General features: G+C 33.5%; 4 protein-coding genes and 1 pseudogene across 5 annotated transcripts; 4 read left to right on the top strand and 1 right to left on the bottom strand.

Annotated features, from left to right (window-relative positions):
- Positions 1-6,387: 6,387 nt before the first annotated feature.
- Positions 6,388-11,150, top strand: LOC145583774 (two-component response regulator ARR17-like; annotated as a pseudogene). The gene is made up of 4 exons (XR_014100312.1): positions 6,388-6,544; positions 10,039-10,316; positions 10,890-10,960; positions 11,054-11,150. The product of XR_014100312.1 is annotated as a two-component response regulator ARR17-like (transcript).
- Positions 11,151-28,393: 17,243 nt separating this feature from the next.
- Positions 28,394-35,097, top strand: LOC145584722 (glycerol-3-phosphate dehydrogenase [NAD(+)] 2, chloroplastic-like). Its single transcript, XM_081641527.1, has 9 exons — positions 28,394-28,780; positions 29,681-29,817; positions 29,901-30,006; positions 30,173-30,374; positions 30,477-30,564; positions 31,337-31,484; positions 31,980-32,129; positions 32,215-32,364; positions 34,778-35,097. The coding sequence occupies exons 1-9, from the start codon at positions 28,394-28,396 to the stop codon at positions 34,790-34,792; spliced, it is 1,383 nt and encodes a 460-aa protein (XP_081497653.1). The 3' UTR covers positions 34,793-35,097.
- Positions 35,098-36,134: 1,037 nt separating this feature from the next.
- LOC145584721 (protein RETICULATA-RELATED 1, chloroplastic-like) lies at positions 36,135-43,355 on the bottom strand. The gene is made up of 8 exons (XM_081641526.1): positions 43,218-43,355; positions 41,472-41,985; positions 41,034-41,132; positions 40,097-40,317; positions 39,578-39,647; positions 38,860-38,939; positions 38,011-38,075; positions 36,135-36,759 (listed from the first exon to the last, which is right to left on the bottom strand). Exons 2-8 carry the CDS (start codon positions 41,967-41,969, stop codon positions 36,566-36,568), a joined length of 1,227 nt encoding a protein of 408 aa, XP_081497652.1. The 5' UTR covers positions 41,970-41,985; positions 43,218-43,355; the 3' UTR covers positions 36,135-36,565.
- Positions 43,356-50,899: 7,544 nt separating this feature from the next.
- On the top strand, positions 50,900-56,687 carry LOC145583773 (uncharacterized). The gene is made up of 9 exons (XM_081640749.1): positions 50,900-50,909; positions 51,176-51,266; positions 51,352-51,416; positions 51,511-51,582; positions 51,696-51,767; positions 51,868-51,939; positions 52,046-52,111; positions 52,206-53,087; positions 53,362-56,687. Exons 1-9 carry the CDS (start codon positions 50,900-50,902, stop codon positions 56,685-56,687), a joined length of 4,656 nt encoding a protein of 1,551 aa, XP_081496875.1.
- A 902-nt stretch (positions 56,688-57,589) lies between these two features.
- Positions 57,590-61,436, top strand: LOC145583772 (replication protein A 70 kDa DNA-binding subunit B-like). Its single transcript, XM_081640748.1, has 10 exons — positions 57,590-57,596; positions 57,783-57,952; positions 59,242-59,509; positions 59,616-59,694; positions 59,793-59,923; positions 60,001-60,079; positions 60,175-60,286; positions 60,394-60,572; positions 60,733-60,853; positions 61,131-61,436. The coding sequence occupies exons 1-10, from the start codon at positions 57,590-57,592 to the stop codon at positions 61,434-61,436; spliced, it is 1,452 nt and encodes a 483-aa protein (XP_081496874.1).
- The last annotated feature ends 8,266 nt before the right edge of the window (positions 61,437-69,702 follow it).

Raw genomic sequence — 69,702 nt, 5'->3', positions numbered from 1 at the left:
TTTTTTAAGCCAAGTTCGTTTTATCTTCAAGTTCAATTGTAGGTAAAGTGTTAGCATTATTTCTATAAAGAGGGGGTGATTCTTCTACACTATAATTATGAATGATATTTTATTACTTTTGTGTGAATTTGATCATCATATTATAGTCCGAATTAATGATTTGACAGGATAACCTAATATGACAATACTTGGAACTTTAAATCTATGAATTAGACTTATAATGTAATGTATGAAGTTTGTCCCTTAAATATACACATTAAATTAGAGAAACTTTTGTGTAATCGGACTCACCGGGAATTTAATATATCTAACATTTATTTTTTAGTCTAATATATCTAATATTAATAATCTAATATTTAACGTGAAAAATCTAATATTTGATATTAATAATTTAATATCTTACTTTAATAGTTTAATGTCAGATATTAGATTATTAATGTCAGATAAATTAGGAGTTAAGCTAAAATACGGTCCTTGAACTTTGGTATTTGTAGCATTTTAGTCCCTCAACTTTCAAATGAGGCAAAATGGTCCTTAAACCACCAATGACTCATTTTTCAGGTACAAATTATCTGACTACGCATAGTTTAGGGACCTTGGTGCACATGTGATAATAAATTTAATGATTTTAAATATAAAGTTTAGGGTTCTTTAGCTGATGTGTTGGTATTTATTAAATTAGAAATGAAAGTTTAGGGACTTATAGGGTGAGGTGGCTAATGTAATTATTATAAGCCAAAGTTTAGGGATCTTAAAGGGACACATGATGCTCCCATACAAGAGTGATTATAAGTTTTAACCCCTAAGTGTAATTTAGTTCAATTAAACTAATTTCATTTCAACTAAACCAATTTAATTTTAGTAAAAATTATTTATTTTTTAAAAATATATAAGTGAGATAATTTACGCGTGAATGTATGGTCATCGCCATTTACTTCAGTTAAACACATTTTGTTAATAATCTAAGGAAATTATTATTTTCTCCTAGAAATTAACACAAGAAAAAAGAAGGGAAAAAAAAAAAGGAAAACCCTTAAAATTGTCTCACATAAAACCCAAAAAAATTGAAAATCATTTAGAACACAAAACAAATAGAAAAAAAAAACCTTGAAATTGACACACAAAAACCCAAAAAATTGAAAACCTTTTAGAACATAAACTCATGAAAAAATAAATTGTCAATTAATGAGAAAAGTGGGGTGGTATTATTTTTATTCTAGTTTCATAAATTTATTTAGTTTTATATTACAAAGTTTGGCTTTGTCTAACTCACTCACTTCGAAAACACATTATATTTTATGATTTTATTTAAACCTACTTTGGTGTGTGAAATATATAAGGGGGTAATTAGGAGTTAGGATTTGAGGATGTGTAGTTAATGAGTTTAGGTGGGATATATTATATAAAATTTGATTACGAAAAAATGGTAGGAAGTAAAGGAATGATAAAAAAAAAAAAAAATAAAAGATATCATGATTATCAAATTTTATTAGCAATTTTTATTCTTGCCAACTCACTTTATAAATATTTAGTTAAAAAAACTCACTTTATGAATTCCTAAGCTTTTGTTTATATTGTTTCAAAAAACAAAACAAACAAACAAACAAACAAACAAAAAAAACTACTTTTGTTTGTATTTAATTTAATTTAATTGATTATGATCTAACAACTCCCTAAACTTTTTCTTGAAAAAAATAAGTATAGTCCCTAAACTTTGCTGACTCATCGCTGGAAGTCCTTGAACTTTGGCTTAGTTGGCATTAACATTCCTAAACTTTGCTGATTATGAAGTTCCTCCAACAGAAATGGTGAGGCAAGGATGGCTGAGGGACCATTTTGCCTCATTGATGAGGGACCAAATGTGCTACTAATAGTAAAGTTGAGAGACCGCATTTTAACTTAGCTCGATAAATTAGACTCACCCAATTTTTTTGGTTTAAATTATTGATTGATCTATAGACGTAGGTACAAAATGTATATGCAGTGATAGAAAATACCCAATATTCTTCTTATAGGTTTACTGTCTGATCTTTACATATTTTTTTTGTTAAGCTTACTTATATTATTGTATTATTGAGACAAATATATTATAATTTATAAGTATACCACTAGCAAACTCCGTAGTAAGAAGCTAATAAAAAAATGAAATAAAAAACTCTAAGAATGAATTTAGAATATATCTTTAACTATTTAAGTAGTTCCTTCGTTTTATAATAGTCGTAATACTTTAATTGACACATATGCCAATTCACAACTTTGACCATTAATATTTGTATTTTTATATTATTAAAAAGTATAAAAGGTTAATATAATAAAAATATACATGAATCCTAATCCAAACATATTTTACATGATATCATATATGTTTTTTATATGGAGATTTCACCAATTGCCACTAAGTTTTAAAAAATTCACAAAATGCCATGAATTTTTCACAAATTAATCCACCAAATGCCACCGAGTTTTTAAAAAATTTACCGACTCCATTAATGACTAACGGCTGTTAACTCTGTTAGTTATTAGGATTAAATAATGACACGTGTCATGATATGCTTAGTTTATTTTAATCATTATTTTAATTAATAAAAATTACTTTTTTCTCGATTTTCATGACAAAAATTGCTTAACCGGGTAAAATTTTTGGGGTCATTTGTATCCTTTATGGATTCAAATTAAGCTTGGAATTGACCAAAATATAACGTAAATGCCCCGTTTCGTATGTTGAAACATATCTTGATTAGCGTGTTGTTATTTTTTTACCATGAAAAAAAATCGGGTAAAGTTTTGGGGATTATTTTGACTCCTTATGGGTTCAAATTAGGCTCGAAATTGAAAAAAAAACTAATGTAAATGTCGTTTTGTGTGTTGAAAAATATCTCAATTAGCATGTCATTTTTTAATCATGAAATTGATTGAGTAAGGTTTTGTAAGTCATTTTGATCCTTTATGGCTTCAAATTAAGTTCGGAATTGGCAAAAAAATAACGTAAATGCCTCGTTTTATGTCAAGAAATATTTCGATTTGCGTGTTTTTTTAGCTATTGTTCAGGCTAGGTTTTGATGGTCATTTGGGCCCTTTAAGAGTCCAGAATAAGCTCGGCATTGGCGGAAAAAAAAATATAAATGCCTTGTGTTGGGTGTTAAGATTATAATTTTTTTTACCGTAAAAATTGCAAAAACGGGGCATTTACATTATTTTTTTGCCAATTTCGAGATTAAGAACCCATAAATGATTAAAAAATGACCCCTAAAACTTTACCCGAGCAATTTTCGTTACGAAAATCGAGAAAAAAATATGTTTTATTAATATAAATAAATGATTAAAATGAACCAATCATATCATGACACTTCATGACACTTGTCATGATTTAATCCTAATGGCTAACGGAGTTAATGACCATTAGTCATTAATGGCATTTGGTCATTTTTTTAAAAGCCGAGTGGCATTTGGTGAATTTGTGAAAACTCGAATTTGCCATTTTTTATATATTGGTAAAAAATATGGTCAAAGTAAGCATATAAATAGTGTTAAATTCAAACTGTTGAAGTTATTATGAAATGAATGGAGCATCAAATATATGAAAGATATTAGTATTAAGGAGTTACAACTTACAAGTACATAAATCCTTATCCTTTACATCAATGTGCCTAGTTGTGACACTTGTGAATTAAAAACTAGTGATTATACATATTTAATTGCGACACAACTTGAAGCAACTAATATTTACATCTTGAATAACTTGTGATTAGAGATTTAATTTTAAAAACATTTACCTTCAAAATAACTCTACTATGCATGGATGCAATTTAATAAGATTGTCTTATGATAAGTTTAAACCTTTTTATTAACAACTCTATTAGAAGATAGTCTATATTTAATTCTTATTTCACTATTTTGACAATATGTGAATCAAGCAATTGGTTAGGATTCAAAATTACAGGGTTGAATTCTTCTAACTTAATATTTTCTAAAATGAGTGAGGATCTTTACCCTACCTTACTTCTAAACGTATTTCTTACAAATATTGAATAAAAAAAGAAAAATATGAGTACTTAATATGGAATTGAAGATTGTGATATGGTGCATAAAACAATCATAGCTCTGTACCATCAATTTAACTATTTTGTTGAATTGGTCTTGTAATATATTATCGAGTCATTGTCAGGAAATTTACTGGTTTAAAGGGGCGTGATATAGTATATATAACATAGCTATAACGCATGCATTGGGTATCTCAGTGATGCAACTTTATTATCAAACATGAGAATTGTGTTCTCTCCACCATACAAAAAAAAGTTTAATTAATAAGTTGTGATAAGTTTCAATCAAAAATACTATTTTAATACTAAAATATTAACTATTATAGCATTACAATATTTTTTATTTTTTTTTATATAGGTATACTATTTTGTTATTTTTATTATTATATTTTAAAAATATTTTAAATTAAATGTATTATTAGCGAAAATTCTACAATGGTTTTCTTAAAAAGACAACCATGGTAATGTTTGAGATCAGTTGTCCATAGTAAAGTTTGAATCTCAACATAATAATAATAATAAACAACCTAGTCGCTATTAGGCTTGTACAAAACTATCTGAGAATCCGATCCGCAACCAATCCGATTTTTTTGGATATCCGATTCGAGTTTTCATTTTGGATCGAATATCCAATCCGAAAAGGCGGATATCGGATGCAGATTTGGATATTGATTTTCAAAATTTCGGATATCCGAAATATAAAGGCTGAAATAGTAAAATATATATAAAAGGTTTAAAATTGTTCATATAAGACTGACCTGTATTATTAACTTATTATAGTATTCTTATTATATTTGATGCTAATATTTATTGCAAAAAGACTACTATTTTGTTAAAATATGTTGTACAACTTAGTGATAAAAAAACAGTAAAATTAGTGAAATTTAGAAAGTAATTATAATCAATTTTACTTAATATTGGATAATGGATATCTTAAGCATCCAATCTAAAAATTTTAGATATTCGAATATTGGATATCCGAATTTTCCGGATCGGATTTGGATATTGATTGATACCCGAGTATTCGAATATCCGATCCAAAATCACATTTTTGGATCGAATATCCGATCCGTGAACAGGCCTAGTCGCCGCTTCTCCCATCCCCTTTTCCTCCTAGTGTATGTTCTACAAAATTAGTATTTTCTAGGTTGAAAATAGCCGAAAATTTGGTTATTTATGACCACTTTTTTTTTTGGTTATTGCATTGTTTTCATATAACTACATTTTTTAGTGTAGTAAGTGCTCCTATGGTGAATTTTATTAAAGTTACCAAATCGATACAAAAGAGAGTAGGAAGAATGTAGATTGTAATAATGATTGTAACTTTGTTGAAATGATGTATTATTTTATTCTATTGTTACTTACTTCTCTCAAGTGTCTCACTTTTCAAAAACGGTCATTTTTTGTAATTGCTTCATTATCAAATTTAGAAAATCCACGGGTTACTTTGTTAGTGTAATAGCCAATAGGGCTTACTTGATAAGTGTTGAAGGGGTTATTTTCAGAGTTTTAGTGTTATAGGGTTACTCAGTCAGTGTTATAGGAGTTACTCCGTCAGTATTACAGGGGTTAATTGGTCAATATTAAATTATAGGAATTACTTTGTTTTTTATAAATGGCCATACGATGTGGCCAACCACACACAAAACTTATCGTAATAATAATAACAACTATTCTACTTTGTTATAATCTACTCTGTTCTGCTCTATTAGAAAACTCAAAATAACAGGACTTTAACCCAAAATCGGAAGGAGTATAGAAACATAAAAGTACAATTATTACGGAGTACTTTTCAAAGTAAACGTAGACATGGTTATACTTTAAATAGGTACACTTGCTAGGTTCTTGGGAAACATACAAAAAAGACTAAAAAAAACAAAAAAATTGACATGATATAAAGTGTCAAAACAAAACAGATGAAGTGAACCAACTTTTTGGAGGGAAGAAATAGAGAGATTTGGAGTTGCAGAAACAAGATCCTAGAGAGAGAAAATATTATTATATCGTGAATAATTTATATATATATGCAATACTATAAAAATTGAAAAAAAAAAAAAAAAAAAGACTGCAAATAAATCAAGGGATTATCCCAAAAATGATCACAATATATCATTGAAATTCTCCTCCAGATTTTATCCTATTTTCATGTTTTCATAGTATTTTCTTTTCTCTCTCTTCATTTTTCTTGTTTCTATCTTCATTTTTGTCAAAACTACATTTATTGCTATCTTAGGTACGTATTTTAATTTCTTATAACATAAAAAGAAGTGTTTTTTATTTATTATTTGGGGGTGTTATTGTTAAGGTTATTTTTAGAGAGAGAAAGGGTAGAGAGAGAGAGAGAGAAATGGATAGTGAAGATCAAGAGACATCTTCTTCAACGTCTTCTTGTTCATCATATTGTTTTTCATCTTATGAAGATCAACCTCATGTACTTGCCGTGGATGATAATGTCATTGACCGTAAACTTATCGAAAGGTTGCTCAAGACCTCGTCATGTAAAGGTAAATACTATATACTTCCTCCGTTTTTATTTACTTGTAAATACGACGAGTACCATACATGAATTATTGTGGATTTGCAAAGATAAGTTGATAATGTTATTCATCTTTAATTCTTGTTTTAATTTAACTCTTTCATTTGACTGTATTATGTTTTTGTACTTTTTTGAAACTGATTTTCTATGTAACTGCATTAATATAAATTGAGGTTTATTTTTTGCACTTCATTATTATGTAATTTATGTTTTTTTGAAAACATGTAATTTATGTTAGTTTTGTTTTGTAAATTATTTTACTTTATTTTATTTGTGGAAGGAGAAACTAGGAAATGAAATTGTTGTGAGTTCAAATTTAAATTAATCTTAGCTGCTTGTTAGGATTTGGCACGGATATTGAGGAAAGATAATCGGAGTGAAATATTTGCATGTTGTTAAAATAAAAATTACTCCGTAGAAGATAAATAAGGGGAATTTGTTAGAGAAATTGTTGGAAAAAGAAAAGGCTTAGGTACGATTTAATAGAGAATAAGTTAAAAAAACAAACGTGAGAAGGATTATGGTATATGTGTAAAATGGCTTCATTTTAAGTGGAAATTGGGGTTCGAATAAAGTTGAATGTACTCGTGCTAATACACATACCATTTATCCTACTTATAAAGAAATGCAATTTTGAGGGATTTGTCGAATTCATTTTGTCTTTTCATTTTTGGTAAAGTAGATGGTTAATAGAGTATAATCTATTTGAAAAGGGCATAGTTTACCTTTTTTTGATAATAGTGCACAATTCTTAAGGATTTATATTTCGGAGACTTGTAGTTAAAAGTTATAAAAATAGCTAAATTGTGTTTTATGTTATACACTCCACAAAATAAGATACTTCGTATGTGAAATTTACAATTTTAACCTTATCTTTTATTACACTCCCTCAATTTATACGTTTTCGGTTGTGGTAATAAATGATTTGTTAGGATGTTATGTTAGGGTGAACACAAGTGAATTTGGAGTATTTGTTTTTTCATGCATAAGATCATAAGAATGCATCGATGGTAAACACGAGTGAGTATATGCTAGCAAATTGACTTCTCAATGTAAGGTTTATATAAAAGCTACGTCGTTTTGGTTGTTTACATTTTGACTTTAGACTTTTTCAACAATTTTCATCATTAATTTGATTGTTGTAGGTTTTATTTTGACTTTCGTTTATATTAAAATTAAATTATATCATTAAGCTATGGAATACTAACATGAAAGCCTAGGTAGTTAATTAATATTCTGTTAATTTTATAATTGAAGATTAAGATTTTATGAGAATGTTTGGGAATTGAATATTTCTTAGGAAGGGATCACTAAGGAATAAACCTTTTTATGCTCTTTTCACTTGGCAAGTGTCTTACATGTTCTTGTTAGTTGCATGTACTAATTTTGAATTAATTAATCTTGGTTTAATATTTAATGATTATGTTATGGATATACTATTTGCTAAATCAAACTTGTTTCTTTAAAATTGTAGTAATGTGTTGTCAATTTTGGGACATATTTTGTGTTTCTAAAATCCAATCCGTCACATAATATGTTTTGGGATTTGATTGGAATAATTAAATTCATTATTAATGATAAATTAATCTCATTTTAATATCATTTCTACTATTAGGTCGTTACCTTTTTGGTTGAATTGTCTCTGTTATGGCGTATACTTGCTATATTGACCTTTATAACAAAATTTTTATAGTGAGTAGGATTTAAATTACGTGCCTTACTTCCTTTATTTAGAAATTGTTGCATTGTTTTAAGTTTCAATATTATTGTTGATGCAAGACCAATCCAACAACAAATATTCATGTAAATAACTTTTAATATTTAATAGGATAGGGGTTAAAGTAGCAGTATAAAAATATTGGTAGAAATACAACAACTATTTCTTAGTGGATGTAGTACTTGATAGTTATACCAAGGTAAAAACTTTTAGGGAAATTGTTCCGTGTAGCCTCAAGGCTTTAAAAAATGCACTGTTTATCCCTTGAAAATTTTCAAATGCAAAGTGTACCCCTGAGGTTTGTAAGAATTTGCTCCAAATACCCCTGGACTCATATAACAAATGATAATTTTGTTAAATTGAGACCCGTATAGGCTATAAGCATCAAATTCTATTAAATTGTTATAGTGTAATGCTAGTATAATGCTAAACTATTTAATTATCAAGCAAACTTAATTGATAAATCAAATTCTAACACTTTAAAGTTTAGGATTTAGAATGATCGATGGAGTTCAAATTTTGAAGTAATTTATGCTTTTAGGCAGTTTTACTCCATAAATATAAAGTACTAAAAATGAGTCAATGTGTGGGTATAATTATAATTTGATAAGTTAATGATATGTGCATTTGTAAGACAATTAGGTTATGTGGTGCATTTTTTTACAAACCCCAAGGATAAATGGTGCATTTAAAAGTTTTCAAGGGTACACGGTGCATTTTTCAAAACTTTAAGGGTACAAGGAACAATTTCCCAAACTTTTAACATAACTTTTTTGTTGGCTTCACTATATTAATAACAAAGTAATATCATAATAATTGCTTGTGGTAATTAAGTGATCAAGCAGTTTTAATGTAGTTGGTAGACGTTTCACCATATGACTTTTAAGATTATGAGTTTAATTGCTATTGGCCCAGCCCAATTCTTAGGGTAGGGATCCGTATTTGGCACTTAAATATTAATTACGAGTAACAAATTTTGGTGTTAACAATTTGTTTTATTACCAAATAAATACAGTGTAAAATTGGTACTCTGTACGTAATAGCACAAAGCACGATTACATAAGTAAGCCCTATGAAATAATAGGTTATCAGTCACTTAAGATCGTTAAAAACGAATGACTTTTAAAATTCGGATTGTAGTTGAGAATATTTTTAACTTATTTTTACCAATTTTTTCTAAACTTGACATGAAAAATGATAATAATAATATACAGTAAATGGGGATGAATCTTTGAATTGTCCACTTCCTCCTCTTGGGAGGGGTGCGGATAAAAATGTCAGAAGGTATAAAATAACAGGAAAATTTCCAATTTCCACATGTTTTATATTTTTTACCTGTTGAAAAAACAAACAAAGTACACCTTACTCAGTGATTGTTTAACATTAGGATCTCTCCTTACAAGTCGGATAATATTAACATTAAGATCTCCCCCTCACGAGTCAGATTATCAATTGCGAGATGTTACATATCATCACGTATTACTTTGTACTCCGTAACATATTAGTTGCATTTTAAAAAACTATAGTGTTACAAAGAGATGACATAATAATGAAAAAGTAATTAGATGTGTGATTATGTTGAATTAACTAGGAAAAAACCCGATCATGTTAAGGACACTTGTTAAGCTTAATCAACAATATTATGCATACTAAGCATAATCTAACTTTATTTTTTGTCATAATTATAAGGAAATTATTAAATTGGTCAAGTAAGATAACACGATGTTATACTTAATATGCTTCAGTAACTACAGCTGAGAATGCAATGAGTGCATTGGAGTACTTAGGAATTGGAGAAGACCAACAGAACACCTCCACCTCTAAGGCAAGCTATTATTATTTTGCTCATTAATCTTAATTTGTTCCATTTTTTTGGGGTAACAATTATGGTAAAAAATATAATATAATGTTTGATTAATGAATATAATGATATGAATTTGGACAGGCTTCCAAAGTTAATTTGGTACTCACAGATTACTGCATGCCTGGAATGACTGGCTATGATTTGCTTAAGAAGATTAAGGTGACGTCATAATCCTTGCTTTTATGTAATCTACTCCATATATACATGTATACATCCAATTTTATTTTATGTTTCTTGGGTTTTCGCATTATTATATTTTTGTACTCCGCAAAATCTTATTTGGCTTTATTAGAAACTACTTGGCGAATTTGTGTTTTGAATACAACTTTTTAACTTAAAACCCGAAAAATTGAAGGAATAAGGGTTTTGACTCAAAAGCAACCCAAAATGATTTTATTTTATACTCGGTGGTGGAGTCACATTGAAATAAGTGGGTTCAAATTAAATCACTTGAGTAAGGGTCTGTTCTGATTTACTGAGCTGAACTGAACTGAATTGTTTATGAGAGAAGGAAATTAGAAACTGAACCGAATTGAAATTAAGTTGAAGAGAACTTGTCCTAAGATCATTTTTCTTTATGTAAATTTGTGTTCCAACACTTTAATGATTAAGAAAATGAACCCGCTTAGTAATATTTGAACCCTCTTAATGTTATGTAATGGACCCGAGTCACTGACCAATTATTATTGCATGGCTGATCTTAAGGTATGTACTTTCACGCTCTTTGTGCAGGAATCCTCACAGTTGAAGGAAGTGCCCGTTGTGATAATGTCCTCTGAGAATGTCCCAACAAGAATTAACAAGTAATTTTACATCTGCAAATTCCTAATTACTTCAAAATTAGTTGATCAATTTATGTGTTGTTGTTATAATGTAATTATGTTAATTTTGTTTAGGTGCTTGGAAGAGGGTGCACATATGTTCATGTTAAAGCCACTTAAACTATCGGATATCAAGAAGTTGAGGTGCCAAGTTATGAAACGCAGACACTAAGCATATGGGATGTTCAAGTTAATGCAAGATATTATGTTGATCGATGAAAAAAATTAAAGATGGAAAGAAAAGGGAGGGTATAGTAAGCATGGATGACATAGGAAGAAGTTAATTACCTGTGTTGAAAATTTTGTTTTGGGGATCGTAACTTTTGCTTTTGAAAATGACAATTTGAATACTCGGAATTACTATGCTCATTTCCCTTAACCCATTTTTGTTACGTTTTGATATCGGTAGATCTTTTTAAAACACCTAAAATGATATATGAGACTAATATTATAAAACGGAGGGAGTTAATTATTTTTTTAAAAGTTTTGGCCATTGTCGTTGGACTTTTCAATTTTTCAAAGGGCATTTTTAAAAATTTCTTTGAGATTTAATTTTGGGAGCTAATTACATCAATATCTTCTGCTTTATAACGTAGATTTAAAATTTTTTGGTCACAAAGCTGAGCTCTATGTATATCAAACTAGGAACCAACATTAGAATAACACACATGATAAGTGAAAATCACCACAAACATTGAAAATGATCCAACAAGGTAAGATGTTGGTAACCACTTGGTTATCATCTTTAAAGGCCATATAATTGCCAATTTCTCTATCTTACAAGATTTCCATTTCATTCAAGAGCAAACATCTTTTGACACCTTGTGAAGAGAAATGGCCCATTTTGAAAGATCGGGCCGCAAAAACCTGGCTAGATTCATTTCTAAGAATTATAGCACATGTTTTTTTTTAACCTTTGGAAGCTACTTCAGCTTCTATTATGTACCTCCAAAGTTGTTTTGGCATTTGGCAACGGTTAAGACTTTATTCTTATTACTTATTACTTTCGCTGCTTTATTATAATTGCACCTGATGTTTTGGCCTAATGGTTAAGATTGAGGGATTGTGTACAATAGGTCATATGTTCAATCTCTCATCTTCATTTGTAATTTGTATTGTCCTTGTAATTCATTTGTAATTTATTATTTTTTTTTAAATGACATGATGTAAGAAAAAGGAAAGAAGATTTAACTTGCACCAATAGCGCCATTGAGCGGTCGGAATGTTAAAAGACTATACTAACCTTTTTCTAAGGGTAAGGATAGAGGTGAGTAGGGTCATGTAAGAAAAATATTATAAGGAACGATATGGACTCTATGTCATAATTTAAATACCAAATAAAGTAATGATGTAATTTTATGATGTTTCCAAAAAAAGAAATACAGAGCAATTATATTGAAGCGGAATATGTATTTCTTATTATTAAAAAATGGATAATTAGATCAAACTGAAATTCAAACTGGATTAGACAAAATTAAAGATTTAAACAAGTGTTAGTGTGTTGCTATAAAATAATTGTGAGCTAAGTACTAAGGCCATGTTCTCATCAGATTATTTTCAATTTAGTTCAGTTCAGCTCTTAATTTCCTTCTCTCATGAAATATTCAGTTCAGTTCATTCAGCTCTAATAAGTTCAGTTCAGTTCAGCTCACTTCAGTCAATGAGAACAGGCCCTAAATCTGTTTCATATAAATTACAACAAATGAATTTTTTTTGTCTCACAAATAAATACCCGTTTATTGCAATTAATATAATATGGAGGTAGTAGTTTAGTTAGTTTAAGCATTAAGGGGGATACTCAAGAGTTTGGATGAAATCTCTTATACATTGTGACCTTTGCATTTGTACCCCTCTCTCTCTACACTAAAAAAATTTAGGTAAAATTGGTATAATCCACCTTTTTTATTTAACTTTTTTTTAAAAAAACCAACTTTTTATTTTATTTTATTTTATTACTAAACCACCTTTTAAGTACCTAAGTTTTTTTTATTGCACTACCCCTATTTCAAATCTAACGGATTGCATCTCAACCATCCACTTCCAAATCAACAACCACAACAAAACTTTCCCTTCCATCTCTACCATCCACTTCAATTACCTAAGTTTAGGGTTTGAGAATGAACAAAGACTACAATTTAATTTGTACAGCAAAATTAGGTTTGGTTTTTTAGAGCTTTACTCAATTTAATCATGCATTTATATAGAGGGAAGAGTCGAATATTTTTGGGAGGGAAAAAATAAATGATAGGAGGGAAAAGCATAAGTTGTGGGCCCCTTTGACGTCTCAGTTAAGTTTTTCGTCAAAATTTAAAATAGGGGTGGTGCAATAAAAAACTTAGGTACTTAAAAGGTGGTTTAGTAAAAAAAAAAAAACATAAATGGTGTTTTTTTCAAAAAAGGTGATTTATACCAATTTTGTCAAAAACTTATTATACAACAACAAAAAACTTAGGAAATTTTAGAAAATAACACCAAAAAAAAACCCAAAAATTGATTATAACACCACAAATTTTAAAACTTTTATTATAACACCACAAAAAAAACAAAATATTGGTTTCACCACCACTTAACTTTGCCATCCAAAAAAACCGTTAAGTGGGTCCCACAAGGTATACATGTCAATCATCTATTGGATTAAAAAAATAAAAAAAAAAAATCCTAAAAATGCTAAACCAGCCACCACCGCCGGTGGGTTCCCACCACCGTCATCCAAACCCAACCCCAAAGCTCCGAGATCGTCGCTGAACCACCGTCGTCACCATACCCAGCCCCAGAACCTCCGAAACTATCACAAACCATCGAAACCCCAACCTAAACCAGCCGAAACCCCAGCCCACACCGTCGCCGAACCACTGTAACACAGCCGAAACCACCGTCGTCGAACTCGTCTCCCCTACCCATAATCGTCCCCGAATTGCCGAAATCCCAACCCACACCCATACCCAAACCCACAAACTGCCCTACTCTTCTCAGTTTCTCACCCTCACCTAGACCCAAACCCGTACCCGAAAACCAAATCGGGGCTGGGTATAAGGGTGGTCGGCTGGTTTAGATTAAGGTTAGGGTACGGGATTGGGTTGGCTGGTTTCGTCGGCCGAGGGTGGTTGGCTGGGAATGGGTGACGACGGTAGGGGCTGGGTTGGGGTGATGGCCGTGGGAACCGGCGCCAGTGGTGGGAACCGGCGCCGGTGGTGGCTGGGTTAAAATTTAAGGGTTATTTTTTTTTTAATTTTTTAATTAATTTTTTTTTTTAATTTTTATCCAATAAATAACTGACACGTGTACAAAGTGGGGTCCACTAACGGTTTTTTGGATGACAAAGTTAAGTGGTGGTGAAATCAATTTTTTGAGTTTTTTGGTGATGTTATAATAAAAATTTTAAAATTTGTGGTGTTATAATCAAAATTGTGTGATTTTTGTGGTGTTATTTTCTAAAATTTCCAAAAACTTATTATACAACAAAAAACTTATAGACAACTAAAAAAATTCGCATGGTCTCTTAGAATATATGAAAGTTTGTTGCATTAGAAGAAATGTTGTTGATGATGTTGATGTCTGCATTCATCCCATCCAAAGCGTCTAATGAGAGGAAAACAAGCAAGAAATAGGCATCTTCTTACAATTCTACTCAACACATAAAAGGGATAGCAACAACTACTCATGGCTGATGCATCTTCATTTAGACTACCCTTTTCATTATCACTAGCTACTACTATTGTGTTCATTGCCTTCAATACTCATCACCGTACTGTCTCAATTGGTAAAACTGCGCAATCAATCAGCAAGATGATATGCACAAATGTATCTTTAGATGAGGAGGAAGTAAAAAACATGAATTGTGTGTGGATTGGTGAATTTGTGCATAAGATTTTACCCAAATAAGCTAGTTGATCATCCACATAATGATCATAATATTTTTTTTTTACTCGTAATTCCTCTTTTGATTCATCAAATTTATAAATCCCCTCACCAAACATTCATAAATACGTACGAAGTATATGTCCATACTCTAATTCAATATACCTTTTCCTACAAAACTACAATATCTTCTTCTATATATTCACTAACATCGTAGACAATATAACTTGCTCACATTATGTCACTAAGTTAGAATTTAAAACAATTTGCATTCCACAAGTTTCAAACTAGCTCAACTTAAATTATAAACTGTATTTTGCATAAATTTATCCCAATTTCATCTTTTAAATGCCTAAGATAACCCTTAATTGCCTGAAATTTCCTACTATACCTGTGTGAAAGTTTGAAATAATTTTCTACTACACCATCAAATTTTTTTTATAAAAATTTGATGTTTGTTTGCCTAATTACTAATTACATCATCTATTCATAATTCAAGATTGCATACAAAGCAATGTATATTTCAATTAAACTCTTATTGACAAATATTTGAATACAAAGCACATACATATCAATTAAAATTTCTATATAATTTGACATCTAGTTTATATTGTGGCTAGCTATCTTCAGTCTAATGAACACACCTGGAAATTTGCTTGTTAAATATTCAAACATGTACTATTTGCAAGTTGCAACACTTAAATGACCTTATTGCATCTTCTTAGTTATAGTTAATCTTAAACTCTAGAATTCCGATGAATTTCATTTTTAGAGAGAAGAATATATAAGCAATCAAAATTGTTCATTGATCATATAATTGTTAACTAGAATGGTTGCCCATATTAAACCAATAACGACTTGGTGTATAGTAGATGTCAATTAAATGATCATTTGCGTGGACTATAGTAATAATCAAAATTCATAAGCGTCATTATTGATTTTTTCATGTTTAATTTATCTCCTAAGCATGCAGTCTATGTAATAAGCTTTATTATGGAACTAGTGTATAGCTCAGGCGTTGCCCCGGATTGTTACTTTTTTTTTTTAGTTATGCAATTGTTAATTTTTTATAAGACTTATATGTGTTTTCAATACTTCTGTAGTATAACATAAATTTGTGTGCAAGATTATAACATAAGTGACAATTACTTAGATGGTTAAACAATGATTTTTTTTCTTAGAGATTGAGTGTTCGAACCTCTTCATCCATATGATTTTTTAAATTTAGTTGAGGCATCATATAGTGTTATTGTTGGTTGCATGGGTGACGTGGTGTACTGAGGAATTGAGTTGATGACATGGCGTATTGAGAAATTGAGTATATGAAGTGGCGCAATGAGGAGTTTACATGGCACATAGACGTTTTTAGAAACGCCTTTTAATATATTAGTATAGATAGATTATAAATTAGGTTTCAAATCATTTTTAGCTCTTTTTGCTTTGGTGAAGAGTGACAAAATCTAATGTGCCGGTCGCTTTAATTATAAGTCATTAAAAGTAAATATTCTAGTTTAATTTTCATTGTTGGCCTCTAATGCAAAGCAAAAACTAATTTACCACCATATATATTTAGATCCTTTATTATATATACCAGGATGTACCTATAAATAAATACCCTATAAGGATATTTCTCGCAATTATACCTAACATAACAATGAATAAAACTCAACTCAGCTCAAATTAAAGTAGTACAACTCATCCCACCCAACTCCCAAGTCCCAACCCTATAGGAAGGGTTTAATTAATTCTCATGAGGAACATGGAAAATATTTTGGGTTAATTTTGGTTGCGGGCTTGTTGCATTAGATACTGTAGACACCTGATTGTGTCTCCCCAAAAACCAAACCCAGTGATGAATATCTTTCCCATCATTTGATTATCGAACAAGGTGAATCGTGAAAAGTCTTGTGGTGCGGTTGTTTCAATAAAAAAATATTTCTTTCTATTTTCGAAAATGTTTCTTTTCTTACTCTATTTATGAAAAATGTTCAGTCCAATTTAGTTTGGTCCATGATGAGGGTCCAATAATTGTGTAGTTGGATGGGGTTTGAAAAGAGCTTTTCAATTCAATGATATATTATAAGCCCAATTTTGATGAATGATGAGGAAGTTATGGCCAAAATACTAAATTGGGTTCAAAATGATTATATGGTCCAATGATCAAGTGGAGGACCCATTAATTAATATTCCTAAAGTCATTAGGATTGATTTTAATTTTCTAGAATAATCTAGAAGGTTATCTTAAATTCTAGTGGAATTAGGATTAGTAATTATATCTTTTAGAAAAGTAAAGAATTTTATTTGGAATAAAACAAGTGTTTTGAAAGATTAAAACTGATTTTAAAAGATAAGTACAAACGTTAATTAGTCTAATTTAATTAGACTAAGGACTCTGTACGGCTTTGAGTTAGCGCGTGAACCATCGCGAACGATAGAGCCATTGCGTCGCGATGGAGCTGTCGCGTCGCGATGGCACCATCGCGTCGCGTTGACCTTGTTTTGTGGGAGTTGTATTCCTCCGAATCGAATTTGATCTTTTTCTGATCATTTCAGGACCTTTTTTCTTATAAATAAGGTCGCATTTCCCCGTTTTTATTCATTCAAAAAAAAAAAACACATCAACAATCTTTCTCTTCTCTCTCTTAAACAATAGCTTATTCTCTCTCCCTCTTTCTAAGCCTAGCCTTTTCGAAATACAATATACCACATTCACGAGTTCTAGACACACCTAACCAAGTTCGAAGTTGCCTTCGTCCTAGACGTGAAAGGTTGATAATTTCCGAGGGTTTGGTCCCAAATCCCTATTTCAATTACTTAAATTAATTGTTTGATTTAATATTTTCCTTGAAGTTACTAACGTGTGTATTGTTTTGATAGAAAGAAATACGAGGCAACAAAGTAAGTAATTTTATTGCTCTATATCTTTAGAAAGCATGCTTAGATTATTTTAATTCCTAGTATCATGTTAGGATGCTTTTATTGCTTTCTGGTATAATGTTTAGGTTGCTTCCTATTTCTTTTATCATGTTAGTATCATGTTAGGGATAAAGCTTTGATCTTTAGTTTAGTGGTATGCTAGGGTTTGTTATTAATCTTGTTAGTATCATGCCTAAGATCGTGCTAATATTATTATGCTTTGATAAGAATATTATTTTTATGATGATGATTTATTAATTATTATTATGTTGCTTGATATATTATTATTGTTATTGCTTGATCACGCCCTCTCTTGCAGGTTTAAAGGGAATTTGTACTTGAAATCACGCTTAATAAGATAATTAATAATTTTATTTAGGCTAATATGATTTTAATTCAAGCGATCGCCAATAATAGTTTTGTTTGTGCATTAATATTCAACCAACATAGATTAAACAGGTTTAGGGTTAATATATTGATTGTATGTTAGTCAGAAAGCGCACATGAATATGAGAAGAATAAAGTAGAGGCCTATTTAGGGCAGGTTCAATCTCTTTTAGGTTGAATTTGTACCTTCATCCCCGAATATCCAGTCATGGTTCCGGACCACTATGGAATTAGTGTCTCATGGATCGTGAAGGGGTGTAACCTTCACCCTATGAACGGTTTACAAGTTCCTAAAACTTGTTGGCGACTCTTTTGCTCTAGGTTCCTTCCCTTTGGACGCCACCATACTTAAGTGTATGATCACAGTGGGGCTCAAGTGTGGGATGCTTAAAATATTCCCTACAAATACCAAAAGAAAAGAAAAGAAAAAAAAAAAACTCTAAGGGGCCGTTTGGTTGGGGTTAATCATCAAAGGGAATGGGAATCAACTGCCCTCATTCCCTTTATTGTTGTTTGTTAGACCTTTTTTCCCATTCCCTTTACCCTCTTCATTCCCCCAAATCCCTCTAAATTCATTCCCCACCCCCCTAGACTTTTCCATTCCCATTCCTTGACAACTATCTCACCACCATACCACCACCCTCTTACTACACTCACCACTGGAAAATCAGCCACCCACCGCCGCTCTACCCCCAACGATTCTCCACACCACCGCCGACCGTTCGCCGCACCTCCCTCGGCCGTTCGCTGCACCTCCATCGCCTTCCCCTCCCTCGTAAAACTTCACCCAGCCCCCCTCAAAACCCTAAAAACTCCCCTCCCACCAGGCCACCACCTTTGAAACCCTAGGCGCTAGGGTTTCAAGGGTGGTGAAAGGGTCGTCCAAACCGGGGAGGGAGGGGAGTTTTTAGGGTTTTTCTTGCCTAAGGGAGGTTTTTCGAGGGAGGGATGAGCCGTGGTGGGGCCAGCGAAGGGTGGGGGAGGGCTGGCGAAGGGCGGCGAGGGGAGGGCAAGCGAAGGGCGGCGACTGGTTTCTTAGCTAGAAAAGGTGGAATTAATGAAATATGTGGTGGTTGTGGTGGTGGGATTATTTCCCTTTGTTTTTAAAACAAACAACAAAGCAAAAATAAGGTATTTTCATTCCATTCTATTCCATTCTCTTTGTTCATTCCATTCCGATTACCCCGTGCGAACCAAACGGCCTCAAAATTGTATTGGGTTACCTTTCCTATAAGCACATGAGTGAACGGAGTAGTAATTCTTGTAAATTAATAATCAGATAACTCTAAACTTGTCAGTGTTAATAATGTTTAAGGTTGTGGTGGTGGGATTGTTTCCCTTTGTTTTTAAAACAAACAACAAAGCAAAAATAAGGTATTTTCATTCCATTCTATTCCATTCTCTTTGTTCATTCCATTCCGATTACCCCGTGCGAACCAAACGGCCTCAAAATTGTATTGGGTTACCTTTCCTATAAGCACATGAGTGAACGGAGTAGTAATTCTTGTAAATACAAGTTGTATCCCTAAATTAAGAATAGTCCTTAAACATTATTAACACTGACAAGTTTAGAGTTATCTGATTATTAATTTTCGCTTTGTTTGGTGATCAATTGCTTGATTTAGTAACAGTAACTATATATTTGCATTGTAATTTAATTAGTTGGTAAAAGTGTTACTTTATCATATACTAGGTTAGAACCCGTGCGATGCACGGTTTATATAAAGCCTATTTTTAATTTGTACATTTTAAAAATAAATCGTTATTATACATGAATATAAATAAGAATTACGTATATTTTGTAATTTTAAATTTTTTTATTTTAATCAAAATTATGATATAGTATCTGTTCAACGTTGTCTAATTTATAGTTCAATGTTAGAGGTCATTTATTAGTGTGCTATTTAAAATTGTTTCAATTTCCTACGATAAATTGATAGGTTTTAGTTGTAACTTGTAATGTAGAAACTTTCAATATTTAAATTTAAAAAATGTTAAATATAATAGCTCTACAAAAAAAAAAAAATGACATCATCATTGCATTTAGGCGGAAATTTTTTTATTGAGAAAGCAACACGTAGACAATGGTGATGTTAGCAACTTCTGTTTTAGTAATAGTTAATAGATATGGTAAAAATAGTTACAACTATTTACCACTACTTACAAATGATTAATGAACTTTTTAGCAATACAATCAAAAGCAAGTTAAAAATACTTGCTCTTGTCATCCTTTTCGCCTTGTTGTGAGATTGGGTTTAAGCCAATTAAAATCAAATATAAAGTACGTAGGGCGTGTTCTCTTCATCTTATTTTCAGTTCAGATCCAATCAGTTCAGTTCCTAACTTTCTTTTCTCATAAAATATTAAGTTCAGTTCAGTTCAATTCAGCTTTAATGAGTTCAGTTCAGTTCAGCTAAGTAAATCAAAACAGACCCGTAGTATGTTACAAAAGATTATTACTTTATTTTAGTTCAATGGTTAATACATGCGTTGAATACTCTCTCTATATTAAGGATATACGAAGTACGAGTATTTATAATCTAACTAATGTAATTTTTTTTTTTGAAAGGAAGATCAATTCATTAATAAGAAGCCATACGACATCTATAAAAGAAATCAGAAACGATACATACAATAAAAATTGAATCAAATAACAATTCTAATTTTGTATAACTACGATCGCGAGTGAGAATTGACATTGATGAATACCCTCGTCTCTTGAATCGCTGTCCTCTGCAGCCTTCTTCTACAAGGGGGCCTTGCGATTTTTGATAGTTTTTGAATTGAACAAAACCTGATTCAATCAATTGTAATCGTTGATCTGACAATTTATTCAACGCCGCACGAACCACCACCAAAAAATTAGAACTTCCGATGACAAAAGGAAAAGCATCTACACCGATCAAGACTATCATAAGGATGGGATCTATTATTATAAGCGATTAAAAAGGAATTTGGGGGCTTACCACTGATCAAGAAACCAGTGGTAGCCCTTATCAATAATTACAATGGAGATTAAGGATAGAAGGATGAAGGAGGAAAAAGGGAGAAGGGAGAAGATCGAAGGAAAACCCTAAAATAAAACTGAAAAAAAACCCTAGCAAATAGCTAGGAAAAACACCTTCGCAAGGAGAAATTTAGAGGGAAAATCCTAGTAAAAAACTAGGAGCATATCTAACTAATGTAATTTAGTTTAGGTAAATTGTTAATCGGGCAAGTTTAAATCGAACAATCCAATTGACAAAAACGCACCGCAATACAGGAGTAGGTAATTACCAAAACAGCCTTCCTCATTTCAGTCATTGATACAAAATTACAAATAAATACACACAAAACTTCAAACAAGAACAATTAATCCTTCAAAAAAAAAAAAAAAAAACAAAACGTAAAAAATGTTAAGAGTTAATTAATTTAGTCAAGGTGTGAATGTCCACACTCCAATTTCTTCATTACATTTAATGTAGTAGCCAACCCTAATTGCCACCCTCTAAGGTTATAGCCCACAATGTAATAGTGGTTTTTACTACTATAAATAGCCATGTAATTTCACTTGTATGACACACAAAAATATTACCAAGAGTAATACATAAAAGTAGTAATACTTCTCTTATTACCTTCTTCTCTTAATCCTCTAATTTCTATATATTTCATAACACGTTATCAGCACCATCTTCAATCAGGTATACTTATACCGATTATCCAATTTTTACAAAGATTCAATTTCCTTCACAAAATATATTTTGAGGAGTATGCTCTATAGTTGCCCATATGGGATCCTCTATACCAGAAACTCACAATATATTTCTCCACAAAATTACTCCACATAATTAGCCATGTTGATTAAAAATGAGGATATCAATACATACCTTATTTATGATACTTAGTTTGGTAACTCTCATGCATGGTTATAGAAAGTAATATATAATTACTTTTGCATGTGGAAATATTTGTTGTATGCATGTTAATAGAGTAAATTTCATGGTCACACAAATCATGTTTATACTTACTTACTTGTGCATAATTACTAAAATGAAAAAAAAAAAATGATGCAGCCTTTATATTTATTTAATTTTTAGATTACACACTTTTATGTTTCTTTCAGTTTTCGAACCCTTGACCTCATGAATAGATTAGGGTTCTCGGACCACTACGGCTTGCATCCCAGTGTGATACTTATTTACGTTTGTAAATATTAATAGTTTGATTACGATTATTTTACCAGTCTACTAGAACATTGTATGATACTTTTACAGTAGTGTAAAGCTGAAATGGATAATTTACCCCCCTATAAAAGGCGGATTACACCCCCTTATTTCACCATACAAACCTTATCCCCTCCTTAAACTTTACCCAAATTATCTCCTCTTCTTCTTCCTCCATCTACACCGGTCACACACCATGTTCCCCGTCGACAACCGACAACCACCACACCCCTTTACCTTTGAAGAAGATTTAAGGAAATTAAAACTATATTTAGTTTTAATTATGGCCCTAGTAGTTTTATTAATGGCAATGATGATTTTCATCATTTTACATAAGTAACGCTCGGTTTTTCGACAAAGGGAATTCATGCATGTAATCTCCGTAGTACTTCAAGTTTTTTTTGTCTTCTAGGTAGAATATAAGTGCATTTTGTTATAATAAATGTTCCTTTTGTCTTATCATTAATGTATGTCATTAATATTATTATTATTATTATTGTTGTTGTTGTTGTCGGTGATGTAGTGATAGTAGTAGTATTTATTGTTATTGTTATTTTTATCATTGTTATTGTTATTATTGTTGTTGTCGTTGTTTAATTAACGTAATTATCATGTTTAATTTTAGCTTAACTTTATGTACATCATAATAATAACCCAAGGGGGAGAAGCAAATATGTTTTAAATGGATTATTATTATGATTACAATTTGATTACTTTAATTATCACTTGCTTAATTGGCTTAATAATAATTACCTATTTGATTGTAGTTAAAATGGGAGACTTGATGAAAAGACAATTTGACATATTAGACTTGTCCGGACATAATTATCTTGAATGGACAGTTGATGCCCAAATGAATTTGAAGGCTCAGGGATTGGAACATACAATCAAAGAAATTACCATCCCAGGAAACGAAAAAGATGCCCCTACTCAAGTTAAAGTTCCAACTGATCAAGAGAAAGCAAAAGCTATAGTTCTCTTAAGGCATCATTTACATAACAGTTTAAAAACTGAGTATTTAATGGTGGAAAATCCCAAAGAACTATGGGATAGCCTGAAAGGAAGATATGACCACCATAAAAGGGTACTCCTTCCTTCAGCACAATTTGAGTGGACAAACCTGAGATTTCAGGACTTTAAATCTGTCAGTGATTATAATTCATCACTATATAAAATCGTATCAATATTGAGATATTGTGATCAACCAGTCACTGAAGTGCAAATGATAGAGAAAACACTCTCTACATTCCATGCTAACAACATTGTATTGCAACAGCAATACCGTGAAAGAGGCTTTGCAAAATATTCTGAGCTTATTTCTACATTATTGGTTGCTGAAAAGAATAATGATCTTCTGTTGAAGAATCACAACCTAAGACCAACTGGGTCTCAAGCATTCAATGAAACAAATGCTGTAGAAAGCTCAAATCCACCCGAGACAAATGTTGCTCATAGAGGTGGACGTGGAAAATATAATAATCGTGGCAGAGGTCGTGGAAATTTCCGCGGACGTGGCCGTGGACGTGGTTATGGCCGTGGTAGAGGCCAATTTCCCCCTAGAAACAACACTCAAAGGGGGCATCAACAAGGAAACAAAAATCAAGCCACCACAAAAGGAAAAGACACATGTTATAGATGTGGCATGACTGGACATTGGGGACGTACTTGTCGTACGGCCAAACATCTGGTAGAACTATACCAGGCTTCCATTAAAGGGAAAGAAAAACATGCCGAAGCAAATTATGTTAATGAAGAAAATGTCCCTGGAATTAGCCTTGATGTGTCTGATTTCCACATAGACAATGGTGAAGCTGGTGGTGAATTTATCTTTGGAGAGAATAATCATGTTTAGATAATTCATCAATTACTATGATATGTATTATGTTTTCATTATGTACTTTTCTTGTATGTTTTTTTTTCATGTTCAAGTTATGTACTCTTAATTTTTCATCATTAATAAAGTAAGTCCAGTTTAATTATCTTAAACTAATCTTATACTTATTATTTTATGAAGATATGGATCTGCCCGAAGTTGGTTCCAAATTTCAATGCCTTTTGGACAGTGGAACAACACACACTATTCTGAAGGATAGAAAATATTTTTTAAAGTTAAAATTATTTCAAGCAAATGTTAATACCATTTCTGGGTCAGCCAAGCTAATAGAAGGTTCTGGAAAAGCTTGCATAATACTCCCAAATGGAACAAAATTAATCATTAATGACGCTTTATATTCGAGTAAATCTCGAAGAAATCTTATAAGTTTTAAAGATGTGCGTCAAAATGGTTTTCATTTAGAAACAATGATAGTGGATCAAAAGGAATATTTATGCCTCACGGCAGAAAAACATGGCAAGAAACATGTGTATGAGAAATTGCCAGCATATTCTTCAGGGTTATATCATATAGATATACGACCAGTTGAAATAAATTCGATATCTAACCAGAAGTTAGATAATAAGAATCTGCTAAATTTATGGCATGATCGTTTGGGTCATCCTGGTACAGGAATGATGCACAAGATTATAGCAAATTCAGTAGGACATTCAATTAGGAATGTTAAAATCCCTCGATCAGATGAATTAACATGCTTTGCATGTTCACTTGGCAAATTAATAATAAGGCCATCTATGAACAAAATTGCTACTGAATCTCCAACATTTTTAGAGAGGATTCAAGGAGACATTTGTGGACCAATTAATCCTGCATGTGGACCATTCCGATATTTTATGGTATTAATTGATGCCTCAACTCGATGGTCACATGTAAGTCTCTTATCCAGTAGAAATGTTGCTTTTGCAAAACTCCTTGCTCAAATTATTAAACTGAGAGCACAATTTCCAGACCATACAATAAAAAGAATAAGGCTTGACAATGCTGGGGAATTTACATCCCAAACATTTAATGATTATTGTATGTCGATTGGAATTGTTGTAGAACATCCAGTAGCTCATGTTCATACACAAAATGGACTTGCTGAGTCATTAATTAAGAGACTACAATTGATTGCAAGGCCATTATTGATGAGATCAAAATTGCCTTCATCTGCTTGGGGTCATGCCATAATACATGCGGCAACTCTAATTAGGTTGAGACCAACTGCTTATCATAAGTTCTCACCACTACAATTAGTTTTTGGTCGAGAACCTAATATCTCACATCTAAAAATTTTTGGTTGTGCGGTGTATGTTCCTATTGCTCCACCCCAACGAACAAAGATGGGTCCACAAAGAAGGCTGGGAATTTATGTTGGGTTTGAATCACCCTCCATAATTAAATATCTTGAACCAATGACCGGTGATTTATTTACGGCCAGATTTGCCGACTGTCATTTCAATGAGACAGTATTCCCAGCCTTAGGGGGAGAGAAAGTGGACCCACGAAAGAAAGAAATAGAAATCATTTGGAATGCAACACAATTGTCAATGTTTGATCCACGAACAAATATGTGTGAACAAGAAGTTCAGAAAATTGTTCATTTACAAAGCATTGCAAATCAGCTGCCTGATGCATTTATAGATGCAAAGAAAGTGACAAAATCACATATACCAGCTGAAAATGCCCCTGCACGAATTGAAATTCCATCTAGTGATAAGATCATTGAAAATGAATCTCTAGCACGCCGAAAGCGTGGAAGACCACTTGGTTCAAAAGACTCTAAACCAAGAAAATTAAAAAGACCTGATGAGATCAACAACATTCCCTTTACGGAAGGTCAAGAAAGACAAAGTACAAATGAGAATAGAGAAAAAGATGATAACCCGAAAGGGGATGAACAAGATGACCATGACATCGATAACAATGAAACTTCAATAAACTTTGTTTCTACCAGGAATTATTGGAATAGAAATGATGTTATCGTAAATGAAATATTTGCATATTCCATTGCAATTGAAATGGCATCTGACGAAAATGATAGTGAACCAAGAACAGTGGAAGAATGTCGTTGCAGGCATGATTGGCCAAAATGGAAAGAGGCAATGCAGACAGAGTTAAAGTCACTCGAAAAACGAGAAGTGTTTGGAAAAATAACCCTTACACCAGAAGGTGTAAAACCAGTTGGATACAAGTGGGTATTTGTGAGAAAACGAAATGAGAAAAATGAAATTGTAAGATACAAGGCAAGACTTGTAGCCCAAGGTTTTTCTCAAATTCCAGGGATTGATTATGAGGAGACATATTCTCCCGTAGTTGATGCAACTACGTTAAGATTTCTGGTAAGCTTGACAGTCTCAGAAGGACTAAAGATGCGATTAATGGATGTAGTAACTGCATATTTATATGGGTCACTCGATACAGATATTTATATGAAAGTCCCAGATGGACTAAAATTACCAGAAAACCACAAGCCTAGACATTTACTTTCCATAAAATTAAAAAGGTCACTTTATGGATTGAAACAGTCTGGGAGGATGTGGTATAATCGTCTTAGTGAATACCTTATGAAAGAAGGGTTCAAGAATAATCAAATCAGTCCTTGTGTTTTCATTAAGAGATCACAATCAGGGTTTGCAATTGTTGCAGTTTATGTTGATGACTTGAATATCATTGGAACCCCAAATGAACTTGAAAGAACTGCAAAATACTTGATGAAAGAATTTGAGATGAAAGACCTTGGACAAACTAAATTTTGCCTTGGATTGCAAATTGAGCACTTAAATAATGGTATTTTCGTCCATCAGTCTAACTACACCGAAAGAGTGTTAAAACGTTTTTTCATGGACAAAGCGACCCCAACAAACACCCCGATGATTGTTCGGTCTTTGACTATGAAATATGATCCATTTAGACCTCGAGAGGAAAACGAGGATGTCCTTGGTCCTGAAGTACCATATCTAAGTGCAATTGGGGCTCTAATGTATCTAGCTAACAATACTAGACCAGACATAGCTTTTTCTGTGAATTTGTTAGCCAGGTTTAGCAACGCACCAACGAAGAGACACTGGAAAGGAGTAAGACACTTACTACGATATCTACGAGGAACAAAAGATCTTGGTTTGTTTTATCAATCAAGGCAAGATGCCACCCTCATCGGATATGCAGATGCTGGATATCTATCAGACCCACAAAACGCCAAGTCACAAACTGGATATCTGTTCACCTATGGTGGAACTGCAATTTCTTGGAAATCAACAAAGCAAACCTTAACTGCGACATCATCAAATTATGCTGAGTTGATTGCCCTTTATGAAGCAGGACGTGAGTGTGTATGGCTAAGGTCAATGATCGGCAATATCCAAGAAGAATGTGGGATGAAAGAAGTAACTGAAAGTCCAACCATCATTTACGAAGACAATACTGCATGTATTGCACAAGTAACTGAAGGATATATTAAAGGTGATAGGACTAAACATATATCCCCAAAACTGTTCTTTACACACGATTTGCAGAAGGAAGGGAAGATAAATGTCCAACAGATCCAATCATCTGATAATCTTGCAGACTTGTTTACAAAGTCCCTACCTTCGAAGAGTGTTGAGCGGTTGGTCCACAAGATTGGGATGCGTCGTCTTCATAAACTATGTTAAAATCAGGGGGAGCATTATATGCACTGCACTCTTTTTCCCTTCGACCAGGTTTTTATCCCAATGGGTTTTTCCTGACAAGGTTTTTAATGAGGCAGTACACTAAAACATATAGTAATATATTGTTGTACTCTTTTCCCTTAGCTATGGCTTTTATCCTAAAGGGTTTTACCTAGCAAGGTTTTAACGAGGCAACATATACCCTATTCTGTATGGACATTCGAGGGGGAGTGTTAAGAGTTAATTAATTTAGTTAAGGTGTGAATGTCCACACTCCAATTTCTTCATTACATTTAATGTAGTAGCCAACCCTAATTGCCACCCTCTAAGGTTATAGCCCACAATGTAATAGTGGTTTTTACTACTATAAATAGCCATGTAATTTCACTTGTATGACACACAAAAATATTACCAAGAGTAATACATAAAAGTAGTAATACTTCTCTTATTACCTTCTTCTCTTAATCCTCTAATTTCTATATATTTCATAACAAAAAACAAGAACAATTTAGACAGCAAAAAGGAAAAAATGGCAGCAATTTCAGAATTCCAATTTTTCTCACCAATCTTCAACCATTTAAACACTCAAACTCATCAGTATTGCAATTTTCCTTACACCCTCAAATTCCAAACTGAAAATTTCCACTCAAAAACCCCATTTTTCAGAAGCTCAAATCTTGCTTCAAGAACCCAACAATGGCGGCCATGTTTGGTTGCAGAAGTTGTGGATTTCCCACCTTCTGATGATTCTGAACAAAACCCAGATGAAGAAACTGCTTCTACTGCTGCTGCTGTTGCTGCTGAAGAGAAGAAAGATCGAAGAAAGGCAGTCAGAATTGCTTGGGAGAAGCTTGTTCGTTGGTCTCGTTCTTTGCGTTCTAAGTCTAAACCTGATGTTCTTCAACGCACTAAGAAGGTTCTCTTTTCTTTTTATAATTTTTTTAAGGTTAATTTGTTGTATTTTATTAATTGATGTATTTATTTATTGGTAATGTTCAGTTTTTGAATTGGGGTTGAAGGTATATAGTAGAGATAGCAATTTGTGGGTTTGATTTGGATAATGATATTAATGCAAAGATTAGTGTAGTTGAAGATTTAAAATGGGGATGTTCTGTCCTGTTTCTCAATCTTGGTTGAGTTTATGGTGATTTTGATTATGGGTGTATAAGGGAGTCGCAAAGGGCAATGATGTAAACGAGATTAATCCGAGATCTTGCGTATGGGTTGTACCACCTCAAAGACTTTAACCAACTTAGAATTTCAGTTGGTTCCTTCAATAAGGTTATTAAGAGTAGTGGTATAGTTGCAGTAGTTATTGTTGATGGTCTTATTTATTTACTTAATTTCTCATTGCTGAATACCAGATTTCATAATTTTGTAAATAATCCATTGAAAATATTTTTATTGGATCATAAGACCAGGTATTTTGTTGCTACATGGTTATTTGGCATCTTGCTTTAAAATAATATTACTATATTAACTTGGACACATCTCTTGATTTGATTTCTCCTCTGGCATTGGAACATATTAAGCACTTGAGTGTTACTTCTGAAATCATCATTGTTTAAGTTGAAGCTTGGATGAGTTCAATTAACTTGAATATCGTACATTAAGAAAATTGGAAAGAAAATTTTCATCGTGGCAACAATTGATACTATCTCCTCCTCAGTTACTCTATATCATTGGTTTTTCACTTGTAGTTTCAAAAATTACATATGTGGTTGATTCTTGTCAATAACGTTCTTTTGTTTGGTCTCACCTGCAATTTATGCTGTAATTCTCTTTAACTTATAATTTAATATTGCCTTATTTATAGGTTGTGGTGCTTGGAGGTGGCTCATTTGGTACAGCTATGGCAGCTCATGTTGCAAATAGAAAAGCAGAAATGGAAGTCAGTATGCTCGTACGTGATCCTCATGTCTGTCAATCTATTAATCAAAACCATCTCAATTGGTAAAGCCTTGACTTGATTCGTTCAAAGACTTGGCTGTCCACAGGGATATTATGTATTCAACTTTTTCATGGTTTCATTGCAGTAAATACTTTCCTAATCATAAGCTACCAGAAAATCTTATTGCCACAACTGATGCCAAGTCTGCTCTGCAAGGTGCTGATTTCTGCCTTCATGCTGTACCAGTGCAGGTTTCCAATCTTTTATCCATTAGTTTGTCATGGTCTTTTTTTCTTAGTAAACTTGTATGCCGTGTTCATTTGTATTTGATTGAAGAGTGAGAATGCATGCTCTATGTCTCCTTACTCTGCTGTCCACATGTGGCCTAATCGGCCTTTGTGTTTCAATCTTTTGCAGTTTACTGCTGCTTTTGTTGAAAGCATTGTGGATTATGTTGATCCTGGCTTGCCATTCATTTCACTTAGCAAAGGTTTGGAGCTTAATACACTACGGATGATGTCTCAAATCATTCCGCAGGCGTTAAAAAATCCTCGCCAGCCTTTTGTTGCATTATCAGGGCCTTCATTTGCATCAGAATTGATGAGCAAACTGCCAACAGGTCCCTTGTGTTTCTGACTAAAAGTGTTAGCATATCAAATTGATTCAATCGTGTCATTTTTTCTCCATACTTTTCCACTTATGCTAAATTTTAATCTTACAGCCCTGGTAGTTGCTTCAAGGGACAAGAAATTGGCGAATCAAGTTCAGCAGCTTCTAGCTTCTGAAAGGCTAAGAATCAACACTTCAAGGTATATCTCGCCCTTTTATAAGAAACTGCAATAAGAGGCCAAACAGGAATCTATTACTTCCTCCGTTACACTAAAATTGCAACACTTTGACAAAAAATGTGAGAGCTTTTTGTGAAATGGAGGAAGTATTAAATTTCAGCACCCCCCCCCCCCCCCCCCCCCCCCCCCCCCCCCCCAAAACCTCATTTAATTTAGTTCAAGTTGAAATGTAGTATGTAGCGTACTATGGTAGTCATTGTAGATTTTCATGATTAGCAAGGCTTAAGTAAAATTGACAATGTTTTATCATTTCTTACGTTATCTTATAAACTAGTGTTTGCATCCTTCAATGAAGCTTCTCATCCCAAATATATATTGCTCCTTTTGCAATTTGTTATTCATATTGTGGCAAAGTCACATATTCCAGAGTAGGGCTGGCAATCCCTGACCCGACCCGAAGTTACTGAGAGAAACCCGAACCCGAACAACCCGAATTCGACCCGATTTGACCCAAATTTCATATTTTCAAATTAATATTAAGTTTTACACTATTTTTGATAGTTTTTAAGCATAACCCGAAATCTGACCTGAACCCGACCCACTGACCCGAATTAACACCCCTAGTCCAAAGGGAAAATATTTTGGGACTGAGAAAGTATGATGAAGTTGCAAAGGTAATGGTGATATGGATCTTGGTCTTTTATAGATCTGTGGTTATAGAAATTTGCAATATCTTGTATTCTCACTTCTCAGCTTGCTTACCTTACTCAACTCATAAGCTCTGATGCTTCAGTGATGTTACAGGGGTTGAAATTGCTGGTGCACTGAAAAATGTTCTGGCTATAGCAGCTGGAATTGTGGAGGGGATGGATCTTGGCAATAATTCCATGGCTGCTCTTGTTGCTCAAGGTTGCTCAGAAATTCGTTGGTTAGCTAAAAAGGTATAGAGTCGTTGAGTTCTTTTCATTAGCCATTTTTATATAAGATGTCCATGTTTCTCTGGAAATATGGTAGTTTTTAGATGAAAATGAATGTTGCAAGTTTTAGCACTAGCTGGCTAGCTGTTGTGAATACCGAAAGCAAGTTTTTTTTCACTCACAAAATGTGCCAGTTGATCCTTAAATAGTTTTGTTTTGTTCCTCATATCCTGCCTCTATTGGCCTTTTCTCCAACGTGGATGGGGAGGAAATCTTTAACATATGGTAGTTTGTAAACCAAAAACAAGCTGGCATTTTCAAGCACTTGTAGCTATAAATTTGTATAAAACATATACTTTTAAATCAGGAATTGTACCATATGCTCCTGGCAAAAAATGGTTTGATACTTCCTCATGCCCTGACCCTGCTTTGGTTCTCTCTCTTTTCTTGGATGATGTGGCTTGACAGGGCAATGCATCCAATCCTCAACTTACGCTCCTTTCATCTTCTGCAATGTAGATGGGCGCCAAGTCTGCAACACTTACAGGGCTATCAGGAACGGGAGACATTATGCTTACATGCTTTGTTAAACTTTCAAGAAATAGGACAGTTGGAGTTCGTCTTGGGTCAGGGGAGAGACTCGAAGATATACTGAGCTCAATGAATCAGGTGCGAGACCAGCATCTTCTGCTACGTCTTTTCAATAATTTTGTGCATTTTGATTCTCATCCTTGAAGAATCTTTCATTATTCAGGTTGCTGAAGGTGTTGCTACAGCTGGAGCTGTTATTGCTTTGGCCCAAAAATATAAAGTCAAGATGCCAGTTTTGACAGCAGTAGCCAGAATTATCGACAATGAGTTGACTCCTCAAGCAGCTGTTCTTGAACTGATGAACCTACCTCAGGTAACTGAACATTTTATTTATATTATCATTTGTTTGGATGTCACTTCTCCTCTGCACCTAGGCTATTAACATCTATACATAGTATTTAAAAACACAAACCACAAATTTTTCATGTGACACATGGCATCAAAAGTTACTCATTACCCCATATGCCACATGTCACGTCCCTTAATATTTATGTTTAAGTCTTTATGCTATCTGATCTACAACTTGCAATCAAGTAAAAAATTAAAGTGTTTTATTACCATCATAATAAAAAAAAGTTCAATTAATTAGTACACATTTTTTTTTTGGACATGATTTAGTACACATTACATAAACATATGAATTATAATAAAAATTGTCTTTTCATCTCATAGACTTTAAATATAATTTAAACTAATATGTCATTTCATATCCCACACTTTTCATGTATATATATCTAACTAAATTCCTTCATCTTCTTTCACAATTCTACCCTCACCATTTTTTTTCTTTTAAGTTTTAGAAATAAACAATTACTTCGTATAAAAGTATACCTACATATGAAATTAATTAACCCAAGTAACAACCCGTGCAATTGAACGGGCCAAAAAGCTAGTTTTTGGTTAATTTTGATTCTGCCTATGCACATGATCTGTTTAGTTGTATACAGCCATAAACTTCCACTCCTTGTTATATATATTACTTTGTTCATAATATTCACAGATCTCTCTTCTCCCTTTTGTCGGCCCTTATTTTGTTTATTGCGAACTTGCTCTCTCTGCGCTATTACTCTGAAATACAAGTTGTATCTATATGGGAAACCAGGAAAGCATTAATGAGATATATATCAGCCACCAAAGTTGATCAGTGCAAATTTATATTTTTGAAAATCAAATCATTTATGATTCTGGTGCTTGACTTAGTAATACTCAGTATTAAAAGATGCAAATTCTAGGGAACACCTTTGGGAGTCAAATTAGATTGGACTTCAGTTTGATTGTAATGTGATGAAGGAAATGTGATTTCATTGTTTAGCTAGCTTTTTCTGGGAGGGCCTCATCATGATTAAGGGGTCCTTTGGTTGACACGGGAAACAAATTTTCATAGGAAGTTGTATTTCATGGGAAATTTTTCCCCTTATGAAAGTCCTAGGAATTTCCATAATTTGTTTAGTTGGCAATGTGGGAATTATAAATTCCCATGAATATCAGTTGACCAAGGGGGGGCTAGGGAATTTACTTCCCATGTTTTGTGGGAAGTTGAAATTCCCATGAATTTTTAGTTCCTCCATTAATAGTCTCTTTTCAGAGGCTTCTATCCTTGCTGGAGATGTGCACCAATACCAGTATGTAAGTTCTAATTTAGGAGATGTCCTTAGGCCTCCTTCATGCTAACCATCCTTTATTTTCTTGTCACCATCCTTTCTTTCGGTTTTGGGATTGGGACGGAAGACTGTCATGCATGATCCTAATGACAGGACTGTTACTAGATTCTGTTGTGGCTCTATCAAATTCTATAACTCTGCAAGGATTTGTGGGATTCTCTTTTAGCACTTTTCTTAAGTGTGTTTATGAATTAGATGTCGAAGGCCGAATGCTTCGGTGCTGCCAAAGTGAAATGACTCATATGTTTATATTGTCCATGCTTTTCACTGGCTAAAGTTTTCTTGGAAGATTGAACAATTAGAGATTGTCTAGGTACTGCCTACAAGTACAATCATGCTTATAAAATCACTCATCTAGATAAGCAAAGGGCACAAGTACAATAATCTACTAGATTAACATCCTCACTTTCATATGTAAAGAGTTAGCCTCCTTTCCTTTCCTTTCTTTTTTTTTTTGTAAACCTTAATATAATAAGGTCAGATTACTTTTTTTTATAAAGGTGATTATTCTCAAGGGTGTGGTTTTGGGTGAAGTGCAAGTTTCGTGTATATTGCCTCTCATGGAAATAATTCAGTGAGATTTAGTAAAGGTTTTAGCAGTACCATGCTAATAAAATCATTTAAAAAACCAGTCACCCAAAATTGTACTCCCTTCGTTCAGAACTAATACATGGCCAGATTTTTGTTTTTAGTAATGGTTTATGCCACTACTTAAATTCAAGCGACAAAAAATAGACTCGACACAATGTTATTTTGGGTCCTTTTGTAAAATCATGATCATAATTTTGAGGGGTTGGGAGTCTTGGGACAATGTGACAACTTGTTCTAAGCAGAGGGAGTTAAGTCATCCTGTATTTCTGATAGAGGAGCTCATTGCTTGCGACACATCTCATAGTCTCATGTGAACTTGCCAGTGAGTCTCTCCAAATGACTGAAAAAATTTGAACCTGTCTCCACACTTTCCATCATTTATGGGTTGTGCACCAAAAATAGCAATAAAAATGGCCTACTTTGACTTGCTTTATTGATATGGTCAGTTGCCTTTAACTACTGAGTTCATTGCAGGTCGAGGAAGTATGAAGCCCATGAGCTGATTTTTTTTTTATTGAAGCCTATTTTCTTCCTGGGGCGAAAGAGCATTGTGATTCCATTGTAGTTCTGCTCCTTGCTCCAGGATTTTTACTCGTAAGTGCAGTGAACATATTGATACACTTCCAGCTTAATTAGAGAGAAACTCAGGAACCTGCGGCGATGTATACATCAAATTTTTAGTAGAAGACATTACAGAGTTTTGTAGTGTTGAACTATCCAATTGTATACTCCATTTATGTATTATTCAAATCAGATATTCTTAAATAATAGTTGCAATGCAATGTTCAATCTTTCGGGTTGGTGTACTGCTAACTGGTTAGTATGTGTTTTTTTCCTGCGTAATATTACTGTACTATTGTGAACAAATGAACAATGCTAGCATCCAGATAGAATTTAAGTGTGTGGCTGGCAACTCTTATGTTATTTGTGCATGTAATTGTATTTGTATGTAGAAAGAGCAATAAAAGACAATGATGTAACTAAAATTTAATCTCATGTACTCGTATTTGTATTCTTTCTTTTTGGAATTTTTGTTACAAGAACTAGTTTTGTGCTCAATTATCTTGATTTATTTTTAACTTTACCTAGCTACAAGATTTGATCTCCTCATCAGCAGTAAAAAATTCAGATTAAATTATACTTTTTTTTTTTTTTTAAAAGCCGGTTAGCGATATTATATCATAGCAAGAGTGTCATCAAGTACATATGATAAAACCTTGGTAGGAGTGTGATTTTCCCAACATTGTTCACAACCAAACGGTACTAACCTAGCTAAGTGGTGGGCTACCAAAGTTCCCATCACGCTTAACATGAGACTAAAAATGGAAGGAAAAACGGAGCTCTAGAATAGACAATATCTTCAGCAATGCTATCAAAAGTGGAAAGAGTGAGGGAGTTCTTCAGCTTAGCAATCAGAACCTGAGTGTCAGATTCAAGAATCACATCATTGTAACCATGAACTTTCGCCTTCTTCAAGCCATAGAAAGCAGCCTTCCCTTCAGCAACGAGACGCTCCCACTGCGCTTTCACTCTTCTTGCAGCAGCAAAGAGCACCTTTCCAGAGCTATCACGAGCAACAGCCCCCAAACCAATCCACCCCTCATCCTTGGTTGAGGCATCTACATCTATCTTTATAACCCCGGGTGGGGGAGGAGACCACACCACTCTGTCAGAAAACCGAGAGAGCCCCACATTTATTTTTATACTTCATATTTTAAATTAGACGTAAGAAGACTAAGAACACAGGAGAGTTTGAAAAAAAAATATAGAAAAGAAAAAGAAGCAAATTTGCTGTTTCTGATCAACACTTGCTGCGCACTTAGATCTCCTGTAATTGTCAAATGATCCACCAATCACATATAACCAGAATCAAGTAATCTACATTGTTTCCACACAATATCTGGCAACACCTTTTGCTAAGTCGAAATTTTGAAAAAAATGTCTTCAGTTTCTATAGTAATCTAACTCCAAATTGTCAGGTGTTCACCCTTTTCCTTTATTGAATATGGAACAGAAAGATAACATAAAGAACTAGAAAACCTGTCCTGCTGGCTGCTGCTTCTTGTTACAGCACACAGTAGAACGAACATCTCTGAACTGCTTCCTGGCACTACCGAAGGCTGATATGTGATGCATGAACAGTTAGGGAAAATGTAACCAAAGTCGGCCAGGGCCTCTGTGATGTTCATACGGCAGCATTGTTGTTCTATGAAAGGACATGGGGGTGCGAGTGAAGATTTGGCTACAGGACTGAGAAACAAGCTATTGCACACCACTCAATTTAGCCCAATCCACAAACTGCATACCACCGTAGATATTGTTGGCAAATCGCACACCAACTGTGAAAGCCATTGCAACTGGCGGAACTTGCTTCGCCAATGGTAATGTTTCAACTACACGCTCCAATCCATTTACAATCTGGTAACGTGTATTAGAGGAGATTGCCAGAAAAACACCTGTTTCCAAAAGCAGAAGCAACATTACAGTAGAAAGGACACAATATATTGTCATGAAGGCACAAATTTTTTTAATAATTATATCAAACAGTTAAGACTTCTAATAAAGCACAACATAAACATTGCAAGTGAAATATTCTTGACATAAAGAAGGAAACTATTATGACGAATCAGGACATGCACTGGTTGCTAAAGCATGTCCTACTTGAGAATGTAAAAAATCAATCACATTGCCAACTAACACTCAACATCTTCTGAAGATATTTCAGACAGGATAAAATTTCAAGTTCAAGTCTTGGTGCATGAAGATGGGAAAAAGATGTGGTAAACCAAGAAAGGCAAGATTTACCAGAAAGGTCATAGATGAGAAAAGAATTATCAATTGGTACAGCCTGAAATTTACCAGTTTCTCCAATACTAAAAAATCCTTTCTTCCTTTAGATGAAAAAAAGTAGCCCACTCAGTTAACTCCAGTACTGGTCATGGGGAAGCGGTGTAGGCTGAGAAGGACAAGAACCCAATGATCTGAGGAGATTTGAATTAAAATCCTGAAACTTGCCACTACAAGTCCATGATAGCGCTAGACTTTCCTAATACATAGAAAGTTAGAAACCAGTTGATCTCCCAGAGTGTCCTTGATGGCAATGGACTTTTCATATATACGGAGACATCTTTCTCACAAATTCTGTTGTTATATATTCTAAGTTCCCTTTTTTTCCCACTAAAATTAATCCATCAAATCTTAGAAGCTTGATAAAATTCTCTATTGGTAGCAGTTTCTCAAACTAAATGAATACCATGATCTTGCAACATATAAAGATCATAGGCCAAGGTCTATTGTCTTCTTCAAGTTTCAAAATTTATTTCTAGTAATCCCATCAATTATCAATGAATTGTCTTGCGTTTAATAATGGAGGAAGTGTGGAACTAGTCTTGGCAAGCCACTTATTGCACCATCTTTGGCCTCAAACTGAACTGTGAATTGAACTTAAAGCCAAAGCTTATGCAAAATATTGTAAGCAAGCACCATCACACTAGATAGACTTTTGAGCAAATAGGTTTACCAAAACAGTTGCATGATCAAAGCCAAACAAAACAGAAAACAGATAAGCATGAGATACTAATTTAATGTCAAAATATTGATCAGAAATAATAAGTATAAAAGGGAGAAATAAAGGTCTATCATAAGAAGACAGTTCCTCGCACTTCACAGAATCACAGCAGTAAAGTTCAAAGCATATTCAAACGTACCCCAGAGTGCAGCACTTTTTACAAGTGGGGGAACAGGTACATCATCATCAGACTTCTTAATGTTCCTGTCAAAGTTAAAAAAAAAAAAGATATTAAGCAGCGCAATTGATAGTCAGAAACCCCAGAAGCATGTCGGGGGGGGGGGGGGGGGGGGGGGGAGGGTGTGGTGGAGAATATGAACAAGCTTTGTCTGATAATCCTGAATGAGTATGCCATTAGACAGCCAGGAAGTTTCTATCAAGTACTGCTAACTTACAAAAAAAAAAAGCTACATACTGGCTTATCTGAACATTAAGCAGTATCTCCAACTCAAATTTGATTCAAACTTTAGAAACACTAGATGTTTTTCACCATTGCTTCCCAAATACTTTTAAGTCTTCCACAAATGCTTTAAATCTAACTTCTTATACATCCAGTCAATGGTCAAACTAATTAGCTACTTAGTTTACAAAAGCATTGTCAATTGCAACATATTCTATGGTTCCCCAAGGGCTAACTCTCCCAGAAATTATTATGTGCAGAGCTTTTAGAAAAAATATTTGGTAAGATTTGTTGAAAACAAAAGAAAGTAAAGAGTTAAAGACTAGTTCATCCATTGTTTACTGAACCACATAAACTCATTCTATATTCATCTAACAATAGGAATTTTTTTTTTATTTTTGAATTTACCGAAGCTGTTAACAGATATAGAAACTTGTTGCTATGCAGCCATGTGTTAATTGACCATTTATACTTACTTTAATTAAAATTAGAGCAAGTACAAAGAATTCAGGGCTGAATGATACAATTACTTCATAACATGATGTGAGATGACAAGCAAATTGTAATGCCAGACTCTTAGAATATTACCGTTTAGCAGTCATGATCATATTCGCAATGCCCTGTCCAACAATTCCACATCCAAATCCAACAGCCCCATATAATACACCCTGCATATCAAAATTGTAAATTTACATTAATTTATCAATAATGTAATTTCTATCAAATGTGATTTTACAGTTGACTATTTTCTTGATGAAACTTCAACCAATCATCATTCACCTTAACATTATACTTATTGATCAAATCCTACACTATCTAGACCATTTTCTTAATTAATGCATGGAAAGATGTATGTAACTCTTGTTGGTTTGTTCGGAGGTTTGAAGAGTCTTTTGGCTCAGAATTTTCTTACAAGACCATCATGCAACCTGAGGGAGCTTGGATGATGGGAAAGGCAAGGATCATTTGTACCCAAGGAATGGGAGCATTGAATAAAACGTTAAAAGTTGATATGTTTATTTTACATCTGTTATTTGATATGTTTATCTTAAAAAATTTACGCCTAATATAACATGTCACAAGGGGGCAGATAAACTACATGCATTAAGATAAAATATCCATAAAAGGTTTGGAATAGATATATGGAATGAGAACAGGCAGTGTAATAGTAGATTTGTAATGGATACAGGGACCAACTAACATCCCTAAGGTAAAGTTGCTCTGTAACGTAAGGACATCCAAGCTACTAAGTTATGTGTTATACACAAGCTTTTTCTTAAAAACACTAATACAAACCAAGTCATACCTTGTAGAAGTATGATGCAATTCTTTGCTTTACTGAAAATCTGCATCCTGGTCTTTCAGCTTCAAAGACGCTGCAATTCCAACACGTAAATGTTTAGTTTCTAAAAACAGTGCTACATGCAAACCAAAGAAATAAAACACAGCCGTAGCCCAATAAATCACTTCGTACAGCCCAAGGAAGTGCAACTAATATTCTGATGCTGGTAAGTAGATTAGGGGAGGGATAAGGCAACTACAGGAAAGATATTTCCAACGAGTGCTAATGAGAAGGCAAGGGGGAGAATTTTCAAAATTACTTTAACGCCTTCATTTTAAAATTGAAGTTCTACTAAGGGAAGTGAGTGGTGAAATGCCCTCTCTCTACTCACTTCTTTACAATCCAAACAAAGTGTTATAGCCTACACACATACTTTTTCACTGAAAATGGATTTTGGTCCAAGCACACATGGAGCATCAAAACAGCAAAGAAATATCTAGTATGTCAGAGAAGATTGATCACACCATTTTTAGTTCCAATTACCTGCTAGGTAGGTTACGACAAGCAAGCTGGAAACGACCCAGTATACCTCTTGATACTGTCTGTTGCCCAATACGAACATATGGTGCTAACATACCGACCAAGGCTATGTCGACTACCACACCAACTAGAAGATCTGCAGCGTACAACTCAAACTCATTCCAAAAATCCTTCCCCCTTTTTTGAACTTCAGCAAATGTTGCACAACACGAATCTATAACTATCTGCATCATTCAACACAACCAATAAAATACTCAGAGCATTCCAGATGGGGGTTCATAAATAAATTCACAAATCACCATTTTACACAGCAAAGGAAAATATAGCCTCAAGATTACACAAGGCTATGCAAACAATTGTTTTGATCTTTGAAGCACATAGATCTCTAACATTTTACTTATGAAATTAAACAGAATGTACAGAATCAAATAAAGATAAAACCTAGGCTTCACAGAAATTTATACGGCTACAGACATGATAGTGAGTTAGTGACATTGATTACAAGTCTGTTCAGTGTTCACTGCAATTTAAAAAGCAATTAGTGTCCCCATCCCAAAGGATTAATACGATGGGCACAAATAAGCCACTATCCAAGACATTTATACTGTATATATTTCAAATGAGCATGCTAAGGCTCAGTTCCGTTCACCTTATTTTCACTTATTTCAGCTCTGATAAGTTCATTAAAGATAAAATATGGGTTAAAAAGTGCATGTAATATAATACAAGGGTTAATAACTTCAGGATTGATAAGTTCAGATAAGATAATTTAAAGACTAATTAGTTCAGATAAAATAAGTTCATAGTTTTTTTTTTTCAAATTTTTTTAGGAAACATAAGTTCATAATATAAAATAAGTGAAATTCAGGTTAATAGACCACTACCCAATTCATAAAAGCCTCGGTGCTTCTTGGCTCAAAAAAAAATATTATCAACGTACCTCGGTCCCAACTTTGAATAAGAATGCAGGATCTGCTATCATTCTATTGCGGAGCATTGAACAATGTCTCATCAGAAAGCCAAGTGGCCAAAATGATCCCTGAGTATCAATACAAACTAAAATATGAATAAATATCCACAACTGAAACCAATTAGAAAATAATATCTAATTTGACAAGAGCATGAAACCAAAACATTTGTCAAAAATAGACATTTCACATTTACATCAATATATCCAGTTTCAAGTAATATTATTAGCATCTGTGCAACACATTTTCCTTCATTGCATAAATTCATCTTTCGTGGAATTGAAAAAAATAAAACCAAATTTATAAAAAGTGACACATTTTAACATAAATAAAAGTAATAATTTTCATCCTTTCACAGCCCCACTTCGCCAAAGGAAATCAATTCCAAATTAAAAAATGAAAAACTATACCTGCAACTCTAAGTATCGCATCAGTATAAGTTCTCTTATCCCCCTAGTTTTAGCAGCTTCCAGTATATCCGAGGGAAGAGTTACCCCATGTTTCTCAGTTTCTTGCATCACATCCTCAAATTTCAAAAGTGGACCAAATTCCTTTTCATCCTCATCGTCCCCTTCGCCTTTGCCACCACCACCACCACCACTGCTGCCATTACCTCCATTTTCTGGTGGAAAATTCCCATTACCGTTTCCAGAATCCTCTACAACCTCATTGTCCTCTAAATCAGACAATGTTTTTGTAGATTTGTCATTATAGCTTTTCACAAGGAAAACATCAGTATATCGATTTGACAAGGCCAAATTTGTGACTCTTAGAGCATCTTTGGTTTGAGAAAAACCTATAGCCTTACATTCAAGCACAAAATTGCAAGTCCCATGCCTGTTCAAGTTGGTCTCATTTAGTGCAGAGCCGTAGCAGTGTGACAGATTGAATAATGAACCAACCGACATTGCCACTCAGTGAATTCTATCATTATGGTAACATAAGAAAGACATGAAAGAAAGAAAATTATACATAAAGGTAAGAGGATTTTAAAGATATCTAATATCATTAAAAAAAGTTGAGATAAGACCAAGCATCACATACAAAGAATGATCAAAGAAGTGAAACCTCAAACACTGTTAAATAAATAGCACAAGAATATCTATCGTATACGAAGAATGTAACTTGCCATTGGATAGTTGAAAAGAGGACAGAATACCAAATGCACACAACTTTCCTCCAAACAAGTCTAGACCAAAGACCCAAAAAAGAATCTACATCTTCAACAAAGCAAAAGAATCTTTATATACACAATCTGTCCAAAGATACATTTTGTCACAAGGTGTTTGTAATCCCTCCAACCATAATATTTCCTCCATCGAGCATCTCTAATCCATTGGAAATCGTCTTTGGTTAATAATAACACATTTTTATCCGATCAACAATCCTTGTTCCTAGTTGTGATGGCTAATTTAGTTGGTAAAGTCTTTGGAGACAATATATAAGACTTGTTATCAAATTCCGCCTATATCAATGCAGAGATGCAAAAAATAATTCCTTATTCCACACTATTGATCGATTCTCACTCAATTATTACACCCTTTAAAGTTAGTGAATAAACAACAAGAACACTATGACTGCATTCAGCTTGTAGTTGAGTAATATTGGATGAAATCACCCCCATTTCAATTCGATTCAATTGATGTGGTGTAGAGTTTAAATACTAAAACCACTAACAATGTTACTTAAATAAATTTTAATCAGTTAACTAAACATAAATTCCTCTCAAATGTTGAATTCCTTCCTTTCTTTTCTAAATGACTAATGGGTTTTTCAAACAAAAAATGGGGAAATGTTCGATTTTCAATCATCTCATAAATCATTAAATCCCAAAATTATATCCTTGAAAAAAGTAGTTTAATTTGAAATTAAAAAAAAAAAAAAAACAAGGGGATGCAATTCAACCACTTTGGGCACTTAAAAATGGAGTCTTCCACCCAAAAAATAATAATAAAAATAAAAATATATGAATAAATACAAGATCATGAATCTATTGCAATGAATTACAAGAATAAGGGCTCTAACATTCACATTAAAACAGAAAAAACATGGGAAGAAAAAAAAAAAAAAAAAGCACACATGCATACAAGAAGCAGAAAACAGAATCATAATCACTGAAAAAAAGTAGAATCAAAGAACAAAAATGATAAACTAACCAGTAATCGCGAAGGATCAGAACATTTAGAAGGGAGAAAATTGATGAATTCGAAAGGAGCAGAGAAAAGGGTGGCAACTGCCAATGGAGGCGAGCACGACCGCGGTTGGAGTATAATAAGCAGCAGTGCAGCACTGAGGTTTTTGGAATCATTTTTAATTTTTCTTTCTTTACTTATTTATAATTATTTTCATACGTGGTTGGCCAATAGCCGCACCGTATAGTCGGGGTTACTTATTATATGATTATTACTCAGTCGATCAGGGTCCAGAGTTACTCGGTCGGTAAGGGGTTACTCTCACACTGAAAATGCGCTAATTGACTGAGTAATCCCAGAATAAGTAACTCTTGACCGAGTGATTAACTCTTAAATAAGTAACCCCCGAATAGGTAACCATGCAAGGTGTGGCCAGCCATACAAAAAAAAACACCGATTTATTTATATGAGAATTTTAATTAATTAGACCCAACTTAGATAATGTTCTCCTTGATATTTTTTTGGTGATTAGAGAGCCACAAGGGCGGGGTGAGAATCGATCCTAAGATTTGAGCTATCCCTCACTCTCATGTTCTGATTGTTCTCCTTGATATAAAGCTTCATAAGGGCATTTTCATAAAATTTGGTTAAAAGTTCTTCAATATTATGAAATCTACCGTTAATGAAACTCTTTATATCGTGACCGTTATATATAATGTGACCGTCATTAGATCTTAAGATGTGCACCATAAAAAGTTCTCACATAAGAGTGATTCTCACTAGAATCTCAAGGCAGTAGGGCGTATGTTTATTAATAACTCTAACTACCCATCCATTATCAATCAATAATTCTATATATGCATTTACACATCGATCTAATTAAGGAGATTATACCTTAGATGTACCATATATAATTAATTTGCATGTGATTAAAATCTAATTTATGTCATGCTTGGTAACTATAGGCGTTACAATGTACGGAGTATTAATTATATTACCATTACAATTCAACGTCTAGCTGATCGATTATGCATGATGGTCTATTATTCTATACATGCACAACTATTTGAGATTTTTCCGATGAGTCCAATCCATCCTCATTATAATGTGTTTTTTCCTTTTCAATAAAACATGTAAACTTATTACTATAACAAATTACAATAAATTACTATAACAAATTACTATTTCTGCTCTGGCGCACGATAGGTTTCTTCGAAGCAAACAGACTGTCTCCTTTACTACTGAGAAATTATCCCTGTCATATTCTTCTTTCATCATTCTGTGACTGCTCCCTCGAGTTGGCTAAGGGGGTTTGATCAGGATTTGCTGGAGGTCTGTCTGTTTTGGATGGGGCTTGGGACCGTAGGGATAACTATGCAGGCACAGGCTAGATTCTTCGGGATCTGGCCTCGGATGTAGTGTGGGGGTGGGGGTGCTCGTGCTTGTTGGACCTCTTCCGCCCTTCAGGCTGAATTGCAAGCTTGTTTCCGGGCTCTTCGAGCTTCTTTGAGGAAAGGTCTTTTGCGTGTTTCCATATACTCTGACTATGCTTAGTTGGTTGCTCTTTTGTGTGGTTCGTGTGCCGATAACATCGATTGCATGTGGTTGCTTCAGGATATTCGGCTAACCCTTGAGGACTTTCAGGCTTGCCAAATTCAAAAAGTTGCTCGGTCATGGGTTGCTCTTCTGTGTGGTTCGTGTGTCGATAACATCAATTGCATGTGGTTGCTTCAGGATATTCGGCTAACCCTTGAGGACTTTCAGGCTTGCCAAATTCAAAAAGTTGCTCGGTCATGGGTTGCTCTGCTATGTGGTTCGTGTGCCATAACATCGATTGCATGTGGTTGCTTCAGGATATTCGGCTAACCCTTGAGGACTTTCAGGCTTGCCAAATTCAAAAAGTTGCTCGGTCATGGGTTGCTCTTCTGTGTGGTTCTTGTGCCGATAACATCGATTGCATGTGGTTGCTTCAGGATATTCGGCTAACCCTTGAGGACTTTCAGGCTTGCCAAATTCAAAAAGTTGCTCGGTCATGGGTTGCTCCTGCTCATTGGTTAGCTAGCGGTGCAGGCTCGTCATCGGCATTTTCTCTTTTGGACCTTTTAGTTTGTCTTTGTTTGTTAGTTTGTTTGTTTATTTCTTAATTCTATTTGTCAAAAAAAAAAAAAAAATTTACAATAAATTATTATTGTTACAGGGTGTTATTATTCAACAGTCTATAATTAAATGACGACATATAAATTTATTTGGTACACAACTACGTAACAAATGCAATACATACAAAACTACAAAAGGTAGCTACGTATTACATGAAATCTACAAATTCATGTATATTTGTATAACATTTATTCGGAACATTGTATATCAAAGTATATTGTATCATAGTGATGGAATATAAAACCAATGACTGGTTTTATATTGTTTCAGTTAAATTAGCTTAGGTCATCTTAACAGTTGTGATGGGTCTAATGCTCGTGGGATGGTAGCGAAAAAAGATTTCACTGTAATTTTTCACCCTTTTGTAAACAGCTGGCTGATCATCTGTTATTAAAGCTTTCAGAGGTCCGATTTCCTTATATTGAGCAGGACCGCAGAACAATGGTAGAGAGACCCTTTCCTTTTCCGGGTTTGGCACCACTCTATGTATTGCACTTTTGAAGATGCCATTTCTCATTATCTACACTAGGGGTGCTTATCGAGCGAGTCGATCACGAGCTGAGGGGTGCTCGACTCAACTCGAAAACTTTTTACATGTGCTCGACTCGTGCTCGCTAAAGTTTCGAGCAAATAAAACCTGCTCGACTCGTGCTCGTTAAAGTTTCGAGTCGAGTCGAGCAGCTCACATTCTGCTCGTTAAAATTTTGGTCCTTCTATTATTATATGCCTTTATTTATTTTTTGTTCAATTAATATTGTTTTCCTTATTATATATAGATTTTATTAAAAATTTACTCTTTCTTTTTTTATGATATAAATTAAGGCTTAATAAGTGTCAAATTTGTTTAAAGATAGTAACTTGTTGTTTGCAAATTCTATATTAATATTATATTATCGAGTTGCTCACGAGCTTATCGAGTCGAGTTAGAGCTTGCTCAACTCGTGCTCGTTAACATCTCGAGTCGAGTCGAATTCGAGTCGAGCCAACTCGAGTCGAGTTTTGACCGAGCGTTGACCGAGTCGAGTACGAGTTGCTCGCGAGCTGCTCAACTCAATTAGCACCCCTAATCTACACAATCAAACTAAAATCATGAATTTCAAAATTTAGGCTCAGCTAGAGTTTGACAATCAACTAGACCAAACCCTGTTTACTGTTCTTTGTGGCTCTCTATGGATAACAAATCAATAATACGACGTAACAAAAAATAAAAAAACTCGCACCTCCATTTGGTCGCCAACATTGACAAAGATAGCATGTGGAAGAACGGGTGCTTTAAACCACTTGTTATCTTTCTCAAATTCAAGGCCTTCAATTTCTTTATCTTGCAACAAAAAAGTCATGGCAGTCGAGTCTGCATGTTTGCTAGAGGTTCGAATTTGGTCAATATATGAACATGGTAGGTAAAAATTAAATCTTGCTATCACTTGTAATGTTCCTCCATATTCTTCCTCAAAACTATTCTCTTCCAAGTTCAAACATCGTGCCATATATTGGATCAATTTGTCATGCAACGTTTTCACGTTCATACTATACTCTTCCAAAACTTCCCTGCAAAAAATTTGATTTGTTCGTTTAGCTGATTAGATATAATGGACTTATATTCAAATTGAGTATTAATAACATGGACAAATTAAATTAAAAGAGCAAAATAATTTAACAAGTTTACTACGTACAATTTAACAAGTTTACTACGTACAATGATGTACTTCATATATACGTTGTTTTATTACAAGGCGAAAATGGTAGGTGGCTACCCTTAATGTTAGGGCAAGATGGAACATGTATCAAGGTTCGGGAGGGATGGAATCAACAATTAATAATTAGATGTAGAACTTGTTATGTTCAGCTTATATTAGAAACTTATATACGTAGCATTACTTATTCTTGTCAAAATTATTGGTAGTGGTAGTCATTATAAGGAAGGAAGTACACTTCGTATAAAACATAATAGTATATACAACTATACAAGTACCTAAAAGACTGAGGAGTTTGAGGCCAACGATCAAGTTTGCGTTCCTCAAAAGGGTAGGTTGTGAGCCGTAAGCGTGACTGCCATAAGAGAGGTACATTGTTTGAAGTGATTGAGTCATTGCCATAACCTTGAGGTTCTGTTGCTGTCCTAGCATATTTTTCTTTCTCCTCTTGAGGCAATCGATTGAATTCGAACCCAACATTTCGAACTTTGTCCAAGTATTCCACAGACATGCCATGATTTACAAGCTAACAAAAACATAATTAAAATCATCATCATCATTAGTACATATAAATATACAATACCTTAAATAATTAAGCTTGTGAGATTAGAGTAACTTTTTCTATTTTATGACAACAACTACCATAATACTAATTCTTTATTGGATGATTTTGATTCATTTTTTTTATGTCAAAATTAATTATAATTCATCTATCAAATTTTAAAGGAAAAATAATGTAATTTTGTAACACTCCGGATTTACTAATTTATAAATAAACTAGCTTAGATCCCGTGCAACCCATGGTCTTTGCCAAAATAGATATGCATGTTTATATATACAATCAATAATACATACCAAGTCCTTAACCCTTAAAAAGCCCCGAAGCAACTTGCTGTTGCACCCAAATTGCTTCCAATTTTACTGTTCATTAGGAACAGTAAAATTACGCCTTTGCCCTTAGTTTCCCTTGCTGGAGCACCAAAATTCCAGGGGTAGGATTGTCCTTTCGCGTTTTCCCTTGCTTGGTGTACATTTGTCAGCTGCTGTTGGCCACGTATACAGCTATGCTTCTTGGGAATCATATTTCTTTCTTTATTGATGTAATAATCTTTGATGTAATTAGCCAATTTATTTGTTAATTGCGTTTTCTTCTCTTCCAGAGCATAATTCAATTGCGTTTTCTTCTCTTCCAGAGCATTGTTCAATGGAGATTTTTCGTGTAATCTGGGTTGTTGCTGCTTTATATATGGTGCTTATGGATTATTATAAGGTGGGTTTTCTTTTTTTCTCCTTTTTTTTCCCCTGTGAAATTTAACTCTCTTTGATTTATGGTTGGCTGTGTTAGTTTGCTATTTACTTTGGAATTTCATTTTGTATGATTTATGTTAGTGGTAGAGGTTATGGTACTGTTAGATAAGTAGGTATTTAATTATTGTGATTGGGAAATTGGTCTGGGCTATTTGTTTTGAATTGTTATTGCAATTTAGTGATTAGTTAATTTAGTGATTAGTTATTGCAATTTGTTAATTTAGTGATTAATTATTGCAATAGGAAAATTGGTTTGGGTTGGATACTGTTGGTCTACAGTGTTTGCGCAAGGAATTATGTGGGCAACTGTTTGAGTTGTACTGCAAAATTGCTAGAATACTTATTGCATTTAGATATACTGAATAGAGAACATATTTTATTTTCGAGGCTTAAAATACTTTTGTGATGTACTTTTTTTTTTTATTAAAATATGTATAGGTGTGTCCTTTGGTTTATTTTTTTGCCTTTTATACCAGCACATATTTCTCTTATTTCTTGTATGTATTTGTTTGTTGTTCTTCATATGCTGTATGAGAAAAGGTTGGTGCTATGAAACTTTGGCTGAGGCTGTTTTCTTTTGGCTAATTTTGATGGGAACACTGTATGATAATGGAACATATTTCACTGAAACTTAGTTATATAAACAGATTTGTATATTGACATAGTGATTCTTGGATTAAATGAGTACTTGACCTTTTGGACTATATAAAGGAATGTAAATTAGCTGGAAATATGAACTACAAGTTATAGTTTAGTTCTTAATTAGTTTATGTACTTTTGCTAATATTGTTGTATTTTTGAAGATTTGGCTTAAATGTTGTTGCTTATGTTGCTTTTTTTTTGGGTGTTTTATGTGTTTTCTTTTTCCTTTTTGCCCCCCTCTTCTTGATGAAATAAAACAGAACAATAGGAAGCTGCATCTTGGGTTAGCTGTGGTGGTGAATCTGCGCAATACTAATATTAGTAAGTTTATGTGATGAATTTGGGCTTGAATGTTTTGAGTGTATGTGGTTTCTTAGCTGCATTGCTGGTAGATTTTGTAATTTGCTAGGTGTGCTTGAAGACTATAAAATATGTGATGAATTCATATTAGCTGTAAGAAATAAAATGAAAATACAACACATGTCTAAGAATACACTAAAAATAATATTTGCTGGTAGATTTTGTAATTTGCTAGGTGTGCTTGATTAGTTGGTGCTTGTGTTGCTTTAATTAAGATGCTATTTTTTGCCGGTTACAGGTTATGGCCATTCATCCAAACAAAATTACCATTCCATTTCGACCTTTATTAGGTCAGGTGGCTGAATGTTTAAATTTCCCTGAACCAGTGTATGGTTATGTAGATAAGGATAGGAACAATGCTTTTGTTCGTGTTAAGACTGAGTGTGGCAAATCTGAATTTGTATTCTTTGGTGGGGAGGCTAATACAATTCAGGAGTCACAGGAAAAGGCAGCTCAAAAAGCTGTACAGAAAATGATCAGCCACTATGGAGTGCGGGTGAATGATTTCACAGCTGATAGAGCAAGAATGTATCAGTTGTGTAGTAAACTTTATAAGCATAAGGTTGTTGAATTATGTCGTGAGAAAGGGTTAGAGATGCCTATAACTGAAGGCAATTTAGGAAGGAGAACAACTGAGGATGTTGTCCATGTGACGATGAATTATGTTGGCTTTTTAGGTGCTGTTGTTACAAAAACGGGAGCAGAGGTAAGTCCATTGGAGACTATTTGGGCTGAAGGTTTGGGATTTGTGGCTTGGCTAACTGTGTCTTGCCCTCACAATGGAACTGGTATGGAATGCATTTATAGTGATCCTTGTGCTGAAGTAGCAGCTGCAAGACAAAAGGTAGCTAAAAGAGCAGTCCATTACTTGGTCACCCAGTATAACCTTGAGGTTATAGATGCTAATTACGGCCTTGCTTCAGAGAAGGGTGCTGCTTGTTCTGATTTAAAGGCTAAGTTTTATCATTTCAAGGAACGATTAGCTGCTAGAGGTGATCGCTTTCCTGAAGGAGACTGTGTGACTCCGACATCTGAAGGGTTTCAGATTCCTAAGCCTACTGTACCACCCTCTGCTCCGCTGAAGCGTCGCTCAAGTGCAGCAATGGACACCGCATCTTCTTCTTCTGTCAGAATTACAGAACCTTTGGTTTCTGGCATTCCTGAACTAGAGACTGTTTGGAAGCGCACTAAGTTTGCTTAGGTTATTTAGTGTTATAGTTAATAGGTGCCATGGCATGATGTTTGCCTTATTATTAGCGTTTATTTTTAGTGTGCACTAGGTCTATTATATGAGCTTATGTTCTTATTTTGCTGTTTAGACTTAATGCTTCTTTTGAGTATGTATAAGCCGCATGAAAGAAACCGTATGTATGATAAGGCTTGAATATAATGTAATGTACTTTCTAAATGAATGAAAGCAGCTTTTGATTGTCCTGTTTAAGTTTACATTGTTTTATGTTACTTACAGACATGTTATTTATCCTTTGCCTATTGTCTCTAAAATAGTCATCAAAATTAATTTTATTTTCTATCAGGCCTGGTTAAATGTCGGGCAGTAAGTTGGATCCAAAAAGTAATATTGGATTGTTGGTTGTGGTTTTGTGCAGAAATAAAAGCACACAATACGCAAGCTTTCTTACTACCGTATATCAGATCTAGAGGTGGTTTCAGCTGTGCAGGTGTTAGATGGGTGCGTTTGTGCAGTTAAATAATTTTTGCAGGAGAAAAAAATTTCTTATTAATTTTGAATATTGTGTTGTTGTATACCATCACCTTAATGAATAGCTGCTTTATTGCTGTTTTACAATATTTATGTAATAGCTGAGGCGCCTTATGATTTTAAGAGGCCATCAGCTCAAGGTCGACAGTCAAAACGAGCACTTAGTGTATCATTGCTGCAGAATTGTATCAGGTACTAGGTTATTATGACACCTATGAGTATGTCGGGTATAATTATGTAAGAAAATAAATCCACCTGTCTTTTATGCTTTGTATAGTGAGGGAGAGCAACCGAAAACTAAAAAGGCTAGAGCAAGGCCTTCGACATACATCACAGTTGGGAGTAAGCATTTTGTTTTGGTTTATGGCTATAAAAAGGACATATATGTGCATCAATATAATAAGGTTTCTTTCTTTTTATTTATGTTGCATTACAGAAAAACCTAAATGTACTAAAGCAACAGGTTCATCTGCGCGGAGTTCAGAGCAATTAAAAAAGACGCCAAAAAGTAAGCATTGGTTTACTTTTGGGAGTTAGCGTATGTGTGCTGCTGTGTCGGAGAAATATTTGGTTTCATTTACTTAGTGGGTTTTGTTCTTGAATTATTTTTGCATATGACAGAAAGAAGCAAGGCTACTCAGACAGCTCCATCATGTGCGCAGAGTTCAGAGCAGTTACAAAAGGCACCTAAAAGTAAGCATTGGTGTAGTGTATGTGTGCTGCTGTGTGGGAGAAGTATTTCGGTGCATTTACTAAGCAAGTTTTGTTTTACAATTGTTTTGGTATATGGCAGAAAGAAGCAAGGCTACTAAGGCATCTGCATCATCTGGACAGAGTTCAAATCAATTAAAGAGTTTGGCTAAGGGTGAGATCATATTGTAATTACGATTTTCAAAGAAAATCTATATATGTTGCTGTATAATATGTTGTTTACTACTTTCTGCTCTTTTTTTAATGTAATAATTTTACAGGGAAAAACAAAGCGTCAGTATATGCATCGGGACAAACTTCAGAGCAATTAAGGGATGCGGCTAAAAGTAAGTCTTTATATACAGTTGCAGTTCATGGGATCAGTATATATATGTTGCTGTGTGATGGAATTTAACAAGTTGTCTTATGATAATGTTACAGAAACACCTGTGGCTGCTGTAGGGAAGCCACTGCCTACACAACCATTACATTTAGCTTCTTCTACTTACTGTGCCAAATGTGGAGCTAAGAAATTCCAGTTTGAATCCAAGCATTTCTGTTGTGGTGATGGAGATGTTAAAATAGTTGCTAATGACTATCCCCCAGAATTAGTAAGGCTTTTTACTTCAAAGGATGAAGATGCTGTGCATTTTAGAAAGTATGCTAGATTATACAATAATTTATTTGCTTTTAGTTCGATTGGCGGTAAATACGAAAGAGAAACACATAAAGGAATATATGTCTTTAAATTACATGGTCAGATATATCATTCTGTACCAGATTTAATTCCGAATGAAAAAGGCCCAAAATACTTGCAGTTGTACTTCTATGATGGTCAAAATGAACTTAAACATCGAGCAGATTGTTTTCCTGAATTAAGACAAGATGTAATTGACATATTAATGCGAGTAACTAAAGATAATCCATATGCAAGATTCTTTCGTTCTTTGAAAGAAGTAACTGTCAATGAAAGTACTAACATCATAATAAACTCAAACACTGTGCCAGATCAGAGAGTGTATAATGCTCCCACTTCAGATGAAGTTGCGGCTATTTGGCCTGATAGTGTTTCGTCAAGCCAGAGTTCATGGCCACATATCATTGTAACTGGAAAATCTACAGAAATTCACCGAATTGCCCATTATTATGGGTGCTATGACCCTCTACAGTATCCACTACTCTTTCCAAAAGGTGAATGTGGTTGGCATCAAGGACTGAAAAAAGTTTCGCACGGTAGAGACAGGCAATTGGCCACTGAATCTGATCCTATTCAGTCTTGCGCGGTGCATACTCCAGCAGAGTTTCTGGATGCAGAAGCCGCCCGTGAGTTTGCACAAAGACTTTAATTTTAAGCATTGCTTTTATAACATTGTTTCTTTTATATAGGCTTGATTACTTAATGTTTATTATTTCCTTCGGTTATTGCTTAATTACTAAATTACTATTACTTCTTTGGCTCTTTCCATTGGCTTTTATTATTATTATTATTCCTTTGGCTATTTCCTCTAGCATTGCTTAATTATTTAATGTTTTTTTTCCTTTCAATGATCATAACATTATTTGTTTTTGTTGATTAATCACTTCGTGCTTATTATAGGTGCTTCTGGAAGGCATACCAGGGCTGATAAGTACATCTCTGCAAGAGAATACTATGCCTACATGATTCAGATCAGGATAGGAAACATGCTTCTAAGGGCGGGTCGTGCTTTCTTGCAGTACATTGTAGATATGTATATTAAAGTTGAGAATACTAGATTAGACTTTTTTCGGAGGAATCAAGATACAATAAGAGTTGATCTATATAAAGGGATTCTTGATACCGTCGAAAGTGGAGAAACAAATGCAGCGAATGTTGGACATAAGTTCATTTTGCCACCGTCTTTTCTAGGAGGGCCTCGTGATATGAAAAGGAGATATCTAAATGCAATGGCGCTTGTGCAGAAGTACGGGAAACCTGATCTCTTCGTTACTGTGACGTGCAATGCAAATTGGCCAGAGATAAAAGCTGAACTATTGCCAGGTGAAGCTGCTCAGGATCGGCCAGATTTACTTGCTAGAATATTTCGAGCAAAGTTGATTGCTCTTAGGAAAAAAATCAAGAAAGAAAAAATATTTGGCAAGGTAGCCGCTATGATTTATGTTGTGGAATTCCAGAAAAGAGGGTTACCCCATGCTCATTTCTTGTTAATTCTACAGCCACAGTACAAGATGAAGTGTCCTGCTGATTATGATAAATTTGTTTGCGCGGAAATACCCTCTGTGAATCAACCCGAACTCCGTAAAATTGTGTTGCAGCATATGATGCACGGACCATGTGGGGAATTAAATCCAGAATGCCCTTGTATGAGAAAGAAAGATAGTGTATCTTCTTGTAAAAATGGGTATCCAAAACAATTCACACCACAAACAACAACAAATAAGGACGGCTACCCATGCTATCGCAGGACGGATACTGGAGAACAAGTCAAGGTCAGGGGTTCTTACTTAGACAATCGATGGGTTGTGCCTTATAACCCTTATCTGTCTTCACTTTTTGACTGCCATTTAAATGTTGAGGTTTGTTCAACTATAAAAGCAGTAAAATACTTGTACAAATATGTTTACAAGGGACATGATCGGGTTGCCTTTAGTGTTTCAGCTGAGGATAAAAATTCTGGAGATGAGATTGCTCAGTACCAATCAGGAAGGTGGGTATCACCATGTGAAGCAGCATGGAGAATTTTTGGCTTTGACTTATTTGAGATATATCCACCAGTAATGCCTCTCTCAGTTCATATGCCAGAAATGAACACCGTGTGTGTTCGGCCACATGAAAAACTAGATGTGGGAATTGCAAGTGGGGTTTATGCAAAGACTCCTTTAACTGAGTTTCTCCGTTTAAATGCTGCTTCTGAGAATGGTTTGGGGTATTCTTATGGAGAATTTCCAGAGCACTATAGATGGGATGCTACTGCAAAAGCATGGTTCGGGCGGAAACGTAAAACAAGAATGGTAGGCCGTTTAACCTTCGTAGCTCCTTCTGAAGGTGAGCGCTTCTATTTGCGGTTGCTATTGCTGAATGTCAAGAGTCCTAAGTCATTTACAGACTTACGGACAGTTCACGGGCATGTATGTGCGAGCTTCAAGGAGGCGTGTCTTAAAGCTGGTATCTTAGAAGTGGACGATGCTGCAAACATCTGTTTAGTTGAAGCAACTGAAATTCAACTGCCAATAGCTCTACGCCGCTTGTTTGCTACTGTGCTTATATTCTGTCAGCCAGAAGACCCTGAACAACTATGGTGCAGATACTATGCTGCATTGTCAGAAGATTTTGCAAAAAAAAATCCTGGTGCAGAAACTAAAATTAAAAAGCTCACAGTCAGATCAATTGAGCAGCATCTAGAAGCTATGGGAAAGTCATTGGGTGAATGTGGTTTGGGTTCTTTAAGTGATAGCACTGATAGCGTGATTGACAAAACAAAGGATATACAAGACGCATTAGATGCCCCAATTCCTCAGAGCTGTATTGACAGTCGCAACCTCTTAAATGCAGCTCAAAAGGAAGCATTTACGTCTATAATGGAGCATGTAATGCAAGGAAAACTAGGAGCATTTTTTGTAGATGGTCCAGGTGGAACCGGCAAAACATTCTTATACAATGCACTGTATGCAGAGGTACGCCTCATGAATAAGATTGTTTTGCCAACAGCAACCTCTGGCATAGCTGCAGCAAACATTCCTTCTGGTAGAACAGCACACTCAAGATTCAAAATACCAGTAGACAGTGATTGCTCACTAGCATGCAGCGTTTCTAAGCAAAGTAGCCTAGCAGCATTGATAAAAGAGACAGCTCTTATAATATGGGATGAAGCATCAATGGCAAACAAGCAAAATTTGGAATCCTTGGACTTGTTGTTGCAGGATATATGTGATAATAATATTGTATTCGGCGGAAAAGTAATTGTATTTGGAGGGGATTTTCGACAGGTGCTGCCTGTTGTTCCTAATAAGTCTCAGAAAGAAACAGTTGATGCAAGTGTGGTGAGTTCATATATATGGAATCATTTAAAGAGATTCAGATTGACTGAAAACTTAAGGGCCAGGGAAGACCCTGCATTCAGTGACTTCTTGCTTGCATTAGGAAATGGAGAATTGCAAGCTATGGAAAGTGATCTTGTTCAGTTACCAACACAGATAGTGAAGACTTTTCCGCCAGAAGAAGATCCAATATTAGAATATCTAGAATCGACTTTTCCAGAATTGAATTCAGGCAGTTTGGATCCTAAAATTTTTTCGAGGAGAGCTGTTCTAACTCCAATAAATGATGATGTCGATTCTATAAATTCGTTCATGATTGATAAGTTTCCAGGGGAAGCAAGAACATATACAAGCTATGATACTATTTTGGATGACACTGGCAACATATACCCTGCAGAATTTCTGAACAAACTGTGCCCAGGCAGAATGAGTCCTCACAACCTTGTGCTGAAGAAGGATTGCCCAGTGATACTGCTCAGAAACCTGTTACCTTCTTCTGGTCTGTGTAACGGTACACGGCTCATATGTAAGAGATTTTTCTCAAATTTAATCGAGTGTGTGATTGCTGTTGGACAGTATCAAGGTGAACATGTGTTTATACCTCGAATTAAGCTCAGGCCAACAAATTCTCAGAAGTATCCTTTTCAATTTCAGAGGAGTCAATTTCCAATCAAATTGAGTTTTGCGATGACTATCAATAAGTCTCAAGGGCAGACACTAGACCAAGTGTTGGTCTATCTTCCTCGATCATGCTTTTCACATGGTCAATTATATGTCGCCCTTTCACGTGCACGAACAGCGGATAAAATCAAGGTCCTGTCAGTTGCTCCTGCTATAGAATACGCCCAAACATCTGTTAAAAATGTTGTTTCGTACACTGTCTTAAAACTAGCAGGAGTGATCTAGGTAAGTATGCAAACAAAATAGCCTATAATTACATATTAGCTTAGTTGAGAAAATATATATGCATTACAACATAAATCCTTAATTCGGTTTCTTTTACATGTTTACATTGCAGGAAATCCGGTTTTAAAGGACCTACATACAAGCCTGAAGCCATTTTGTGTATATTTCTGAACACCTTTTGAGCAATAGCATTATGATAATAGCAATTTAGAATAAGCTATGACTGTATCAAATGTTCTAATAAGATGCATCATGTACTCTATATTATTTTGATTTTGATTATATAATATACATATGAAGTGCTCCTTCTTAGAAAGCAAAAAATCATTTACATTACTTATATAAATATCTAATTATTATATTGCAATAGTAGTATCATAGAGTATGCTAGAAAATCTAAGCTATCTTTTAGGGTGGCTTTTAGAGTGGCTTAAGATCTGACAACCTATCATAGACTTTTCAGCCAAAATTTAGAATTTGGACTATATGAAATTTCTCCAATGAGTACTTTTTGTTTAAAGACTTTTTAAAAAAACATGTAACTTATTATATTCTTACATGTAAGTAGAAAATCAGACATATCAAATATAAAAAAAAACACTTTGAATACCTAACCAAAAGCATAGAATGTGCAGTCTAATGTTCAGAGTACAGATTTGCAAATCAGAAGTATGGGATGAACAGTATAAACAGTAACAACAACATTTTTTTAAAAAAAAAACCTCACTGGTTATTTTCCAATATATCTCTAGAAGTATTCAAGGCTATTGTAGTCAATTCAGCTGTGATTCTAAGCACTACATGTTTTCCTAAAGCACTATAAAAGCATTTGCTGCTAGGTCATGCGTTTTTTTTTTTTTGGGTTTACAGAAGCAAATATTCTCAGCATTAATTCCTAAACTATGGAAGGTATGGTTTTTTCTTTATGCAATAACTACTCATATTAATCTTTAGAATGCTTCTTTTAGTTTACCTTTTCTAGGAAAGTTCTTGTTATTTAGTTGTTTGTTTTTCTAGCAAAAAAAAAAAATACATTGCAGATTCTATTTACAATTGATAGTAACCATGAAATTCTGTACACATTTATATGCACAGAGTTAAAATTCAGAGCAACTAGACACAAACCACAGTATGTGTATTTGAATCAGTTGAATGCATCAAGCAAGTCTTACATAGTCAGAGTAGTAGTTGCTGAAAAAGGAAGGGACATACTATCTTCCAAAAAAACTGTCAGATTCCAGACTTTGCTACTCAAGGATGAGCAGGTATCTATTTTTTGCTATAAAAGATTATAAGTCCATATTATTTTAGGTGTGTTTTAAATGTGAGAATCTAAGTGTTTGCCACGCATTTTTGGTTAGGCTGTTTTGATGTGAGAATCTAAGTCCTTTCTAAGTACAAACCTTTCATTATTATTATTGTATGTTATAGTCTAACTAATTTAGTGTTCACTTTTGCTCTATATAAAAAAGAGAAGAACATAAATTAATAAAAAGTCAATGGAAAATAGGCAAACACTTCTTAAAGATTTTAGACTAGGAAAAAAAAAGGGGAATTGATCTTCCTGTTACAAAAATGCTTAGACAATAAAATCAGAGTATATGATGCTTTTAACATGCTGCTTAGTTTTGTAAACTATTGACTTATTTTGCTCAAGGTAATAGTAGATGCTATATATCCATGTTGCTTTAGGTTGCTGCTATGTATTATATTTGTCTATGATTGTTTTAAAAAGACTTGGTCATAACTCTAATGTCCTATTATGTTGTTTGATTCCAATTATGCATTCTGAAGTCTGATACATGTAATTTCTTTGAATAAGTTGTTTTATGCACTATATTCTACGAGTCATGAGCATAAATTGCTATTAGTGAAATTGTTTTTTGCTATTTTGTGCACTTTATTCCACGAGGTAAGACCATAAATTGCTATTAGTAAATATACATGATCAGGTGTTACTTTGAATCGGATCTTCTTATAAAATAATCAATAAGTTGATAAGCGACATCTAGATTGATCACATTTTATACTTACTCTGTTAGTATCATTTATACCTATCCATCAGCATTTGTTATCACCATTCTATTAATTAGCTATAATTTATCAGCACACTTGGTTATGAATCAAAGCTCTTCTTTTGCTTCTCAGCTCGATCTGTGCTTTATCTGCTGGCAGCTTTGAAAAAGTACAGATCAAGCTGAGAAATATTTGGATTTCCATTTGGTTATTGGCACACGATAATTTGAGCTGGTGTAAACAAAAAAAAAGCCATTATCATTATATCATAAATTTATTATAATTCGATCTTCAACGAAATAGTTGCCAATTTCTACAGGAGAGATGCATTATATAATAGGATTATTCTAATACGTTAATGATAGCATTTTTTTTACTGCCAGATATGAAGATAGCTATTTATATTTATAACTTTCACTTGCACATTCAGACGAATGCATTGGACTAACTAACAAGCAGAAGCAGATTGCTGAATCTTCTTTACAATGAGATGCTAATAGCATCAAGTGGCTTACAAGTTTTTATTGCAATATTGTAGGGCAACAGGATGCGAGGTACTTTATTTGGAGATCAGATTGAGGCTTTTGAAGATGCACTGCAGTATCTGGGAGAATATGATATTTCATCTGCACCAATCAAGTTTATAGATGAAAAATGGAGAACTGACCTTGATCAGTTTCCTTACCAAATGACTTTTGGCAGTAGAACTGTAATTCAGCCAGTTGATCCCGAACTTGGACCAGTTTTACCTAACTACCATCTAATAGCAGCTATTCCTCGTGCAGTGGATCCAGATGAGAGATATGGTAAGATAATATAACTTCACATGTTCGAAATAACTCTATATATATATTAAAAATACTAATCAGCATTTTGTAATCACAGATGTTGTGGGAGTGGTTCTTTATGTAGAAGATGAACCAAGAAGAGTTGTAGGGAAGGATGGAGGACGAGATAGTTTAGTGCGAGAAATAATCATCACTGATCAGAGGTTACTTTACATGACACTCAGTGTCAAACAAAATATAAAATTTTAGTTAATCATGTTTGTGTATTACAATAATTAACTATGTGTTTGTCACAAAACAGCTGCGATCAACCACTCTCCATCTCTCTGTGGAATGACCTGACAGAACCAAGATACTTCGACCGATTAAAGAACTGGGCAGATTCGTTCCAAGTCATAGGATTTAGAGCACTCAAACCATATACTCGTCGTGGTGAGGCATAAACTGCTATTATTAAATAACTCAACATTTTAATGCCATGAATATAACATTGCTGCTGCTTTATGTAGGATTTTCAATGAACTCGAGTATGTCTACTCGCAATATATATGAACCTAAGGGAGAACGTGCACGTGTGCTGCAAGACTGGTAAGTCTTTTTTTTTTTGCAAGAGATGATTCAAAAATAACAGCACTATAAATCATATTATTTGCTAATTCTGTTTGCACTAAAACTTATGCCAGGGTAAAACTCTTCCACCAGAGAATAGTTGACAGGCAGGCAATGGTTTTAGATGTCAAATACCCAAGTGAAAACAAGAAGATAGTTTCAATTGCTGATCTGAAGCGGAGAAAGGTAAGGCATTGCTCTTACTGTTCATTATCATATGTCTAATTCACACCTAACTAAAAATTAGATATGTGAAATCTAACAAATATTCATAACCTATAATATGTTCATAGCCAAGCAACACCATGCAAGAAGAGATTCTTTGGATTGAAGTGACTATTCAAAATGTTGATTTAGACAAGGTGAACGCATATACAGGATGTTCTAATTGCTCAAAGCGCACCAATCTCCCATTACAGAAGCATTTCACATGTCCTTCTTGTTCAAACAAAGAGAGTATCTGCTCAGAGAGGTATATGCATAAGGACTTATAAAACTAAGTTCATTTAATAGCATTATATTTAATAACACAGACTTATTGTTTATACTAGACTAGAGCGACATTTAAGTTCAAAATTAGACTCTATTTAATGTTATTATACTTAATAACATAGACTTATTGTTTATACTAGAGCAACGTTTAAGTTCGAAGCTAGCGATGACACAGGAAGTATGGCATTCACTACATTCAATGATGATATAGAAAGACTATTCAGAAAAACTGCTGCAGAAATCTATGCTATAAAAGAAGAGGTATATAACATTACAATGACCACTCTAGCTCTTTAGTTTCATATTATTTTACTTTAAACTGAGAATATACATAGAAGAAGCACTTAAGCAACTTCTTCTTAGCAACTTTTTCTTATCAAATGAAGAAATTGCTAATTATGCCCAATATTACACTTGCCTTCAAAGAGCACACCACATAAAAAGTCTTACAAACCTACAAAATCATAGATGTAGCTTTTACCTGTTACATTTTTAGAGCTTATTTCTGATATATGCTACTATAATGCATTCAATACAGAGTGATCACGACACATTCAGAGCTATTCAGAATATGCTTAGCAGCATCCCGTTCTATATTCAAGTAGGGCCAACTTTGCATCTGGCTCAAAACAATGTCCTAGAGTGGGCACTCAAATCTGTGCAGCTGAAAGAAGATCCTAACACACAGGAGATTACAGATGAAACCCAAGGAGCAAATGAAACGCAAGTGACCAACATCATGACTGTGATGCAAAGTTCTGAGCCATTTATTCCTACGCCAAACCTGAAAATCTCTTCAGGGAAACATCCGCAGGTAGATCCTTTTACTGAGGAGCTTGAATGACCTCAGCAAACTTCTGAAATGAACAAGCAAGCAAAATCTGCAGGGAAAAGGCCCATGGAAGCTGAAGCTGAGCAAGACACATCACAGTTGCAGAAATCACAATCTGCTGGAAGGAAAAAGCTTTGCTTTGGTGGAATGTCTCCACAGAAGAGCAGCAAGAGTCAAGGCCGAACCACATCTCTGAGAAGAGGTAATGCTGAGGATGCTGCTGAACTGACTAAAACTGATCAGGAACACACCACACCTATCACTGTGAAGACTGAAAAAATCAAAAATGCCTCCGCTGAACCAGCCACTGATCGAAATTAGTACCCGATATATCAGCTACCTAAAGAAGACGAAGCAATGTATGTAGTAAGGTGATCGACTATCTAACATCGACCAATTAAGGTGCATTTCCTGCACACCTTTTGAATATTAAATATATTGCTGCTCTCAAGTATCTAAGTAACCATAGCTGTTTCCTTTTGCTATGTTAAAAATATAACTGCTCGAGTTTATCTAGCAAATGGCACATTAGGTGCCTTATGTTTTGTCTCTAGCATCTTCTAAGGATCAGCTTTAAGTAGGTCCTTATAGTTTTATGTATATAGAAAAAGGATGCTGTAGAAAGATGTCTTTTGAGGGGTTTCCTAGAAACAATGACAGTGGTTATTGTTTCTAGCAAACAACTAATTAAAACTCTGTCTTATGTACTCCTATTTATATAAATCTATATAAAAATATGTTTAGTAAAATCGAACTGCTTATCTTTCTATTACACTTATATGTACTTGCATAGACCTTTTAAAGAAAAACAAATGAAAATGTAAGAAATCAAGAAAAGATGCAAGTGACAATATATATTACAACTGATAAAATACTATATTTATTTAGTGTACACAAATACAATTTAAAGATACTAAATCTTAGGCAAAGATAAAGACTAAGTAGTCTAAGAACATACTCTTAAAACAATAATTCTACAACTTAAACACAATTAGCCTACAGCTCCTAAACTGGTCCAAGCAACAACTCAAACAAAGTAGGATAACCATGTCGATAAACAACTAACGCTCCAACTCCGTCAACAATTGCTTGATCTTCATAGAACAAATTAACTCCATTCTTCAAAGCACTATCAGTGATAATATTATCCTCCTTTACTAAATGCAGTTCAACAGGCCATTGTTTCATTCTATGCCGGAGTAAAACTAAAGTGCAAGGTTCTATTTCATAAAGATGAGCCCTTGCAAAAAATAGAGGAATCACCTGTATTGAACATAAACTATTTCAATTTCTGACAGCAACAATTCATGATCATAATCAACTATAAACGAACAACTCACAATTTTTCCCTGGAAAATGGATCGACGATCAAACACATACTTAAATGACGGATCAGAGCATTGTTCTTGCATTTCAGTTAAATGCCTATCCATTTCCTCAGCACTAAGAGGGAGCCTTCTTCGAACAGGGATAGTTTGATTAGTAGGAACATTTACATGTGTTTTTTCCTCCCCAAATGAATTATACATTTTGGTATGAATGATACCATTACCCATGAAATACAATATCAAAGTATCTCCTGCTTCTAGATCATTATCTGAGATAAATTCTTTCCAACCTGCATCAATATACATACCAGTAATAGACTTTCCAATGCAAGTCTTATAAACAACTATATCCCATGCAAGTCCATTTTCACCACGGTAAATTCGAAAAGCTCCACATTGATCTGCTAGAATGTGATAAAACATGGAAGGAATCTCCTAAACAATACCAACAATTACCCTAATCAAGGCCACATAAACTTATCAAGTTTAAAAATAAACTTTATTTTAAAAATAGCTAACTATACCACTACTTGTAGATGCTCTTCATTCAATCTCTGAATCCACTTCATTGTGCAACTGCCATCGGCCTAAAATACCAAAAGCGGGGAAAAAAAAAACAAAAGCAAACAAACATGAACATAGTTTATAATGCAGTAATATATAATTATCATCAGTTTTTATGTTCAAATGTCCATACCATTATTACTAGGCTATGAATCCAATGCAAATGAAAAATTCTAATTCTCCAAATTATATAACTCTCTTATATACTCATTAACATTGCATAATTTTTTTTTAAAAAATGTATATTTAAGATAAGAAATCAAAGGGAACTGTAGGCATGTGAACGACACTATAAATGAAATTGCTTAGTTCAGTTGATATATCAATGCAAAAAAGAAGGAAAAACAGAAGAAAACAAAAGGAAAAAAAAACAAAAAAAAAAGGTAAACATGTAAGGAAATCAGTCACTTTTACAGAAGGAGTACATCCATTACATATGTAAAGCTTCTCCATAAAGATTATTCAAATCTTTCCCATACAATTTTTTTGACATTATAGAAAGTATTACAGCTAAGAAAAAGCTTGGATAAAAATCCATTACTCAATTATTATTAGATTTTAAGACAATATTAATCTTCAGAAGAACAAACTGCATCACTTGAACTAAATTTGTGTAAAGGTTCAATGAGACTGAATCTTTCTACCATAGACATTGAAAATATCCTCACATAAAAAGAGTTATTCCCGCCATAATATATCATAAGCACTTCGCCTTCACATATCTGGTTATCGTTTACGAACGCTTCCCAACCAATACCAAGAGACATATACTCTCCGGTTTGGCCTGTGGCTTTCCCCAATTCAACATTCCAAATTCGACTATTGTTCCCGCGGAGGACTTCCACCGGGCTAGATACACAATATAACATAGATGTCTAACTTTCGGGTAGTTCCTGTAACAAATATTAATAACATAAAAAGCAGTTCTATAACATAGAAGAAAAACGTTAATTATAATTAGTAAAAATCTCTTCCATACCAGCTCTTTGCGACATTCATCTTTAAAAAGCACCACATGAGACGGCAAATTCTGATATAAGCTCATAGTTTTGAAATACCAACACATCTATTCAAAAAATATAAACAACTCCACTATTATAAAGAACCAAATAATTAATAGTCTATGCAAATAACTAAGTAACTCCAACTCTAATAAAAGTTACATTTAGTATATATTGACCTACAATTGGCGGTTTCTATAAAATCAGTTTTAAATTTGACACCATAGCATAGAAGTCCAGCTTTTAGTCCTTAGTTTAATATGTACATACAACAATTTAGGAAAATTAAGCAGTGAACTATCTCACAATTAAATCACTTATTAAGAGGTTTCTATAAAGTCAATTTTCTTTAAGAATCAGTTTTCAGTTTTCTATGAAAATTAAAAACTAAACTATGTCAAAATTAAATAGATTTTCTATAAAATCAGTTTCCTTTCAAAATCAGATTACTTTGAACAATTTATTTAATTAAAGAATTCTGTGGAAATCAATGTACACAGTTACATATTAATTTAATTTTTGTGGAATTTATCTATAACCTTATTAATTTGTTTAGCATATAGTCTATTAATGTCATTTATAGTGCACTAAGCTTGTTTGAAGATTTCTATGGAAATCAGTTTCATTCGAAGAATTCATTCATAATCGATTATTTATTGAATTCATAATATTACTAACCACACCTTATAATCACTTACTCATTCAAACCGAAGATGCCTCATACAAATGCTCAGAGGACTTCCTTCAGTAAATAAGTTCACCTGTAGTAGTAACCATAATCCATATGAATTAGATTAATTAGATTAGTGAACACTAAATAGACAACACAACAATAGAAAAAGAAGAACTAATTATATCATATCACACTGCATTCATAGAAACTGAATTAGTCACAGCTTTCAGTGAGTAGTAATTTTAGTGACAAATCAATAAGAGTTGTCATTCATACCCACTGAACAACAAAGCAATAAAGATAAGCATGCTGAGTAGAAATCTATTCATATCAATAAAGCTATAATGAACAATATCGACAACAAGATAACTTTTCAGCTTATAATATCCAATAAAAGCAAATAGATAGAGATGAATTTCTGCACATATTGTCAGCCTTAACAATGCATCATACATTTATAGCCTGAAAAAAAATAAAAACGAGGACATGGAAAAAAAAAAAGGAGATTTCAGCATCTCTAGAATCAGTAATTATACAATTTATTTGTACATATAGACATAGGATTCCAATTTTAACAATAAGACAAAAAATAAAAAAATAAGCCTAGAAATATATTATAACCATACAAACATATATACACCTTTTTTGTGGATATAAACTTCCTGAATATTTCATAGAACTACCTACGTGGAATGCATGCAATTGCAATTCACATAACTTTTTTTTGAAAAAAAGGGAAAAAAAACAAAAAAAAAAAAAAGATTGTTAGTATAAATATAGAGCTATTGCTTTGCAATTCACATAACAGAAACAAAAAAAACAGAAACAATCCTCTACCAAGTATAATACACCCAACTCACAAAATGCTTCAAAAAATAATGCAAAATCACACTAGCTTTCACCTTCCTCTCATTAGCCAAAAAAAAATACCGGCTTACCTCAAAATACCATTCTATATATCGAACTACTAAAAATCAACACCAAAGTTAATGGTAAATAAGGGAATCAACTCCAAAGTTAATGGTAATGTATTCCCTAATAATAAACTTTAGTGCAGCTACGTTGTCTTCAGTTGAATTCACTGCGTAGGCTACGTAATTGTATTAGAGTTCATTAATAGCTATTTAGGTAATTTGTCAATAAAAAAACCTATATAAATATTGGCAATTAAATACCTAAATAGCACCCAAGTTTCGCGTTGAAGCCAATGATTTGGGTCTTACAAAGAAAAAAAAAATGCCTTGCATTCCGTTCGACTGAACAATTTCCTACAAATAACTTAAGAGAAGTTCGCCAATATGAAAGATTCACGAAGGCGAAAGATTATGGATGCCGGGCTAAAATAAAAAAAACATTTCTACGATTTCAAGCATTAATACTTTAGATGCTCTCACAAATTAGCCGACATTACTTTATATGTATTCTAGGATTAATGTAATTTAAATATTGTTACAATAAAGCAATAGAATTATTATTAACTTTGCAAATCCGTTTTTATCTTTAATGATGCAATACTATATTTCACTAACTGCTCATCTTTAAAATAACTCTAATTTCATAATAGTTGTGTTTATACATCCCAAAAAGAAAATTGTCACCTATTAATTCACGGCAAACAACGAACCAAGTGCAAAATAGTTATATACTACACTTAGTGTATTTTTCAAACTGAATAAAAAACCCGAAATATTCAGTTATTTTTTATATCAGTAGAATTTAATGATTCTTTATTATTTTGCATTTTCTTTTCAAGTAAATTTTTTTTTTTTGGTTTTGCAATTTGTCTTATGCACATCTAATTAATTTAAAATAGGAAATATTCGTAAAATTATTGTGCACTTATACTTGATAAAAACAAAAAACAAAAAAGGAATGTTTAGTTTAATATTGCAATAAGAGATCAAAAACAAAATAGTCCACTTAAGACAAACGTAGGTCCCTTTCATAAAATGGAATAGATGTTGATCAATATTAATAAAGTATGATAAAGACAATAGTAGATATTAAGCCCACAAACTCACCATAAGCATATTACTCCACCGAAATACTTCACTTAAACAAATTTATTCACCATAAACTTTCCTTTTTATCCACATTATTAAAGATAAAAGGTATGTAATTTTAGGAAAAAAAACATACTATAAATGCCATATAATAAGACATAATAAAAAAACAAATGAATTAAAAAAAGAGAAATAAACTAAAACCTTTCTTCTGACAATACCCTTTAAATCTTCACCCAACCAAATTTAACTCATCACATTTTTTTCATCTTTGCATTTTGGTACGACTACTATAAACTAAAGATGCTATACTTATAGATGGGCCCTTTTTTTTTCCCATTTACTTTATCTCTTTTACATTTCTATAGTACTGTTTTTTTTCAGCTTATCAATTATTTGTCTCAACATATCTCTTTCTTTCTCTACTTATGTGATGAGTCATAGATATTATTTGACTATAAATATAGCACATACACTTCTCATTTACAACAACAACATAACATTATCATTCACCATCTCTCATTTTCAAAATGGCTGAAAAAACAACACAAAAAAATAATACATCCCTCCCTCCTCTCATCAATCTAAAATCACTAACAGCTTTCCTAAGAATACCACTACATACAAAAGTTTAAACATGCTCGACCCCAAAGTTAATGGTAAAAAGGGAGTTATCACCAGAGCTCGTGATAACGTATTCCCTTAAAATATTCTTTAATACAATTATGTCGCCACCGGCTAAATCGACACCGTCGGCACCATACTTGTATTAAAGTTTATTAATAACGCCCAAGTTATGCGTTGAAGCAAATGGTATTGGTGTTTACATCAAAGAGATGGAATTAACTTTCATCATAACAACACAATGCCTACCAAAAAACTTGGGACAACGGCGCCTACATGTAAAATCCTTTAATTTAGAGGAATTTGTATGTTAGGCGAAAATGAAAGAGGTTTCTTATGTAAGTTTTTTTTTAAAAAAAAGGTACGGTCACTATAAATTTGTATTCTGCAATTACTGTACTTTTCAAATTACAGGAAAAAAAAACAAAAATTCTTCCTATCAATAATATTTAATAATTGTTTATTATTTTGATTTTTTTTTCATTTTGCATTTTCTTGCCATTTTGCATTTGTGAATTAATTTTGGGTTACAATATTAAATCTCTTTCAATGGGATGTATTGTGAAGTAGTCCATACTTGATCTCCTTCTCGTTGATGTCCTAACCGATCTGAAAATAAATGAAATATAGTTATTACGCCTACAAAAGACAAGCAAACTAATAAATTTGGTTTTGCTAAAATGTCATGCTAAATTGCTGATGTCCATAGTTACCTACTAAACTAATTTGGCATTAACACATTCGTGGGTTGATGAATGTGTTTTACAATCTGATAATGCTATAACTACACCATTAGCAATGAAACTATTACTATTCAAACATATTGTCATATTGGACTACATTAAATTCAAACATATTATCATAAAGTCCAATATAGCCTTGGCTTTATCCAAATAGGCCCAATTGATAAGGCTCCATTACATTCAAGCACCAAAAGAGTCAAATGAAATCCTTCAACCATATACCTAATATTAGAATATCAGTACATTTTCTTACTTATTACTAACGAAAACGAAAATTAGAATATATAATTACACAATTATTATTAACTGTAGTTAAATTAATAAATAAACATAATACTAGGTTATTAACAATACTTCCTAGCAATTCGACTTAACATAAATCAAGCAAAATTAACACATACACATCAACTAATCACGCGCTAATTACAAATTAGAATAATGTTGGGGGACCGCGCGCGTAGCGCGCGGGCCAACGACTAGTATATAAAAAAGAATAGTATTTTTATATAAAAATAAATCAACTTGAATTTTATTACTACAAAAAAAAATATTATTAAAATCTTAGTTAATCATATCATTTTAATATATATTACCGTATATTAGTTTTTTTTTTTTTTGAAAGATATTACCTTATATAAGTTTATCATGATTTATAAATCCCTATTATAAAGGTACATAATTATTTATATGAAAGAAATATGTTACTTTAAAATAGGAAAGATATTTTATATAATAATATACCATAGCTTTAAAGTAGGTTTAAAAAAAAAGTCATTTTAAAGGGAAAAATTTAACCAGGAGATAACATGTGTCACTCCCCGTCTCTCTTTTAGTATATAGTATTGATTAATGTAATTTTGTAACACTCTCGATTTACTAATTATTATTACTTAAATTAAAAAATAATTCATAAATTAACTATAAAAATATTTTTTAAAAAAAATATAAAAAACATTTATAATAAATTTTGATATAAAAAATAAATCAAGAATCAACCAATATAAAATTAGTATAATGATAGTTATTTTAAGGATGATTGATAGAGAATATTCATAGAATATTCTTCTCCTAGGTTTAAGATATATTTGTATAATATTATCGTATGATATCTTTACCTATCTTATAGTTACCTAATATGATTAGGTTTTTCATTGTAACCCTTTAAATACTGATCAATAAAAATTACTCTAATGAGGAGTTTATATAATCTGACAATGATTACCATAGAATTTTTACATCACAAAACCCTCTTATTAGAAATTATCTTACAGGCGTAATTATCAGAGTGGTTTAACCATGTTTAAAATAAGAATGACTAAGGCCCGTTCTCTTCACCTTATTT

This window comes from Chenopodium album, chromosome 16 (genome assembly GCF_948465745.1).
Source record: "Chenopodium album chromosome 16, dcCheAlbu1.1, whole genome shotgun sequence".
Lineage (NCBI taxonomy): Eukaryota > Viridiplantae > Streptophyta > Magnoliopsida > Caryophyllales > Amaranthaceae > Chenopodium > Chenopodium album.
The sequence above is the reverse complement of the archived record's forward strand: the minus strand, read 5'-3'. Positions and strand labels throughout refer to the sequence as shown.

What these genes read in the sequence shown, in the direction of transcription:
- LOC145583772 (XM_081640748.1), top strand. An exon ending in CTGATCTGAAGCGGAGAAAG is followed by an intron (nt 60,287 to 60,393) that starts GTAAGGCATTGC and finishes ATATGTTCATAG; the next exon opens with CCAAGCAACACCATGCAAGA. An exon ending in TCTATGCTATAAAAGAAGAG is followed by an intron (nt 60,854 to 61,130) that starts GTATATAACATT and finishes CATTCAATACAG; the next exon opens with AGTGATCACGACACATTCAG.
- LOC145584721 (XM_081641526.1), bottom strand. Translation starts at nt 41,969, where the DNA reads ATGTCGGTTGGTTCATTATTCAATCTGTCACACTGCTACGGCTCTGCA. An exon ending in TGCGATACTTAGAGTTGCAG is followed by an intron (nt 41,133 to 41,471) that starts GTATAGTTTTTC and finishes ATTGATACTCAG; the next exon opens with GGATCATTTTGGCCACTTGG. An exon ending in TTGCATCATACTTCTACAAG is followed by an intron (nt 38,940 to 39,577) that starts GTATGACTTGGT and finishes TTTGATATGCAG; the next exon opens with GGTGTATTATATGGGGCTGT.
- LOC145584722 (XM_081641527.1), top strand. Translation starts at nt 28,394, where the DNA reads ATGGCAGCAATTTCAGAATTCCAATTTTTCTCACCAATCTTCAACCAT. An exon ending in GATGAGCAAACTGCCAACAG is followed by an intron (nt 30,375 to 30,476) that starts GTCCCTTGTGTT and finishes TTAATCTTACAG; the next exon opens with CCCTGGTAGTTGCTTCAAGG. An exon ending in TTCGTTGGTTAGCTAAAAAG is followed by an intron (nt 31,485 to 31,979) that starts GTATAGAGTCGT and finishes TCTGCAATGTAG; the next exon opens with ATGGGCGCCAAGTCTGCAAC.
- LOC145583773 (XM_081640749.1), top strand. An exon ending in GACATACATCACAGTTGGGA is followed by an intron (nt 51,417 to 51,510) that starts GTAAGCATTTTG and finishes GTTGCATTACAG; the next exon opens with AAAAACCTAAATGTACTAAA. An exon ending in ATTAAAGAGTTTGGCTAAGG is followed by an intron (nt 51,940 to 52,045) that starts GTGAGATCATAT and finishes ATAATTTTACAG; the next exon opens with GGAAAAACAAAGCGTCAGTA.